Genomic DNA, 72,089 nt, shown 5'->3' on the forward strand with positions numbered 1-72,089 from the left:
TATTCTTGAAACCGAGATGTGTGAGTTGTATCTTGCAAATCGGTTGCATATTGATAATATCTAAACGCACTAGTAACTTGGTGTTATAAAACATATTGTTGTGCGTGATTCGGTGAGTAAGTGCAAGCAAGCATTGTATAAAAGTTTATCCATTCCTTTTATCCAAGGTAGGATAAAAGCGATATCTTTGGGCCCCTCGATGATTTAGTGACGACAAACGTAAATGCTCGGCCGGGCTAGGGCTAATTTGATTTGTTCAATTAGTCAATCGTCATAAATCGGGAATCGAGATATAGTACAAAGAGAATGATTTGAAATCATGTCTCATACGATATCTAGAATGGAGGAATATATGATCCCTTATCTAAGGACACGCGTATCTGATAGGATCAGAGTTGACAGCGGCTTTGGAAAGCTACGATTGCAGATCAGGATCTGAAGTCATACGCAGAATAGTTATTAGACTTATCCAAGTGGGAGACTGTTGGATTAGTGTCTAAGTCCATAACTATTTTGGTATGTACTTGACCTGATGGTGCATGGTCCTTTTGGGTTGCCTTCACCAAAGCAACTTGATAGGATGAATTATGGAGAGAAAGGATTAAATATGATTTATTAATATATTATGAGAATAATATATTAAAGGAGAAATCATATTGTTTAATTAATATTAGTCAATAATTAATTGGTAATTAGTTTTGTGACTAAAAGAGATTAATTAAACTTAAGGGACTGGAATTGTAATTGTCTTAAATTAAGGAGTTGACGAATTCTATGGGGAAGCCCATAAGGAAATCGTCCAAGGCCCTTAATTAAAGGAGTCCATGGGTTGCTTAGGGCTTAAGCATCCAAATTAGGGTTTCCTTGTTAGATAACCCTAATAGCCTCACTATATATACTTCCCTTATGATCCAAAAACGTGGTGAAGCTTTATTCTAGGGTTAGAACACGTTTTGGGCAGCCTCCATCCTCTCTCCTCTTCATCCTCTTGCTTATGGTGTTTATGAACCATTAGAGGAGTGACAATTGTGACTCTAAGCTTTCTAAAGTCAATACAAGGAGATTTGGGATTGTTATTGCTACATAACAATCAAGGTAACATCTTAAACCTATTCTCATGTTAATATGATTACTTGAATGCTAGAATTAGGGTTTATAGTCTTGGATTACTTGCATGTACAATAGAGAAACCTAGATCCAAGCATTAGGGTTTGTATGATCACATAGGATGTCTTATGACCAAAACCCATCAGTAGTATCAGAGCCTAGATTGGTTTCTATTGTATTGATGCCTTGTATGTTGGAAAAATTCGATTTTTGTGGTTCTGCATGATGGACTCGGCGAGTCCCACTGTGGACTCGGCGAGTTGCCCCTACTCTGCGAGTCCATGGGGGTAATCGACGAGTTCGAGCGTCAGATGGAGCTATTTTCGGGATTTCTTGCTATTTATCTTTGAGATACTTGCCTTTATCATATTAGATCAATATAAATCCGATTTTATGATATATATGAGTATATTCTTGATCTAATTGAAGATATTTATCAATTAATAAAATATTTGTTTCCTTATGTGATAATTGATTGATTATTTTGATTAAATTGGTAAATTATTTTGCAAGAAATCATTAAATAAATCAAATATGGATAATTATGTGATTAAATGTTAAATTTAGATTATTTGTTATTTGATCCTTGTGCTTTGAAAAGTTTCATATTTTCCCCTTTAGGTTTTATAGTTTAAATTTGAACCCAAAAGTTTTGTTGTTTTGAAATTTAAATAGTTAAAATCCTAATGTTTTGAAAGGTTTCAAAACTTGCCCTCAAGTTTTGGAATTTAAATTTTGATTAATAGTTTAATTTTGATGTATATTTAAATTCTAAACCCTAATGTTTTAAAATGTTTCAAAACTTGCCCTCAAGTTTTGGAATTTAAAAGTTGATTAAAAGTTTAATTAGGAATGTTAAATTCTAAAAGCTGTAACGCCCGGGTTTCAGGGCTAAGAATTTTTGTCAATGTAATAGTCTAGGTCAACTCTTGTAACTCTTTTTGAAGTAATAAAGATGAAATATTTGAGTATTATGTGAATTATATGTGTTTATTATTTAATTATAAATGTATAATTAATAAAGAATAAAAATGAGCGTCAAAATTAAAGTGTGAGATAATCCCGATATCTCTACATAAAGTTGTAGAATATGTGTCAAGGTTTCCGTGCATATAAGGAACGCCGAAATCCGAGTTATAACGAAGAAGTTATGACCCGTTGAAGTTTCACGACAGAACCGGCACGATACCGGGAAGCGTGAATAGTGAATTTACGATAGAGCGAGATTTAGCCTTAGTGATCTAAACGGAAGTCGTCGAATATGTTAAACTAAGAACATCGATAAAAAGAACGCCCAAATCTGACTTCGTATGAAGAATTTATGAGATTTTAAACAGACCAATCCTGTCCCGGCTTGTTAAAAATATAACTTTAAAAATAAAGTCAAAATTAGCCGACGGAGTCTAAACGAAAGTTGTAGAGTACGTCTTCACCTACGGGTGGATATAAAGAACGTCAAAAACGGAGTTTGTATGAACGAGTTACAAATTATAATAGCATATTTACGTATTAAAATAAAGTATAAATCATGTATACGTACACATATATACACATATGTACATATCATTAGAAAGGTATCGACGATGCGGTCATTATAAGACTAACGTTGAGTTCTTTCGACATTAGTTTAGTACAAATATCATTAAATCCATTTATAATAGTATTATAGAGGGGTGTTTAGTTGTTTATATAACTAAAAGGTCATTAAGTAATTATGGAGGGTAGTTTTTGAAAATTCAATTAGTATAAATAAGAGCCTTGGGCTCTCATATTTCTTGCACCATTCTCTTGATTCAAGAGTCTTTCTCTCCTTATCCCCCGAGCATTTCGGTCCCTCGTGATTCGACTTCTCTTTCTGTAGCTTAGTATAGTAAGGTGAGCGCTGAAGCGTTGCACGAATCTTTCTTAGAAAGATTCAGCGACGAAGTTCTGCCCCTGCAGAGCCCGACTCCTAGCTAAAACCCCCTTGTAAGTAAGTTATGATTACCTTATTTTAATATAGCTTATATTTAAAATTAGTATTGTTATTATGAACTTATAATAAATATTTGAGCTATTATTATAACTTATATAAGTGTCGTTATAATATTTTTTTTAACTACTCGCGGTACGGGGAATCTGGTTTAAAGGGCCGCATAGGGTTGTTGGATTTCAGAAGTGGTATATGCCAAAATGGTCCTGCCCTCCGGTGTTTTATGTCTGGCCCCTGTCTGTACATAGTGGTTGGAAAATATTGTATAACGCTTATATAATAATAATAATACTAAGACTAATAGTTGGTCACGGTAAATATTAGACTAAAATTTAGCGATAATAATGCTAGGTTTCGTCGAAGGAAAATAGAATCGTTAGAAGCAAGCGCTGCCCGATTTTGGAATCATCACCTTAACAAGTGAGTGCATAGTTACTTTCAACTTACACATAGATATGAAGTATTTTATATAAATTACGTGCTATGTGTGCATATTATCTGAATACTTGCTATCTATGCTAGATGAACGTTGTTATACATGTTTTCAATGATTTAAACTGTATATGTATTTTATATCTACGAAAATGTTGGGGTAAAACATGGGTAGATGCAATAGGTGATGTGTGATAAAATGATGAGAGGCCTCGATGTTGATGTTGTTGATTCTGTCATCTAGCGGAGTATGGATGACGACCACAGACTCTTCTAGACAGTCCAGTGGAACACTAGCAGGCTCGCAACCTGTAGGTGTTTGTGAACGATATGTTCACCGGTGTACTCCATCCCCCACATGGTTGCCTTTAGGACATTTATTGCTGAGGAATCCCCTTAGCAGTAGTGTCCGTCCTGATGATGATCCTTAGGCTAGGTACCTTATGATAGGTGTTTAGGGACGTAAAGTGAGGATAACGGGAACGGGTAATCGGGTTATTGTTGATCGATGAAATTAATAAACTTATTTATTGTGGGTTGAAAACCCTATGTGCTCACCAGGCTCCCAAGCCTGACCCACTCAGTTATATGTATTACAGGTAGTGGCGCATGAGCATAGGTGTGATGTTTTGGACGAGGGATTAAGGATATAGGCCTGTAGATATGAAATAATGTAGTAAGGCTTATATTGTACTGTTTATGCTTTTGATCTGTACGAACATGACATCCCGAGTCTTTTAATGAAATACATTTCTATGGAAATGCTTTTGATAAATCTTTATCATATTTTTGTTTTGGGACAAATTCCGCAACACTTTCATTTAAAATGTAACTCTGATTTTTAAACAAAGCATAAACAAACCGGTCTTTTCTGGCCATGAAGTAATTCCATGAAATTATAAGTATAATGAAGTATAAAAGTAACTAAATGTTTTCATAAAATTCCCAATCTTAGTTACTTAGGCAAAAGTGAATTGATGCAATTCCATGAAATTACACTTTGTGCCCTTGCAAAGACGTTAGTGGAGCGTGTGTGGTTTACCGGCACACTAAATGATTCTAAGCAAAGGTAGAAAAGGGTGACTCAATGTTTGTCATAGTTCGGTGGAGCGTGTGTGGTTTACCAGCACATCAAATAGGTGACTGTAACATGTGAGGGCACCATGTAAGTTTGCATGGTTATTCACACCCGCTTTGTGATCCTCGGCATCCCAGTCACAAACAAGAGGGGCATATCGAGATTTAAACATGCCATTGAAATGTTCAATGAATCTCAAAGGATCTAGGAGTTTTCATAGATTTAAAACTTAAATTTCTTTTTCGTTTTTCATGGTGGAAATTAGTGAATCGTCATTCGATTACCTTCAAATGTTCTGCAATTTGGGTTATGGCATCCCTCTCCCGAGTTGTAGAATATTGTGTTGGGTCCTAGCCTTAGTATCTCATTTGGGTGATTTACTAAGGACTCAATTAATCAACTAACTTGAATTTATTTTCTCCCGTTTTGTAGATGTCAAAGTTTGACAACTATGGTCTTCTCAAATCCCGTGGAACAAGCATTCCACATGAATATGATATTCCACGATTCGATCGATGAACAAGAGATCATACTTCACTTCCTCCTCCTCCTCCTCCGATTATTCTCCCTAACCCACAAGTTCAAAGGCTTGAAAAGTTCAAGATCGCTCAAGCGCTTTTGGCAAGTAAACATAAAGAAGGAAAGTCGGTGTGTGCACACGTCCTAAGGATGAAGTCACACATTGATAGGTTAAGAATATTGGGATCCATTGTCTGTGATGAAATGACTGTTGATTGGGTTCTTCAGTCACTTCCTAACTCATATAGTGAGTTCGTAAGAAAGTACTATATGATGAACCGCGACGTGACCCTCAAAGATCTCACCTATATGCTTATTGCTGCTGAATCATCAATGGTTTGGCGCAATAGAAAAGCAAAGTTGATTGGTGAATCTGCCTTCAAGACCTCTATGGATATAGATAATGGCAACGAAAGACATGCTATGATAGAAAAGTTTGATCATAAGAGAAAGGCAATGTCTAAAGTAGTTCCATGTCATGTTCCAAAAGAGTCAATTTGTTTTTATTGCCAAGAGAAAGGGCATTGGAGACGAAGCTGCCCCATTTACCTAAGAGATCTAAGAGATGGGAGAGTCGAAACGTATGGCTCTAATATAGGTAAAATCCACTAACTAACTCTTTTAAGCTTTTATTCTAGATTCTTAATACATAATGTGATAAGATTACAATTGATATTTTGTAGAATCGAAGAAAAGAAAGGAAGCTTAAAGGAAGAACTGAGCAGAATCTAACCGTGAAGGAATGGATTTCGATCGCATTTCTCGAAGATTAGATTCTTGAGCTACTACTTAGAGTTAGAATTAAATTGCTAAGAAAGATGTATTAGCATAGTTTTTCAATGAATTGCATTGTAAGGACAAATTTTTCCGCAATAAATAAATTTTGATTTTATCCTTGCAATGGCGTATATGAAAAATTAATGTTTGAATATTAGCAACAATTGTGTAACAACGCAAATTTTCAAACAAAATTTTCATTTAAAAATAAAGTACTTTCATTCAAACAAGGAATAAATAATTTAAGTGTCATGTCAAATACAAATTGTCTAAATCCCAAGATCATAAAAACATCCTTCAGTGTGTACAGATCACGCCGGCGCCTTCCCACGGTCCTCGCTAGTACCTGAAACACATACATAACAACTGTAAGCCTAAATGCTTAGTGAGTTCCCCAATATACAACTTATACAACTTACGCACATACGCCTTTCCAGGCCCTGACCTTCCGGTCCATGTGTCTCAGGGGACTTCCGTCCCTGCTGGGTAAACCTTCCGGTCCTACCCACGCCGACCTTCCGGTCCATAACACAACGCCTTCCGGCCCATAACATAATGCCTTCCGGCCCATAACATAATCGCCTTCCGGCCCATAACATACATAGCACGTACAACAAATAACTTACCACATATAGCACACATATCACATATCATACCTGACCTTCCGGTCACACAGTCAAACCCTTCCGGGTACAGTATAGTGAGAAGACTCACCTCATGAATACTGAAAGCTAGCAAATCCTGAAATCACTCGTGCTCGATCCGCCGAGCTACAATCTCCCTATAACATCATATATCTCTTATTAACACTTTTATCTTCTAAGTTTAACTGTCCCTAAGAAGTCACACATAGGTCAACTCTGGTAAACGGTCAACGGTCAACATGACCGGACTCGGCGAGTGCTAGAACGACTCGGCGAGTCTAGACGTCCTCCAATTCTCTAAGATTCCCCTTCTACTCGTCGAGTATCCTCCTTGACCCGACGAGTTACTCCTGGAAGAATCGCGGGGCCACCCCGACTCAACTCGCCGAGTCTGAAGAACAACTCGACGAGTCTTAGTTAATCTTCAAGCTACTCGCCGAGTCTGTTCATCGAACTCGGCGAGTCCATGCCATGCAACCGCTCAAACTGCTTCCTAAGGTCAGAACTGCTCTGACCATTCATAGGTCTGGCCTTCCTAGACTGATCCATCACGTAAGGTCCTCATTTCGGTGCTCATGATACACCCCATGACTTATAATTTACATTTTGACCTAAGGCATAAGGATTCCAATCCAAAACCTTCATCAATTCCCGAAATGCTCAGGCATGGGACATTCTGGACCTCCAAAGGTCTCAATACAGGGTTCCAATCATTTGGGGGACTAGGGTAACATTCAATCTAGTCACAAAAGGGTTCCATAAACCCTAAATCCATAAGCACATCAACATAGCAGAGTATACTCGAATTCTTACCTGGATGATGTATTCTCTGTGTCCCCAATCCTCAGAACGTGACTCCCTTGCTGTTCCCTTAGCCAAGCCCTTCTCTTCCTTGCACAACAACTCCTCTAAAATCAACAATGGCCTATAACCTTGCTCCAGATGCACACAATCGATTTAGGGTTCTTCTCAGAAGGCTAAAATGAACAATGACGGCCAATAAGTCCCTCTTATACGTCCCAAACTTGAACGGTTAGGGTTTTCGCTAAACAGCGCAGACTCGCCGAGTCCATATCTGGACTCGTCGAGTCCAGTCGCGAACCCGCGACCAGGTCTGCGATCCTACTCGGCGAGTCTAGGCTCCAACTCGCCGAGTCCCCTCTTAAAACACCCAAAAACATAATTATAACAATACCTGAGATTCCGGGCTGTTACAATTCTCCCCCACTAGGACTGGACTTCGCCCTCGAAGTCTCACTCTGAAAATAGTTTCGGATGCTGCTCCCGCATCTCACGCTCCGGCTCCCAAGTCATTTCCGATCCCTTCCGGTGTTGCCACTGAACCAACACCAGAGGTACCTCCTTGTTCCTCAGAACCTTGATCTTCCGATCCCTGATGGCCACTGGTCTCTCAGCATAATTCAGGCTCGCATCCACCTGAATATCTTCTAATGGAACCACTGCCGACTCATCGGCTATACACTTCCTCAGTTGCGACACATGAAAGGTGTCGTGGATCTGCCCCAACTCTACTGGCAGCTCCAAACGATAGGCTACCCGGCCTATCCTAGCAATCACCCGAAATGGCCCAATATACCGGGGTCCCAACTTGCCCCTCTTTCTGAATCGAATCACTCCTTTCCAAGGAGAGACCTTCAGGAGAACGAAGTCGCCGACTTGAAACTCAAGCTCGGATCGGCGTCTGTCTGCATAACTCTTCTGTCGGCTCTGGGCGGTCAATAACCTCTGTCTAACCTGCTGAATCTGCTCTGTCGTCTGAAGCACGATCTATGTACTACCCATCACTCTCTGACCCACCTCTCCCCAGCAAATGGGGGTTCGACACCTCCTACCATACAACAGCTCAAAAGGTGGCATACCAATGCTCGAATGATGGCTGTTGTTGTAGGAAAACTCTGCCAAGGGTAAATACGCATCCCAGCTACCCCCGAAGTCTAACACACACGCTCGAAGCATGTCCTCCAGCGTCTGGATCGTTCGCTCGCTCTGACCGTCTGTCTGGGGATGGTATGCGGTACTAAAATGCAATTTAGTACCCAGCTCCTCATGGAATTTCTTCCAGAACCTGGAAGTGAAACGCACATCACGGTCTGAAACAATCGAGATCGGCACCCCATGCCGAGATACCACTTCTCTCACATATATCTCCGCCAACTTCTCCGCTGAAGAACTCTCGCTGATGGCAAGGAAGTGTGCACTCTTCGTCAACCTATCCACAATCACCCAAATTGCATCAACTCCCCTGGCAGTCCTCGACAATTTGGTGATGAAATCCATAGTGATTTGTTCCCACTTCCACTCGGGAATCTCCAATGGCTGTAACTTGCCATGCGGCCTCTGGTGCTCGGCCTTAACCCTACGGCAGGTCAAGCACCTCTCAACGAACCATGCGACGTCCCTCTTCATACAGGGCCACCAATACTCTTTCCTCAAATCCAGATACATCTTCGTAGCACCGGGATGGATCGAGAATTTCGATCTATGAGCCTCTTCCATCAAAGTAATACGCGTACCGCCCACGAACGGTACCCAGATCCGACCCTGAAACGTCAGAAGCCCTCGTCCATCCTTAACGAACTCTGAAATTAACCCAACGACCCGCTCTTTCTTTTGCATCTCTGGTCGCACAGCCTCGGCCTGTGCCCCACGAATAGCATCCAATACTGGAGTCATCACAGTCAATCTCAAACATACATCTTGCAATGGAGTGCTCTCTGCCCTGCGGCTCAATGCATCGGCTACCACATTAGCCTTGACTGGGTGGTACAAGATCTCATAATCATAATCCTTGACCACATCCAACCACCTCCTCTGACGCATATTTAGGTTGGGCTGATCCATCAAATACTTCAAGCTCTTATGGTCCGTGTATATCGTACATCGAACCCCATACAGGTAGTGACGCCAAATCTTGAGAGCGAACACTACTGCCCCCAACTCTAAATCGTGCGTGGGATATCTCGCCTCATGAGGCTTCAGCTGCCTCGACGCATAAGCTATCACATGACCCCTCTGCATCAACACTGCACCCAACCCGAGATCGATGCATCGCAATATACTACAAAATCCTCCATCCCTTCCGGGAGAGCTAATACTGGGGCTTCGCACAACCTTTGGCGAAGTGTCTCAAAGGAGGTCTGCTGCTCGGGTCCCCATGAGAATGCAACACCCTTCCGGGTTAATCTGGTGAGCGGCACTGCGATCTTGGAGAAATCCTTAATGAATCTCCGATAATAACCTGCTAACCCAAGGAGGCTCCTGATCTCAGAGGGTGACTTCGGCACCTCCCAACTCATCACCGCCTCGACCTTGGCCGGATCGACCAATATCCCTTCCTGATTAACAACATGTCCTAGAAATTGGACCTCCCGCAACCAGAAGTCACATTTGGAGAACTTTGCATAAAGCTTCTCCGACCTCAATACCTCAAGGACCTCCCTCAAATGCTCCTCATGCTGCTCTCTAGATCTCGAATACACTAGAATGTCGTCGATAAATACAATCACTGACCGATCCAACATCGGCCTGCATACCCTGTTCATGAGATCCATGAACACAGCCGGGGCATTGGTGAGCCCGAAAGGCATCACCACAAACTCATAATGCCCATATCGCGTCCTAAACGCTGTCTTCTGGACGTCCTCATCCCGCACTCTCACCTGATGGTACCCTGACCTCAGATCGATCTTGGAAAACCAAGATGCTCCCTGCAACTGATCGAATAAATCATCGATCCTCGGTAACGGGTAACGGTTCTTGACCGTCAACTTGTTCAACTCCCGGTAATCAATGCACATCCGGTGTGAACCATCCTTCTTCTTGACGAACAGAATAGGTGCTCCCCACGGCGAGCTGCTCGGCCGAATGAATCCCTTCCCCAGCAACTCCTGGAGCTGCGAGGACAACTCTTGCATCTCTGGAGGTGCAAGACGATAAGGCACCTTAGCAATAGGCGCGGCCCCCGGAACCAGATCGATACCAAACTCCACTTGCCTCACAGGAGGTACTCCCGGCAGCTCCTCGGGGAAAACATCTGGAAACTCATGCACCACTGGGACCTCCTCAACTGACCTCGGTCTCTCGGAAACCTCCCGCGTATCCATCACATACGCCACAAAACCCTTACAGCCCTGCTGTAGACACTGCCTCGCCCTAGCGGCCGAACAAAAAGCTGATCCTGAACGGGTACCCTCGCCGTACACCAAAAGAACTCCCCCACTATGGTCTCGTATAGTCACCAGCTGACGCTCACAGTCGATGACAGCGCCGAATCGGCTCAACCAGTCCATGCCCACGATGACACAGACATCACCCATCGCAATAGGAATCAGGTCAATCGGAAACTCAACCCCGAAAATCCCTAGCACGCATCCCCGGAGAACTTCCGTGGCACAATTCACTCTCTCGTCAGCTATAGAAACTCTCAGAGGCCGACTCAACGACTCACGACTAACGCTGATATGCTGACTAAAAGCTAAAGATACAAAGGACCTACTCGCACCCGAGTCAAATAACACTAGGGCAGGCACAGAGTTCACAAGGAAAGTACCTACACATATAATAACATAAGCATAACATCTCGACATTAAAATAAATACATGAATTACAGCGTACCTGCCACAACATCGGGCGCAGCGTGGACCTCCTCCGCAGTCAGCTGAAAGGCTCTCCCCCGAGCCCTCAGGGCCTCGGCCTTCACCGGTCGAGTCGCAGTAGCTCTGGCAGCAGGTGCAGATCCCTGAAGAAGCTGAGGGCACTCGGCCTTCCGATGGCCTGTCTGGTTGCAATGAAAGCAAACCGTAAACCCCTTGGGGCACTCCCTAGCAATGTGCCCCTCCTTGCCACACTTGTAGCAAGCACCAGATCGACATGCCCCATCATGACCCTTGCCGCACTTTCCGCAAGTGCGGCCCTTCGGGCTGTTACAATTATGTTTTTGGGTGTTTTAAGAGGGGACTCGGCAAGTTGAAGCCTAGACTCACCGAGTAGGATCGCAGATCTGGTCGCGGGTTCGCGACTGGACTCGACGAGTCCGGATATGGACTCGGCGAGTCTGCGCTGTTTAGCGAAAACCCTAACCGTTTAGGTTTGGGACGTATATGAAGGACTTATTGGCCGTCATTGTTCACTTTAGCCTTCTGAGAGAAACCCTAAATCGATTGTGTGCATCTAGAGCAAGGTTGAAGACCATTGTTGATTTTGGAGGAGTTGTTGTGCAAGGAAGAGAAGGCTTGGCTAAGGGAACAACAAGGGGAGTCACGTTCTGAGGATTGGGGACACAGAGAGCACCTTATTCAGGGAGATTGTAGCTCGGCGGATCGAGCACGAGTGATTTCAGGATTTGCTAGCTTTCAGTATTCACGAGGTGAGTCTTCTCACTATACTGTACCCGGAAGGGTTTGACTGTGTGACCGGAAGGTCAGGTATGATATGTGATATGTGTGCTATATGTGGTAAGTTATTTGTTGTACGTGCTATGTATGTTATGGGCCGGAAGGCGATTATGTTATGGGCCGGAAGGCATTATGTTATGGGCCGGAAGGCGATTATATTATGGGCCGGAAGGCGTTGTGTTATGGACCGGAAGGTCGGCGTGGGTAGGACCGGAAGGTTTACCCAGCAGGGACGGAAGTCCCCTGAGACACATGGACCGGAAGATCAGGGCCTGGAAAGGCGTATGTGCGTAAGTTGTATAAGTTGTATATTGGGGAACTCACTAAGCATTTATGCTTACAGTTGTTATGTATGTGTTTCAGGTACTAGCGAGGACCGTGGGAAGGCGCCGGCGTGATCTGTACACACTGAAGGATGTTTTTATGATCTTGGGATTTCGACAATTTGTATTTGACATGACACTTAAATTATTTATGCCTTGTTTGAATGAAAGTACTTTATTTTTAAATGAAAAATTTGTTTGAAAATTTGCGATGTTACAGTGAGAATATCAAATTCTTGTTACTTATAAAATATGCTAGATTCTAACATTTTATGCAATGATCCTTTAGTAATGTCACTGCACCAAAGTCACAAAGACTATTGCCAATGATATTACAAAGTCCTCTAATGGAGATTGTTACAAGACAATTCCTTAGATATGATATCTCTCACTCAAAGTACATTCTTTGAACATCCTTTTGCATAAAAGTTTCTAATCTAGACATAGATTTTTCAATATTCAATTCCCAATATGGAATCGTTTCCATATTTTCCATATGACAACTTATTCTTAATAGAATCTTTTCTATTCATAATAATGTCGATATGGTCCATCCAATATGGAAACATTTCCATATTTTCCAATACTATACTTCCAACTACTCACAAGCGTCCAATCCTCGACGAACTTTGGATTGTCCTTTGATAGTTGTTTAATTATTTTAGTCAAAACCAATTCTTGTCCTTTTTCCCTCTAAATGCGCTAGACATTTGGAAAATTTAGAATGGTCAAACATTAAAGCATTTGCAATCGATCCTATACCCGAAGCGTATGGGACACGACGCATAATGTTTTATTTGCTATGTTCTCAAAATTCGAATTGTGAAAAGGAATGCCGTAATCATAATCGAAATTTTAAGAACACACTATGTTCCTTTGACTAAATTTATTAACATTCCACAACCTAAGCCTTTAGATTTGAAATGAATCATAATATTCTCTCCCTTAATTATAGCAAAACAACTATTGCATCCTTACAACTTTGCAAAGAATGACTCTTGTTTTCTATAATTAATATTGCCAACTTGCAATACTTTCCTTAATAATCATACAATCATAACATTTATACTCCCACTATCATGATGATTATTATAAAACATAATACTTATGCTCCCACTAGCTTTGACATGTATTCAGAAACAACTTAACTTTCATAAAAAACAATGCTTATTGAATTTCTTAAGTCCATGTTTCTAATACTTAGTGCTTTGATAATCTTTTATCAAGGCTTCTTGAACTTATACACCTTTGCCTTAGATAGTTCATATGTGTGTGTAAACAATTGCCAAACCTCACAATTCAAATTATGGAAAGGGCTACCGTAACCATAATTGAATTCGAGAATGCAATTTTACAATCACTATCTTCTTAAAATCTTTCTTAGTGAAAGCATTTCCCCACAATCATTTTCATGAAGGAGTAAATCTTATGACACTTAGATTTAAACAGTGTATTTGTTCCTATCCATGTGAATTTGTCAAAACCAAAGTTCACGACAAATTCAACCTCATATGGATCGAACTTTCTTAATCTCGATTTCTTGCCTTATGGTAGCACAGCTGCCCACCATGTCTTCCAAGTAGTTAAACAGCTCACCTTTTCTTATCGATGTACTTTCCATTGATCAAGGTCCTTGCCTTTTATGCATTCAAATGAGAACTCATAGGACTCACATGCATAATTAACTCAATTGGAACGGCACAGAAACAAAATAATGTCAACACGATATGTTGTAAACCTCAACTCGTGTGCTAGTGATGATCGATAAGGTCTATTTGATTTGTTCTTGCAACCTTTCAAGACCAATAAGACTCCCACTGACTCCTTGACATATAAGATTCTCTTGTCAAAACATTTCTTGACAAACAAATATCCAAGAGTTAGTGTAGCTTTTATCAAAACTCTTCATAAATTGGTCCTAGTTGGTCTTTGTCTTATCCAAGACATCACAACTTTCCACATTGGATGAATGTTATAAACCTTCTTAATACTTTTCACTCATTGTCACAATCTTAACTTTAAGACTTGTTATTGGAACGAAGTATGATAGACTTCTTGATTTAACCATTTCTTCAATCCTTGATTCCTCTTCTCAAACATACAATTGTACTAAGACTCACTTAGAGGATCAATTGAGATATGGTTCTTATCATTAAGACCTATCATAAAGCATAAAAGCTACTCTCCCTTCTTCTTAGAATGGAGAAACTTTTATCTTTCTGTCTACTTGATTCTTCTTATTCGTTTTGCTATTGATTTAAACCTTTTTAATCAATTCACAATCACATTTACTAAACCTTTAGTAAATCATGACGAATATCTTTGTTACTCTTATGGTGGACTTGATCAACACGCATCTTTGTGTACTCGATCTCCTAGTCCTTCATTTGACACTTTGTTAATGAATTTGTCTAATTTCCAAATATGAAATTTCTCATTCATCGTGAAACCAAGTTGCGTGATTCCAAATTTCTGTCCAATTGAAACTTGGGCGATGAGAAACTCTCTCTATTTGGTAAATTCTCGACTTTCCATAAATAACATAATAAGAACCAAATCCATTATTGCTAATAATAGAAACATTCAAACATCAATTTTTCATATACGCCATTGCAAGGATAAATAAATAATATAAAATCAAAATTTATTTTATTGCGGAAAAAATTTGTCCTTGCAATTCATTGAAAAACTATGCTAATACATCTTTCTTAGCAATCTAATTTTAACTCTAAGTAGTAGCTCAAGAATCTAATCTTCGAGAAATGTGATCGAAATCCATTCCTTCACGGTTAGATTCTGCTCACTTCTTCCCTTAAGCTTCCTTTCTTTTCTTCGATCCGACAAAACATCAATTGTAATCTTATCACATTATGTATTAAGAATCTAGAATAGAAGCTTAAAAGAGTTAGTTAATGGATTTTACCTATATTAGAGCCATACGTTTCGACTCTCCCATCTCTTAGATCTCTTAGGTAAATAGGGCAGCTTCGTCTCCAATGCCCCTTCTCTTGGCAATAAAAGCAAATCGACTCTTTCGGAACAGCACATAGAACTACTTCAGACATTGCCTTTCTCTTATGATCAAACTTTTCGATCATAGCATGTCTTTCGTTGCCATTGTCTATATCCATAGAGGTCTTGAAGGCAAATTCACCAATAAACTTTGCTTTTCTATTGCGCCAAACCATTGCTGATTTAGCAACAATAAGCATATAGGTGAGATCTATAAGGGTCATGTCGCGGTTCATCATATAGTACTCTCTTACGAACTCACTATATGAGTTAGGAAGTGACTGAAGAACCCAATCAACAGTCATTTCCTCACAGACAATGGATCCCAACATTCTTAACCTATCAATGTGTGACTTCATCCTTAGGACGTGTGCACACACCGACTTTCCTTCTTTATGTTTACTTGCCAAAAGGGCTTGAGCGATCTTGAACTTTTCAAGCCTTTGAACTTGTGGGTTAGGCAGAATAATCGGAGGAGGAGGAGGAGGAAGTGAAGTATGATCTCTTGTTCCTCGATCGAATCGTGGAATATCATCTTCACGTGGAATGATTGTTCCACGGGATTTGAGAAGACTATAGTTGTCAAACTTTGACATCTACAAAATGGGAGAAAACGAATTCAAGTTAGTTGATTGATTGAGTCCTTAGTAAATCACCCAAATGAGATACTAAGGCTAGGACCCAACACAATATTCTACAACTCGGGAGAGGGATGCCGTAACCCAAATTGCAGAACATTTGAAGGTAATCGAATGACGATTCACTAATTTCCACCATGAAAAACGAAAAAGAAATTTAAGTTTTAAATCTATGAAAACTCCTAGATCCTTTGAGATTCATTGAACATTTCAATGGCATGTTTAAATCTCGATATGCCCCTCTTGTTTGTGACTGGGATGCCGAGGATCACAAAGCAGGTGTGAATAACCATGCAAACTTACATGGTGCCCTCACATGTTACAGTCACCTATTTGATGTGCCGGTAAACCACACACGCTCCACCGAACTATGACAAACATTGAGTCACCCTTTTCGACCTTTGCTTAGAATCATTTAGTGTGCCGGTAAACCACACACGCTCCACTAACGTCTTTGCAAGGGCACAAAGTGTAATTTCATGGAATTGCATCAATTCACTTTTGCCTAAGTAACTAAGATTGGGAATTTTATGAAAACATTTAGTTACTTTTATACTTCATTATACTTATAATGGAAGGTTTCGTCCTATCCTACCCGTTCAGCTAGCGACCCTCCACTACTCAAGAGTGCGGTGGGTAAGAGTGGATACCCATTCAATCACCATTTTATAGGCAATTTCCTTAAACACCCCTTATAGACCAGCTTCGTGAATGAGGCCTACTAACGGTAAGACTGACTTTTACTCATACATATATATAATGTTAGACGTTTAATGTTATATATATATATATATATATATATATATATATATATATATATATATATATATATATATATATATATATAGTATAGGGTGTATTTTACACTTTTAAAATACTAGGTGGTATAATTTAACAATTATACTTTTAATTCAATTAAATTGTAAACCTAAACTTTTATGGATTTATTAAACTTCTTTTAATTATACACCTTAACTAATTAATAAAACCATAAGGGTGTGATTTGAACTTTTCAAAAAAATACTAGGCTTTTAGAATTTAACATTCCTAATTAAACCTTTAATCAACTTTTAAATTCCAAAACTTGAGGGCAAGTTTTGAAATATTTCAAAAACATTAGGGTTTAGAATTTAAATTTACATCAAATTAAACTATTAATCCAAAATTTTAAATTCCAAAACTTGAGGGCAAGTTTTGAAACCTTTTTCAAAACATTAGGGTTTTAACTATTTAAATGTCAAAACAACAAAACTTTTGGGTTTAAATTTAAACTATAAAACCTAAATGGATTAATTTGAAACTATTCCAAACTTTGTCAAGAATATTCTAGATCACATAATTCAAATAAGGCAATTAACTATAATTGGTGGTTATCTAATTAGATCTAGTTCAAATTCTTGCAAGATAATGATCAAATAATTTCCATAACTTAACCTATATCAAATAAGGTAACAATTATCTAATTAGATGACCAAAATCTTTTATTTTGACAAGGATAATCATAAGGGATTAACAAAATTCGAATTTTATTAAGTCTAAACAATTATGGCAATTATCCTAAGTCAAAATATGTAAAAATCCCGAAAATCCACCTGTCTGACAGCTAAACTCGCCGAGTCCCCTTATGGACTCGCCGAGTAGGGGCCTACTCGCCGAGTACATTAGGCTGGAGGCAAAAAACGATTTTTTCAAGCATGAACAAATTAACAAGGCATTAATACAATAGAAACCAATCAAGGCTCTGATACCACTGATGGGTTTTGGTCATAAGACATCCTATGTGCTCATACAAACCCTAATGCTTGGATCTAGGTTTCTCTATTGTACATGCAAGTTATCCAAGACTATAAACCCTAATTCTAGCATTCAAGTAATCATATTAACATGAGAATAGGTTTAAGATGTTACCTTGATTGTTATGTAGCAATAACAATCCCAAATCTCCTTGTGTTGACTTTAGAAAACTTAGAGTCACAAATGTCACTCCTCTAATGGTTCGCAAACACCATAAGCAAGAGGATGAAGAGGAGAGAGGATGGAGGCTGCCCAAAACGTGTTCTAACCCTAGAAGAGAAGTTTTCCCACGTTTTTGAGCCTTAAAGGTTCTATATATAGTGAGGTTATTAGGGTTATCTAACAAGGAAACCCTAATTTGGATGCTTAAGCCCTAAGCAACCCATTGACTCATTTAATTAAGGCCTTGGACGATTTCTTCTTGGTTTTCCCCATAGAATTCGTCCACTCCTTATTATAAGGCAATCCATGGCCCAAATTGCAATTATCCTATAATTACAATTCCAGTCCCTTAAGTTTAATTAATCTCTTTTAGTCACAAAACTAATTACCAATTAATTATTGACTAATATTAATTAAACAATATGATTTCTCCTTTAATATATTATTCCCATAATATATGAATAAATCATATTTAATCCTTTCTCTCCATAATTCATCCTATCAAGTTGCTTTGGTGAAGGCAACCCAAAAGGACCATGCACCATCGGGTCAAGTACATACCAAAATAGTTATGGACTTAGACACTAATCTAACAAACTCGTCTTCTCTCTAGCCGCCACCATCCATTTGGAGTTTACCCAGCCGCCATCTTTACCCCTCTTACTTCCTCCACCGCTGCCAGCCTTTTGCCTCCACCGCCGGTGTTGCGAAGCTGTTGTTGAAGACGTGAACCGCCACCCCCTTCACACTCGTGTTTCGACCGGAAAGGCCACCGACGGCCTCTTGAGGCTCTACCGACGCTGTTTCGATTTTCTTGCTTCTCCTGTTTCCTCTCCGCAACAAGAAACCGGCATCCGCTGCCTACCGCCTCGGAGGTTGATGAGCTCGTGGTGTTTCTGTTATCACCGAAGCACAGTGACGAGTTCAAGGCTTGTATTCCGACAGGCTTGTATTTCACGAATAGAAGCGTGTTTCAGATCATGTTTGCGTGTGGATGCTTGACTGGAAATCATGGGGTTTGGAGTTGTGTTTAGAACAATGATTTTTAGAGAAGTAGGGGGAATCGGTGGTGGTGTTATATGAAACTGATAACCTAAATTAGTGGGATATTGATTGATTTTGTTTTCTTTTACCATAATTAATTATAGTGTAGATTACTCTTATACCCTTTTATTATTTATTAGTGATTTATTTATTTCTTGAATTCTCATTGGTGCATTTAGGCACACAATACTTGCTAAAAACATTTGAACCTAGCTCTCTCTCTCTCTCTCTCTATATATATATATATATATATATATATATATATATATATATATATATATATATATATATATATATATATATATATATATATATATATATATATAAATGAATGTTGGATTTGATTATCAAGCGTTAAATAATAATTATTTCATACATAATGTAGTACTTCAACAGTTAAAACATAGCAACGACTCCACCATTTTTTTTAATGTTACAACTTCAAAACTTTAAACATAACAACAAATACACCAAGTTAGTGACGTTACAACTTCAAACTTATCAAAAAATTAAAAAGCTGACAATTTGTAAACAATAATTGCCAAAAACAACACCCAACTACAAACCAACATCGTGTTAGAACCAGTAACTCTACACCCTCCTTAACACTAAGGGTTTATTGATTCCTCATAAGTTTTCCTCAGTGTTTCGGTATAGTAAGCATTTAATGCAAATGCGAGCAGTCTTGGTAATTATTGACTGTTAACGCTCTTATGGCATGACCACAAGTATGCCATCAAGTTGTCAATGCCTACATGTACATGTCATTTGTTGGAAATCAACAATCACGTTTTGTGCCCCCTTTTTGACCTCACATTTCTTACTTGAGATCATGAGAACATCCTAATTACTAAAAGATTTTTTGTTTTCTTTTACAATATCATCAGCCCAAGGGGTGAGTGTTGTTGCTTCCTCTTAAAAAATAGAAAAAATTACACAGTTCAGATCAATAACATTTAACAAAAACATTAATATTAAGACTTAATACATGCAAAATTACATCTTTGAAACCACCATTGTTGCATTGTTGAACGAAAAAAATCGATCAACATAAGTATCGGCACCTTACGTGCGTGTCTAGATAATGCATTTATAGACTCTGCACTGTTGGATGACATAAGATTGTATCGGTTCCCTCGATCTAAAATGTGCCATAGACCAAGTTTAAGGATTTATACCTTTTAAGTATTATCATACAGGTTCTTTTGTTTTTTTCATAAGGTCCATGGCAGCATCAAAACCATCAATTGTATACGCCCTACAAGCCTCCCAAAAAATTCATTTAATTGTCTTACTCTTCCCGTATCTAGCTATTACGTTGAAATACAAACGGACACCACATATTTCGTGATGAGCATGAGGAAAAATATTGGCAACGGATGTCGCTATAGATGGAGACTTATCAGATATAATTGTAAGCTCCTTCATATTGCCTATGCAATCACATAGTTTTTTTTTTTAAAAAAAAACCATGTCCAAGAATCTGTACACTCATTTTTGCATATACCATATGCAATCGGTAATATTTGGTTTTGTCCGTCCTTAGTAACTGCAAGTAACATGATACCTTTGAACTTGCCCTTTATGTGGGCTCCATCTACTACAAGTGTCGGTTTACAAAAATTTACAAAAGTGCGTACCTACAATACATTGTATATCTATTCAAATACACCAAAATAAAAATAATAATAATAATAAAATATAATAATACTAACCGAACAACCAAGTGCGACGTACAAGAACTCAAACCGATCATCACCATTTGTTTGAATATGTACCAGATTATGTTTGACCAAATTGTGGAAATAAGCCGGAAGTTTGACCAATAGTGCATATTGCTTCGCTTGCCAAGCCTGATGGTATGAAATATTGATTTTCATTTGAGCATTCATATCATTAATAATATCTTGTCCCCAATATACTCTACTATAATCATCAGCTAAAACATCAGCAAGATATTCACCCAAAACATATTTGTTTGATTGTCGATGATTAGGTTGCAAAAATTTTGAAGAACATGTGTGTACATCAACATATTTATTCACTTGGAAAAGTCCGCTAGAATTTTTAATTCCTTTTGCTCTTAGTAACCAAGAACAATTTTTTGCAACACACAGAACCTCATACCTTGATTTGGTGGAGCTACTTGTCCTCGTCTGAAAACTTTCTCGAAGACATTTTTTCTCAATAGCCCGTTTTAGAAGCTCTTTGTTCTTAAATATACTAAGACATTCAATCTTTTGAAGATTGATGTCTACCATCTGTGCTGGGATATCTTCATTAATATCAACTGGACATGCTGGTACAACGGGCATACTGTAAAAAAGGTTATCAGAAAACTTAGTTTTAACTTCATCACCCAACTCATCTCCATCAGAATTGCTTTCTAAGTTGGTTATATCTAAAGCTACATCAACAACATCAACATAATCCCCGTAAACATGGACATTTTCATCTTTTTGAATCAGAACTTTTTTCTTTTTACTTTTATCTACTACATGCCTATTCATAACTTTAACTTCTTGTTCGAGAACATCAATACAACGTCCACCCACGTCATTAAGATATGTATCAACATCATCATCACCAATATGCTTGTAATTCTCAAGATCCACATAGTGAATATGTGAATACCTTACATTAACATTTTCAGCAAAACTATAAAATTGAGTTACACTAGGAGTATTGAAAGTCACTATTGGATTGTTGCTCCCTTTATCGCTGCATAAATTAGCAACCGACTCATTTCCACTCTGACCACCCTCCGTAACCGCATCACCTTCATCAGCCACCACAAACACTTTAACAACCTTTCCTCCACTACATTTGATTATATTTATCAACATTCTAATATCCATGTCTTCAACCATGACTATATAATGATTCAATTCAGGATGATGGAAACAAAGACTAATTTTATAATTGTCTAACAAACCGGTTTTGCTTCTCACCAAAGATACAAATTCTCAATAACTAATATACTTAGAAAATATCAAATCGAATTCAGAAATACCTCCCTATGGACATATGTATTCGAGATTTGTTTCAATAACTTCTCATCTCCCACCAGTAACAAGATAAACCAAATATTCGATCAGTTTTTAGAGAGGTTTTAAAGAAATTTTACAAAGAAATAACAACTAAACTGATAATTATTTGCAAAAATTTTATATATAACAAGGTTATTTTGTAGTAAAAAAAACTCAAAATCGCAGATGGAAAACGAGTATGTCCATCTGCGTTTTTAGTCTGAAAAACATGCTATTTATACAGAAAAAAAACACATGTGAATGTAAAAGTGGCTAAAAAACGCCTGTAGTTTAGCCACTTGTACATTCGCAGATGAACTTTCAAAATCGCAGATGACTTTATTCCATCTGCGATTTTACTGGCTAAAATTGCAATTTTTGTTTTTTTTTTTTTTGCTATTTTTCATAAAGTAATTAGTGTATTTGAGCTAAATTTATAATTTTCTTTACTTTTTATCTATATTAAATGAAAATGTAATTTTCCTCCGTTATCTAATGATTGGTCCACGATCATTCTTGCATTCTCAACCTTTTCATGATCTCGATATAACCTCTTCCTATATAATAATAATAATAATAATAATAATAATAATAATAATAAACTGGACCCTGCATAGCTACTCATTTTACCTGGTCAATGCCCACATGCAAATAAATACTAGGCATATCCATATGAAAGTTCAATTGAGTGTTGCTGAAACCATCCTCAAGTACTTACAATTCGTAAGTTACGAAGGACTAAATTTATGTTATTGGTATACGGTGGTACTTGGGTACTAATGGGGGAGAACTGGTTGTTAAACGTTACACGATTGCTTAGTTAATTTCTCAACTTATCAAAATAATATCAAGTCCTAGTCAAGGTTTGTTATTTTTAATTTTTAATTTTTATGTTTAATAATATAAAACTAAAGACATATACGTTATCTTGCAGCATTTCAATCAATTAAAAATTTATATGTAGAATGTTATATATTTTGTTCTTCAAATAAAACATAATTATATGTATATTTCGTCTAAAACTATTCTATTAAGCCAAACTAAGAACGACATAAAAGAACATTATATAAACAAACTTTTAACCTTACATAAAAATACTAACAATTCATACTTCTAAGTTTGGTACACATAGAAAGACCGAATAACACTCGTTTATATATTTCTTTGAACACTTCACCAAGAAGAAAACTAAAAGTGAAAGGAAACTTCGAAGCAATGGCAGTATGGCACTACCAGTAGTCATTTTCTTCGAACAATCTTGTCGTACGTACCGTCTTCCTTTACCAAAATAAATTAAAAAACTAAAAAAGAAAACCACGACAATTGCCAACCCCATATTTCAGGAAACGGAGAGACACTTTCCATGCAGCTTCAAATTATTTGACTACAACTTTCTCCAGATATACAATTAATATTTCCAAAACAACGTACAACTTTCAATGCACAAGGTGAAGTCACAATAACAGAGGTTCTCTGAACTTGGATACTTTGGCTCTGGAAATAGGGCCGACCCATTCTTCCCACCACCTTCTGGCTTTTTCCAGGACTTTCTTGCCATGACTTTTGAAGGTGACCGGCCGTTCAAACACAACCTTTTCATACGGAATTACAGATGTTTATATAAACCCACAACTCCATACTTCATGTATTCAAATCATAAACCTCTATTGCTAATTAGCTAACACCATCTGCTAATAACTGGGAAATCAGATTCTTTAGTTCGTTTGTACCTTAACAAGATTCTTAGCCATGAGTTTCGTGATACCTGAATTGGTCCAATATTTCTTCTTGCAATCGTTTCTCAACAGGGGCACCAGAATCTTGAAGTTTTTCTCAAGATGCAAGTTTGTTGTCCACCATCAACTAGGGTTTTCCCCGGAACCCTACATGTCTAACATTCAAGTCGAAAAGGAAAACCATGATCCCAATTTGTCAAGATCACACCTTTCCTTCACCAACAAGAGAATCTCTGGTGATGAAAGCGTCAGAAGAGATGAGTTGGAGCTACTGATGGCGAATTTAGGGTTTTTTTGCCTTTCCGGAGGCGAAAAGCTGCCGGAGTCGTTGAATTCTACAGATTTGTTGAATATTTTTGAAGAGGAGCAACCGAGATTGGATGAAGTGAAAGAAGCTTTTGATATTTTTGATGAGAACAAAGATGGGTTTATTGATGCGAGGGAGTTGCAGAGGGTTCTTTCTGCTTTGGGAGTGAAGGAAGGAGCGGACATGGAAGACTGTAGGAAGATGATCGGAGCGTTTGATGAGAACGCCGATGGTAGGATAGATTTTAACGAGTTTGTGAAGTTTATGGAAAACACCTGCTGTTAGATTGGTGTATCTGTTATTAACTTATTACCATTTGTTTATTATTCATTTTTTTTATTTTTTATTTTTATTTTTATTTTATTTTATTTTTTTCAAATGTAGATCAAGGTCCAAAATCATTTCCAAAATGAGTTTTCAGACCAAGTTTTGTATTTTTAGAGCTTTCAAATATTATTTTTAGACGAAAATTCATAAATGTTAAACTCTAAAGTTTAAAAAACATTACAGATGTTGCGGCTTCAAAACTTTTAACAAAAAGTCTTTATCGTTAACGCCGTTAAATTTTGTCCGTTAACTAAAAAACATTTCCGTTATTTCACTATTATAAGGACCATTTATGAAATTTTTTATTATTTAAAAAATAAGAACAAATAAAACATAATTATTTAAATATTTAAAGAGTCTCGATCTCGATGTCAAAGAAAGCACCAGAGTGGTTACTGGTTCCGGCGAGATAAAAAATGGGCAACAACACTCGTTCTCCTATTTTTCCTCTTGTACACACTTGATTGTCGAGAAACACCACCCAATCACCCCGAACCATTTTCTGCCCTCGTTCATTTCTTCTTCTCTGATCAACAGAGAACTGAAAAACCTACTCCCTTCTTTCCCTTCGTGTTGTGTTGTCGAACCAAAAAAAGGGAACCGCTAGGGAGGCCGCCGGAGTAGCCCCCTAGTTGCAACAGTCGATGGTTGCTCTTCTATTTCCATTCTTCTTCCTTCTTCAACAGTTAGGGATTTCAAATGCAACAACTTGTAACATGAAAACATCAAGACCAGTTAGGGAGCTTCGATTCCATATCCTATTTCAATTCATCTTCACACTCTACATTCCATTGCATTCTATCAGTTCTTTCTCACTCACATATCATTAGATTTCCATTTTTTTTACAATAAGTGAGTGAAATATAAAATAAGAGGAGGAGGACATCCGTACTCCGTACATCGCTCTGCTTTTGGTCCTGTCGTTAATTATCTTGATCACATTCGCTGATTTTGCTCAGGTAACTTCCATTATGTATAAACCAGGTCAAATTAGCTCTATTGTCCGATGATCTATCATACCCAGTAGTTTTCAAATGCATTAACAATGATGAATTTTGTCTGCTTAACTTTGAATCAAACTGATTCATTTCTAAAACATTTTGGTGACTGTCTTTGTGACCTTCATTCTCTTGGTGAGAACATTCTTTCTTAGTGTAAGAATCTTTGTGATTTCTCGTGTTCTCTTTTTTTTTTTTTTTTTTTTTTTTTCTGTTTAATATTTTCTTAGTTAGGAGCTACACTAGGAATAAGGTCAAACTGAAACTTTACCTAGCGTGGTGTTTATACACCTGTCAACTCATTAGGGAAAAACATCATTATATTTCCTAATAAGCTCCATATCAGAGTGACCCATTGTCTTCCTTGAGCTCCCCACTACATGATCCAAGAAAACGATGCAAATGTTTGCTAGAAACTTGCATGATTTTAACACTTAATTAATGGGAGTAGACCCTAGACTTTTCTCCCTATGAATGTAGACATAACCTCCCTTGACAAGCAGAATACGCACACACTTTAGCGGAGACAACTTCAGGCCAATTTACGGAAAGCCAATCCATACCAATGACAACACCGAACGAATTGCTCTTGTTCGTAATCCAGTTAAATGAAAAGTATGTGCCCCAAACATAATCGAACACCGATCAAAATTTCCTCAAACAAAAACAAAATTCCCTACCGCTATATCAATGCCTAAAACATAACAAACATAGAAGGAAATGACACAAAATATCTACCATTCAAACATCTATTCCACCTCTAAGTATCGTCCACCAGGTCTTTGAGTTTCCTCGTGGTTCCTCTAGTCCAAAATATATATCTTGTTCTTATGATAGTACGGGCCCACTACTAATGTTCACACCTATATATTTGCTTATGGCATTACCGTAAAGTCATATATCTCCCTGATCTAGGTTAGAGGCTTGCACACCTATTTTGGTTTCCAAATTCCATACCCTACTAGAACCCTTAGATTCTCTAAACGTTCTCCTCCTAGTCCAATGTCGACCAACGATAAGCCAATTTCCCGCAACGTTGCTGAATCCGTGCAGTTCATGCATCACCCTAACATGATCTTCCATTTCTATGATGCGAACAACAATAGTCGAACTACTAATGTTTTGTGGTAACTGAACTAATGGGTTACAAGCAACTCCCTTAATATTGAACGATATTAATGATGATAAGATCCACGAGCATAAATAAAGGATTTTTTAATATCGAAATGAATCAGAGTCCTAAATTCATATAGCAAATAACATATAACTCTCATCATGCACCCTCACCCCCTTAAAAGTCTACATCACCTAATTAAGCCGGTCTACATTATGAGTCTAAACACCAGACTCTTTATTCATTTTACTCATAGCATGGCTCCAATACTAACTTGTTGTTGGATTAAGTGTCTAAGGTCATAACTAAATTGGTATAACTATCTGAATAAAAGCGAAGTCATTTTTGGGCTACCCTCAATAGCTAGAAATAACTAGAAATTACTTTAGGAGAGAGGATAATTGATTTGTTTTTTTATTATATGATTAATAAATTAATATGAAATCACTAGAAATTAATCTAGAATTAATCAAAATTAGTTGGAATTAATGTATGGATTAATTAGAATTAATTAAAGGTCTAATGGTTGAATTGTAATTATTCATAATTGAGCTAGAAAATAATTCTAGAACCCACACGGGGTGGTGGACGATTTTAAGGACTTTTGGAGGAATTTCGAAGGCTTGAAAAAACTGATAAGGATTACTATATTTGGAAAGATAAAATAGTTTTATTTTATTATTCAAATATAAGGTTATCATTGTACCACCAACACTATAAATAGGAGCCCCAATGAATGCAAATTTCATTCATGCTCTTCCCAAGAGGCTTATGGCCGAATGTCTCCATCCCTCTCCTCTGTCTTCTGATTCTAGGGTATTAGGTGTGACGCATTAGAGGGGTGACACTTGTGACCCTTGCTTTCCAAGTCAATCAAGGAGAAGATTCAAGAAAAAACAATGGATTGTTGACAAGGTACATGTTCTTGCTTTTCGCTTTTTCTTCGAGAAGTCTTAAGATGAGGATGAGTTGATATAAATGTAGAGCTTCTCGTTACCTATTTGTGGATATAAAGAACGTCAAATATGGATTTGGAACGAAGAAGTTATGGCCAATTTAAGTTGAAGTGTTTTGAAGCATGATTTAGTACGCAAGGCGTACTCATTGAGTACGCAACGCGTAGTGAAGGAAGTGATCGTGGGTGACATTTGAGTACACCGAGCGTACTCAGGAGTACGTGGGACGTACTCCCTTCAGCTTGAAACCCTATTTTTTAGGGTCTTACCCCTATTCACTACAAGAAAAAGACCCTTTTACGACGCGCAAACCACGACACTCATTGATTTATGTTACACAGTAGAGAGTAACATTAAAAAAGTGTCGTCTCTTCAAAAAATTTAAGGATTTAGGTCACGCATTATCGCGCGCCCTTAAATTAGTGTCTGGTGTAAAAAAAATAAAAACACGGAAGGCACTTTATGTAAAACGTGCGTTGTCTATGAATGTCGCTTTATGATTTTTACTAACACGCGTGTTCTTAAAAGGGGGAAATGAAATCCCCTCAAAATTCTTAAATTTTTTAATACCCGCTTCAAGATCCCCTTTGTTCTCTTCTTTCCCTTCAATCTGCAAACCCTAATCACTATACCATCTCTGCTATACACCTCAACAACTCATAACTCGTTCTATAATTTTTTTTCTTAAAAACTCGCCTTCCCTCTCTCGCATTTTCCTCTTCCTGTTGTTTCTTCCGATGTTGCTTGCCACTGTTAGGCCCTCTTTAATTGACACATTGCAGATGACTCTCCCAAAATCAGGTAATACTGACCTATTGTTGATTAGGTACTGGTTTAATTACTCCATCCAACTGCAAAGAGCAAAAGCCCTAAATCAAGTAAACACATAACGTCGACTGGGTACTGATTGGTGAGATTCTCATGACCGCACGCTTTTCACCGCCTCCATTTCCATTCATCACATCTAACTTCAATCTTCTCTGTGATTCATAACCTAATTTTGAATTGCTATTTCTCTTTACCAATCACAGGTATGTCTCTCTCTATTCTTTATTAAAAAAACTGCAATTATTGTTTTGGTTTTGCACATAAGCTTTTGAAAATCCATCCTCATCCTCTTCGGAAAATCAATTCCACCTCTACACGCCTCCGTAATGTGGTATGATAGTTGCCTGCTTGCTTCCGGTTATCCTGACATCAAGATAAGGCTAGAGACTTCAATATTAAAGGAGTTCATTTCATTTGCGTAGTAGATTCTTCTTGGTGCGAAATTTCCCCCGAAGCTGCTTGCTACACTTTGATTCCCATTAAACGCCATCTCCCCTTCATTGTGGTCGACTCACCCTCTTGACTTCCACTTCACGCCGACTCCATGGTTAGTCTGTATTTAAGATTATAATTTCACATGTTTGTTATTTTTGTAGGATTATTCGGTAGGTATATTTTGATAAAGTTCATGCGTATGTTTCTTTTTTCTCGCAATTATAGCCACTTCTTTTGATTGCTCACCGCTCCAAACATCTTCATTTATTTTGATTAGTTTTGCATTTTGTATGCAGATGAGCTTCAATTTAATCGTTTCCTTACTCCTTAAGGATCTATTCTTTCTTCATTCTTTCCTCATGGGTTGAAAGCAAAATGGGGGATATTACCTCGTATGTTGCTAAAAAGGTAAACTTGAACTCCAAATTACAACTCTATTATTTTTGGTTTGTTTAAATAAATGCTAATCTGGAATCGAGGTATAGGGCTTGAACCCTAATTTCACTTCTTTCTATTATGAGCTCTCTCTTTTGAAAAAAAATTAATCTAATGATGTTAGTTCATCTATTCTCTACACCATTTTGAATATGATTTACAAGAAGAAGTTATCATGATAAAATTGTTGTTGTAACATGTTCAAATCATGTTAGTAATCACGTTTTCAAAGTATTCATCACTAGAGTCATGAGTAAACAAGATATTCTAACAAGTATGTTAACACCTCAAACCTGATGACAATGAATCCACATGGTGGAGACTGTGAAGGTGAATTGTTGTGCCGGGTTTAAACCTTCCCCCCAGCTCAACACTTCCTACCTACTACTCTTCTCTGTTGATTTCTTTTTAATGTGTTGATTGCAGCTCACGTTATAACTTTTTATTCAAATTAGTTTTAAAGTATCATCTATTATTGAGATTGAGTTTTTATTTGACAGGTTTTTCAAAAGACTCAACTCAGGGGCTATTGGTGACAATCAATTATATGAGTATTACGCATCATCTTTATAATGGAAGAGTGGAGCATGCTGCACTCGACAGGTATAGCTACTAGAACACTAATCAATATAAGATTTTGAGAAAGTCTAATGTTTCTTTTACTTGTGCTCAATAGATAATGGAGATAATACTGTCATCTCCTAAGAAGACACGACTTCATGGTGATGTACTTCGGATACTTTTCCTACATATGGACCCAATATTACCCCTCCCCAGACTTAAAATTCTTTCAGTTAAGTTTCTAATTATCTACAAATTATTTCTTTTTTCTTTTTCAATTCTATTTTGCTTAACATATGGATATTGTGTGCTACTTGGCAGGTTCTATATCACGTGCTTGGGGATATACCCTCCTATCAAGGGTCTGTTGGACCAACATTAAATGAGTTGTGTCTTGGTTTGCAATCTGAAGAAGTAGCACCTGTATGTAGCATTTTAATTATTATAAATGTAATCATATTTTCTTGATTCCCTTACAAGCCTAACTTTTCTTGACATTTCTACCCTCAGGCTTTATCTGGTGTTTATGCGAAAGACCTTCATGTTAGACTAGCTTGTTTAAATGCTGCAAAATGCATTCCAGCTATATCTAGCCGTTCTGTTCCTCAAGATGTAGAAATTGCAACCAGCATTTGGATCGCCTTACATGATACCGAAAAGGTAGAAGATTCAATTTTTTTAAATCATGTATTAGATGGAAATTAGTTTATATCAAGTCTTTACCACATCATATGTAATGCAGTCGGTGGCTGAGGATTTATGGGATCGTTATGACTGTGAATTTGGAACCGATTATTCTGGACTCTTTAGAGCTCTTTCTCATGTGAATTATAATGTTCGTGTGGCTGCTTCTGATGCATTAGTTGTTGTATTTGATGAGTACCCAGATACTTTACAGGTGATTACTATTTTCTACCAACTCTTATCTGATTCATTTAAATATGTTATATATGTTCTCATACAGATTGATGTTTGTGCAGGAATCTCTTGCGCCTTTATTCTCTCTTTATATCCGTAATAGTGGTGTTGGTGGGGATATGATTGATTCTGGTTGGTTTGGAGGACAAGTGATTGCAATGGCTTTACATGCTGCAGCTGATGTACTTAGAACCAAAGACCTTCCGGTTGTTATGACTTTCTTGATATCTCGAGCCTTGGTAAAGTTTTAATTTTTTTGTTCAAAGTTTTTGATAGTTAGATTAGATATTATACAAATGTAGCTTTCAAACTTTTGATGATTTCAACTGCAGGCTGATACCAATGTTGATGTTCAATGAAGGATGATTAATGCTGGTATCATGATCATTGACAAACATGGAAAAGATAACGTCTCACTTTTATTTCCTATATTTGAAAATTACTTGAACACAAAGGTCAGTATATGTTGTAAGTCAAAATTTCCACTTGAGATTAAGTATGAAACTCCTAAAGTTAATATATAATCTTTCTTAGGCCTCGGATGAAGAGAAATACGATTTCGTACGTGAGGGCGTGGTGATATTTACCGGAGCATTAGCAAAACATTTGTCTAAAGTTTGATTTTGTCAATCACTTAGAAGTAAATTTAAATTTTAAAGGTCTCTCTTTTTACTTTTTGATTTTCTTGTAACGTTTTCTTCTTGAACAGGATGATCCTAAGGTCCATGCTGTTGTAGAGAAGTTGCTGGAGGTGATTAACACCCCATCAGAAGCTGTACAGAGGGCAGTCTCAAGCTGCCTGTCTCCATTAATGAAATCGAAGCAAGTATGTATTAGTGTTTCCAATAATAGTGTACATCTGAAACATTTTGAATTGAATCTTTTGCTATTTTTATTTTTGGCATTAGGAAGATACATTGTCACTTGTTACTAGGCTATTAGATCAGCTTATGAAGAGTGAGAAATATGAAGAACGTCGTGGTGCAACTTTTGGACTTGCTGGAGTCATCAAAGGATTTGGAATATCTAGCTTGAAAAAATATTGAGTTGCTACTGTTCTTTGTGAAGGACTTGCACATAGGAATTCTGCCAAATGTCGTGAAGGATCTTTGCTGGCATTTGAGTGCCTTTCTAAAAAGCTTGGGAAATTGTTCGAACCATAAGTTGTTCCCATTAATTAGTTTTTGTTTATTTATTTATTTATGTATTTCTATTCTATGTGTGATAGATAACACCGTTGAAGCCTACCCGTAGAAATCTCGTTGCCACTTCAATCCACTTCAGGTGTAATCTACTGTTCCCTTTTAAAAATTTTGAAACTTAGACATGACTACATATGATCAAAATAGCTATCTAATTTTATTAATAATAACTATTTAGGAGGTTGTATGCATTTAAATACACTTTGTCAACTTTTGACTTGTTTTTCATGCTGACCCTGTTTTTTTAACTAATTTTGTTATATGATGATAGAGATATTAAAGTGCTATGTTTGGATAAGGAAAGGTGGAAAATTTTAAAGAGTGGGCACAAACTTGCAGATGTATGATTCCTTGTGTTTATACTTAGGTTTTGTTTTGTTGGATGGAATGGAATGAACCATTGCATCCATGCGTGAGTCCATATCCTCTAAAATCAACAATTTGGGTGCAGTTGAAGGTATAACATGAATCCTCCATGTTTTTTGAGTGTATATGGAATCGAGGGTATTTTGGTCTTTTTGTAATATATGTCTCTTTACTTGTTCAGAAAAGTTAGAAAGTCAAGATCCAAGTAGAACCAAACAGGAGATGCAGAGAGCAGCTCAAATGATTCCATGTCTAAAAAACGGGTTTGGTAAATATAAAAAATATGTAAAAAGTAAAAAAAAAAAAACACCTATACCGACGACAAGTCGTCTGTATAGGTATTAGCTATTCAAACCGTTAGGACCCTTTTCAGATGTTCACTTTTCCCTCATTTGACCACTCACATTTGGCACAACTATTTGCAACTAACATTCCTTGTTTGATTCTTCTATTAATTATATTAGCATATTATTTTTTTGACTTTTATTTGATCAGGTCACAAGAATTATCGGAGCAGGGGTTCATTAGTCTTCAAGAATTATGAAAGGCAAGATGTAACTTTACTTAGTTGGAATTTGATGTTTATCATCTTTGTGTATATCTTTTTAGTTTGTATAACATTACTTTGCAGAAGCTGTCCCTTGATACGCAATCTAGTATTAGGCTATATAGTTAGTGAAAACCTCTAGTAACAATGTACAATTAGATCCCCTTATGCGGAGAAGGAAAAAGATAGAAGTTCACTACAAGAAAAAAGGCCTTTTACGACGCGCAAAATACGACGCTCATTGATCTATGTTACGCAAATGAGAGTGACATTAGAAAAATGTCATCTCTTCAAAAAATTTAAGGATAGAAGACACGCATTATTGCGCGCCCTTAAATTAGTGTCTAAAAAAAACACGGAGGGCACCTATAATAAAATGCGCGTCGTCTACAGATGTCGCTTTATATTTTTTAATGGAACGCGCGTTCCATCCTTTAATAGTGGGGGAAAGGGGGAAATGAAATTCTGAAAAAATTAAAAACCCCGCCATGCTCTCCTCTACCTTCTTTCAATCGTTCTTCTCTCTCTCTCTCTCTCTCTCTCTCCCTCACCATTGTCGGTCCTCACACGTCAGACGACCGCACCGCCACCATTAGACCCACTTACCACTCCAAATCGTCATTGTTGCTCCTCTCTTAAACCACTGCAACCACCCTTCTCTCTCTCTCTTTCTAAAATGCTCATTTATGACCACCATCACACCAGCCACTACACCATCACCATTAGCAATGCACACCGCACCACCACTACCGTTCCTCTTTCTCCATACGAAAAAACCCTAATTTGTATGTGCTTACAGGTTTTAAAAATTAAAATGAGAGTGCATTGAAATAGGTGACCTAAAAGATGAATGCACATGAAAATCCATCGTTGGAGGTAGGTTTTTCTCACTAATCTTTACTCTTCCTCAATGTTCTTTGAAATTTTACATTATATATTTCTCATCTGTACATGTACCAGAAGTTGTTTTCTATTTTCCATTTAATTTCACCTAACTCGTTTCTTAAATGAGTTTTTTCCTAATCTTGTGGTCAATTTGTTTTCTATTTGGAATCACACCTGTTCATGTAGTTTTACAGAAGAATGATTTGCATGAGAGGGATGATGGGGAGCTTGAAAGAACAGGTCAACCGTTCCAGCAAAAACCCCTGAACCTTCATTTTTCGAGAAATTCCCTTGATGCCCCTGACTCGAAAACTGTTTTTCCCCCCCTGTAGCTTCTTTTGAAAACAAATTTCCATTATTTCCTTTGGTTTTCTTCACCACATCAACAAACCCATCATTTTGTTCCTTAACTTCTTTAGTGCTGGCAAGAAGCACTTGCATAAGATCCACAATAGCTCCTTCTTTTCCTTTCTCTGTTTTACTTCTCTCCTCTTCTTCTTTCATCTGAATAGCAGTAACATCAATCGAGATTAGTGGAAATTGGTTTTTATTTTTTATAGTTGATACTTGAGAAAACCTTATACGTTTTTTTTATTTTGTGAAAATTAATTCCAGATGATGGTTTATAAAGAAGATATAGTAAACTACACTTCTGGCCCTGAGTGCAGCTAGTTTTTTTTTTAGTTTGGTCCCAAAATGTCCTCTTTCACTTGCTAAAGATTTAGGCTTCCAGCTACTCTCTGATGATATTGATATCAGACATTCAAGGAATGGTAAGGCGTAGATGGCATTTGTATTTTCATTTGGTATAACTTTCTGTTTAGCTCCTTTTACCTGTTTACTTTTTTTTCTGTCCACTCATTGGTTTTTATTCTTCTTTTACCCAGTTCCAGTGATCTATATGATGGATTGCACAGAAAATGACTGTAGTTCACTACTCAAGTCATCAACTAAGGTACTTGATATCCCTTGATTTTGGCTAGTGTATGTATTTGTAAATTCAATTAAAAGTTTTGATATGTGTATATCATGTTCCATGTTAGAGGCATGGGATATCATGTTTACATCTATGAAATGTTGACTACATGTTCATCTCAATGGTTTACTTAGATTTCATGTCTTGTAGCTGTATCAGTTCTTAGTAGAACTTTTTTTTAGCAATGGAATCACGGGTGGCTATGATTCTGTTTTCCATCAGATCTATAGTCATATTGTAAAAATCATACCTTGAGCTATAGAACTCAAACGGACCCCAAACCAGTTCCCAAAGTTCACAAATTGAGTTGGCTAACTTTCTTAAGCAGCCCCACTTCACTGGTAAGGACTTTATCTATGTGCAAGAATGGAATCTTTGCTGTTAGGTCTGATCCGGGTCTGTTCTGATATGTCATTTTGTTTTCATCATTTATAAGGCTTGGAAAAGGATCCAGAGTGATTCCAAGTTTCTATATGTTCCTGATATTATGAATTTAAGATCTGGAGCAGATGGGGTGTTATTTCCAATTATAAATTGGTTAGAATTGATCCAGACTCCAGATCAGTGGGCAGTCACCAGCTTTCACTAGTGTTGTGATTGTCCACAATGTGAATTTTATATCCGGAGCTTGGGAAATGATTTTCATTCAATTCCAACTCTGAGACTTTCATTTGTATGTCCTTTACTTCTCTGAATTTTGGTATGGACGAATTCTACTCACAAGTTGGGTAGAATTGGCCAACCTCACTTGACTGTCTTGTTGGAGATAGAAGTGATACACCTTTTTGTAAAATTCATATTTAATTCATCCTTTGGAGTTAGAAGGAGTTCTTTATAGTTCTGGAATCCTGAACAATCATAGTTTTCTATAAAATTTAGTTAAAGCTATGTTTCTGTTTTAGATTTTGGAGTAAATCCGTTTTGAACAGCAGGTCTGTTTTAGAGACCTTGCTGTGATTACTCTTTTCTCAACTCATAGCTTCATTACTTCTCCTTTCTAACCTTTAGTCCTTCTAAGATGGGTTTTAAAAGTTTAAAATTTTTGCAAGTGTGCTATTGAAAATGAAGAGCTTGTTCAGGTATCTCAATTTCCAGACATACCCTTTTGGGTTTTTCACTTTCCTGAAATACCCTTTTTGATCTTTTACAATTTCCAAAAATACCCTTCTTGGTGCCTAGGAGTTACAGTGTTACCAGTTGCAGTTGTAATATATATATATATATATATATATATATATATATATATATATATATATATAGGTTGCAGGACAATGGTGAACAGTTAAGATTCGTATGCACAACCAGTTGCAGTTGCAGCCACACATGGTGTGGTGGATGTGTACCATGCATACGGTGGGGCTGCAAGCGGACAAACCCTTCCTGTTCAGGTTACTTATGCTGAAAACTATGGTACCCAGCAAGATCCCTACTCTTCTGCACACACATCATATTACACACATCATAATCAAAAAGTTTATAACATCAATTCCGATAATATACTATATTCACTATTGTTATTGTGGCCTTTCAGGTTTTGTTTAAGAATCTGAATGTTGATTTGATGGAAGTAAGCCCATCATCCCTTCTTATGGACAAAGTGAGAGAAGTTGAAGGAAGCCCTGATTTTTCCAACAAGACGTCGGGTCAACTCAACAACCACCAATGGTTAGAGAAGTTAAAAAAACAAAGTATTATCTTATTGATTAGCGATTACTGGTGTTGAGCTTTAAGCAATTTCAGGCCCTCTATTTATTAATCTTTTATAAGCTAGATTGTTGTTTTCTTTCCTTTTTATAAGTTGAATTGTGGCTAGAAATTATAGTCATCTATTCAAAGAAGGTGTTGGAACGTGAGTTCAAAATGATGACCCTTTTACATATAAATTTGATTAACAGATTGTACAATGAAATGCAAAGAATAATTATGGGAAGGAGGTTAAGTATTAATCTCATGAATGCTGCAAACGTATTTGTTTCTCTCAATTCACCTTTTGAAGGACCTGGCACGTGTCTATATTACAGAACCTGTAAGTTTTTTTTTTCCTTTCTTTTATGGGTAAACTACAGGAAATAACCTCCTACTTTATTACTCTGTATAGGATGTATATGTAACAATTCTTTACACATGATATCAAACAGGAAAATGAGGTAGCTAACTAAACTAACTACTTCAATTTTCATATACTTCAATAAAAAATTAAAATATATTATGTTTGTTAATGATTTTGTATTGCAGGTACCTTTTCAACACTTTGCTGAGAAAATTGGTGGCTATCTTTTGAATAGGAGGAGTTAGTAGGTATTTAGACATGCATACCAAAGATAACATTTTGTCCAGAGAGTTCTTGGCACATAGGAAGCTAGATAATGCAATTGTATATAAATGAGTTCATTTTTTTTATAACATTTACTCACTACTGGAATAGTTATTTGTATTTGACATATTAGTGAAATGAATTATCTTTGTTATTTATGGTATTTTATTTTGTATTATGAGATTTTTAATGTATTATTTAATTTGAAAATTAGAAAAATCTATAAATAATATTGTTTTTAAACATTTAAAATTATGATACGCAAAAATGTGTGTCATCTTCATTTATGACATGGCCTTTCTTGACAGTGGCTTTCTTAATACGCATTGCGTGTCATTAACACGCGCGTCGTAAGGTTACGACACGTGAATGCGTATCGTCTTCCTTTATGACAGGGCCTTCCTTGATACGCATTGCGTGTCGTAAACGCGCGTCGTAAATGCACGTCGTAAATGAGCGTCGTAGATGCACGTCGTCTTTCTTTATGACAGGGCCTTCCTTGACGCGCATTTGCGCGTCATCTGAGCCTTTTACGACGCGCAATGAGCGTCGTAAAAGGCCTTTTTTCTTGTAGTGGTTGTTGGCACATAGTAAGCTAGATAATGCAATTGTATATAAATGAGTTCATTTTTTTTATAACATTTACTCACTATTGGAATAATTATTTGTATTTGACATATTAGTGAAATGAATTATCTTTGTTATTTATGGTATTTTATTTTGTATCATGAGATTTTTAATGTATTATTTAATATGAAAAATTAGTAAATCTATAAATAATATTTTTTTTAAACATTTAAAATTATGATACGCAAAAATGTGTGTCATCTTTATTTATGACATGGCCTTTTCTTGACAGGGGCTTTCTTGATGCGCATTGCGTGTCATTAACACGCGCGTCGTAAGATTACGACACACGAATGCGTGTCGTCTTCCTTTATGACAGGGCCTTCCTTGATACGCATTGCGTGTCGTAAACGCGTGTCGTAATCGCGCGTCGTAAATGAGCGTCATAAATGCGCGTCGTCTATAGACGACGCGCAAAAGCGCGTCGTCTCTCTTTATGACAGGGTCTTCCTTGACGCGCATTTGCGCGTCGTCTGAGCCTTTTACAACGCGCAATGAGCGTCGTAAAAGGCTGTTTTTCTAGTAGTGATTTAAGCTCATTATGTCTTGGGGTCTTGCCTCTTTTCAGCCTCCATACCTCCTAAAATCTAATCTCGACACCCTTAGCCGCCATCTTGGAATCCTTAAGCTTTTGTGAGGAATCTTGGTGTGTTGTTGAACATTTTGAAGAGATTGAATGTTGTTGAAGAATCATCACTTGGAGTGGAGCTTAGAGATCTAGAAGTTACTCAACATTTGCAACCTATTGAAGGTAAAAAGCTCTAATCTTGACATCTATTTGGGTAGATCTAGTTTGGGGTGTTTTATGGCACATTTTGGTCTTTTTTTGGTTTGTCTTTATGAGGATGAGTTTTTCCCGGGAGATTGGCCACTATATCTGGACGTTTAAGGTGTCCCAAATGCATAAAAAGGTAATCTTGATGGTTGATATCTACCCATGCATGTATATTTAGATCTTTTTTGGAAGTTATGAAGCGAGGGCTTGGATTTGGGACCCACTGAGCCATGAAAAATCTCAAAGTTAACGACTTTATAGATTAAGGCATGATTTTCAACTAGTTCTAAGCATTTGGCTTAAAGGTTTAAGACCTTTTCTAAATAGTTTAAGAGTTGGCAATGTACGCGGGGAGTACCTCTTAGTACACAGCGCATACTGAGTCAACCCCATGATTTGGTCAAAGTTAAAGTACGTTGGGCATACCAACTGAGTACGCAGGGCGTACTTAATATGTTTAGGCTTCTTTGATTTTGTTGACTTTTTGACCTTTGACCATTGACCAGAAGTGTGACCAAAGTTGACCAATGGATATTTTTGGCCTTTTATGGAATTAGGCCTTCTTTAGTTATGCCCATGATGGGTTTTGTTCCCAATTTCGATATTGGGTCATATTGGGCTTTTGTTACTTTTGGTTTGGGCTTTGGATTGTAGGCCAAGTGAGGAAAGGGTAAAATGGACTTTTACCTCGAGTATTGGGTAGACAAACTAGGTTTCCAACTATGGGTTAAGGTGTAACATCCGGATTCCCAGGTATATTATTTTATTCATTTATATTGAATTTTGGAGAGAGACTCGGCGAGTAGGGGCCCCGACTCGTCAAGCTGGATCGCGATTTGAGTGGTCTGATTAATGAGGGAATCGGCGAGTCCATGCATGGACTCAGTGAGTCCACGCCGTTTAATGAAACCCTAATTTCTCGGGTTTGTGCCCTATTTAAAGGCCCTTATGGATGTCATTTGTGGCCACCGGTCCATAGAGAGAAACCCTAGAGTGCTTGAGCGTTTTGAGAGAGAAAAGAAGCCATTATTGACCTTTGTGGTGTTGCTTAGCAAGAAGAAGGTGGTTCTAGCCAAGGGAAAGCAAAGGAGGTTGTTATTATGAGAATTTGAAGCTAAGATCATTTCATTTGAGGTATTACTTCGGCTCCTCTTCTGTTTTAGGAAGAATATATGGTTTTAGGGTTTCTTGTGCCCTTGTTTAAGTTGATTTGAGGTCCAATTAGTCCCTTCTAGTGATGAGGCTTGGGATCTGGATCCATAGAGGTCCAGAGAGCCTTACTCATCAAGCTTTATGAAGAATAATGGAGGTCTTGACCTTGGGTTAAGGTATTTGGGGCTAAATCATCATATATGGTCATATGGATGTTGCATGTGCATCAAGATTGAGACTTTACGTGATTATAGTGGTTGCAAAGGCCAGATCTATAGATTAGAGGAACAGATCTGACCTCAGAAGGTCGTTTGAGTGTGAGCATGGCATGTACTCGCCGAGTCCATGAGAGGACTCGACGAGTTGAGTCGGGTTGCCCCGCGACTCGTGATCTGTGACGACCTATGGAGTATAGGGTTGACTCAGTGAGTCAAGAGAGGACCAGGGGCGAAGAGGACAGGTGTGTACTCTCCGAGTCACCTTAGTACACTCGGCGAGTAGGGTCAACTGTGACCGTTGACTTTCGTTGACTTTTAGGGTTTCGGTCAACAGTTGGACTTTGAATCTAGGAGGAGTAAAATGGTCTTTTACCCTTCTGAAGGATCATAGAAGGGGGTTTAATCTAGCCTTTGAGAGCCATTACTTATTGAGGATATTTTGTATGTGATTAGGCGGGGGCTAGATAAGTAGATTCGTATGCGAGATCATCCGACATACCCAAGGTGAGTCTTTTCACTATACGTTACCTAGAGTGGTAATTATGTGTAGACCGGAGGGTCGTGTATGCTATGTGTATGTATGAGATTATGTGTTTTGTGTATATGTATGCTATGTGTTATATAGACCGGATCGGAGGGTCCAACGATATAGACCGGGCCGAAGGGTCCAACGATACAGACCGAACCAAAGGGTCCAACGAGTTATGACCGGACCGGAGGGTCCAACGAGCTATGGGACTGGAGGGTCCCGCTGAGACACATTGGACCAGAGGGTCGCATTGTAGCCTCGAGTGGCGTATGTGTTGCATGTGGTATTTTGGGGAACTCACTAAGCTTTTATGCTTACAGTTGTTGTGTGATGTGTTTCAGGTACTAGTGAGGATCGCGGGAAGGCGCCGGCATGATTTGTACACACACGAGGAGTTTCTATTTTATGATCTTGGGATATGATGTTATGATTTGAATATGTGAACATGGTGTTTTTATAACAATTATGGATGAAAATGTGTCTTATAAAATGTGAAAATTTGTTTCGAAAAATTTGGGTGTTACAAGTTGGTATCAGAGCCTTGGTTTGAGGGATTCGGGTGCGTCTTCGGATGAATCTGAACTCAAACTGAGGAATTGAGAAAGTTTTCATGAAATAAACAGTTTTTCTAAAAGAGTAAAAGATTTTGAGAATGGCAGAAGGAAGAAGTGTGTACGATCAGCCAGCGCCCGAACACTGATTTCCCAAAATACCCTTACATTATGTGTTATGAGATATGTTATGATATGATATGCATGCTAGAGTAGGATAGGTATTCATATTAGGACTAGAGTGTCCTGATTTGTGATGCCTTAGCCTAGGAAGGATTTTGCTGCTATTTGAGGCTTGAGAGCGAGTAGGTAGCAGTGAGGAGCTGATGAGAGGTCTACCAAAGGGTAGCCTATGCCAGTGAGATATAGGGTACTTGTGATCTGGGATCCAAGGAGGAGGACTTAGGGTGAATACTGATGCGGTGTGGACGGTAGTATAGGGCCCGTACTACTGAAGACACCGAAGCATTGCGCACTCTAAGTAAGAATCCTTTGGGTACCAAGGAACAAGTATGGTTGGGCGATCGAGTGCGAGCATACTCGATCGAGTCTCTGGTATCTTTGTGTTGTGTTTCAAAGACATCATGGTTGGTACACCACACACGCAGTAGAGCATCGGTGTTAGCGATAACGAGATTCGCCGTATGATTCATGACGAGATGACCGCGACGATCCGGAAGGCTAATCCGGAGGGTTCTGAGTAGCGGATTGAGAAATGATGACATGGTTCGAGTACCATGATAAGTAACGGATTGAGAAGAGGGAACATGGTTTGAGAACCATGATTCATAGCAGATCGAGAGGTGGCCAGAAGGTTTGAGTACCATGGTAGGTGGTGGTTAGTATTCCCGGTTTTTATCGGTTATTCCATGGGGATGGTATAGACTGAGATCAGAGGTGAATGAGTATGGGGCCAGAGGTCCATGATGAACGAGTTTTAGTGGAGCATTCCTTGAAAGGGAAATCGAGTTAGATCCGAGGGATTGTTGGGGAGATTCCAGTTGGAGTCGCAAGACTCAGGGATGAGTAGGAATGGTGCGTTATGGGAGAATACGGTCTGGGCTGAGCGACCAGTCGAAGGTGGAGATGTCATTTTCTGTGACCTGAGCGGTGCTATTTCTGTTCCTGTGGGGAACATGGGGGGTATTGAGATTTTCGGTTTCCAAGGTTGGGGGCGAGCCCTGTGGGGTAGCGTTGGTTACGATCTTTCTTCAGAGTATTTTGGCAGTATGTCTGCCGAGAGGTAATGTTAGAGCATGAGCAGGTTGTCAGTGGGGACTGAGATGGTTGAGGACAAGGATACACCCTATTTGAGCATAGTAGAGCGTGTATTAGCTACAGCGGCAGGCGATCAAGAAGAAGGTATTGGGGCGGTGACTCTTATTGTCTATGATGAGTATCGAGTGTGGTGATGAGGACTCCACTCTTACTATAACCCACATGATGGAACGTTGGTTGAAGAGTTGAGGATGTGGAATGTGTTAGTTCGTTGTTTTCAGACTGAGAGTCAGGATTGCGACTGGACAGTTGAGATGTCCGGTAGTGGGATGGTACGAGATTCTGAATGACTAGAGGAGTCATGATGAGAAGTTTCTGAGGATTTCATCGGAGATTCGGGGTATTTGGAATTGCTTGGCCTCCATCGGGGAGATTATCGAGCATTGAGTATCACCTTCCAAGAGTAGGAGCAATATTATTGGTAAAAATAGTATGTGGGTTAGATTATTAGCGAACCAATTGGTGATTGTTCGAACCCGAAGTGGGGGAGAACCGGGTACTTTTGAGGAGATCAAATATTTGTTCAAGAGCGGTTAGAGAACCGGATAGAGAGGCCTGCGGTGCGGATTCTTGAGACTAGGGTCATTGGTGGTCAAGGAGGGGTGTAGAGTGAGATAGTGCATGTGGTACGTGTTTGAGAAAGGATGAGTTTCCCCACGGCAAGTGGCCGTTGGTCGGAGACCTTGTGGTGGATAGGAATCCTTCAAGGTTAGAATAGTGAAATTCGAGGTGGTTGGCTTGTGAGGTTAGTTTGGCGGTTGAGAATTTATGGTTCAGGGTATGGGCTATTATATACAGTATGGGAAGGGAAGAAGTTGATTGGGCAACCAACTTCACGGTCGTTATGAGTATTCTTGCATGAGTTTTGAGCGATAGGGAAGGAAGTTTCGGGTTGTCATCTTCGTGTTCTGAGTCGTTGGCAATTTCTCCGTGTTTTAATTTGGGAGATGGAGTATTCCGGGGGTTACAAGTGGCACGAGAGAAAGACCGGTTGCAAGATTCTGAGGAAGCAATGCGGTATCTGATGTAGTGATTCTTAGCTTGAATGGGTGTGTGTGCACCTATCTATGTTGGGCCGCAAAGCATGAGTTAATGATCGCAGTGTGGCGTTGATCTGAGAATGAGTTGTGAAGTGGTAAGAGCTAGTGGGATCAGACTGATGAGAGCTGCAGTTAAATGAGTTAGTGCAAAGGGGTGTGGTGATACTACGAGGAGCTGTAGTATCCACCAGATAGCGAGGAGGGTGGTGATGCTGCAGGAAGCCGTGGTATTCGCCAAACGGAAAGGGTGTTGTTATGCTACGGGGAGCCGTAGTACTCGCTAGTTAGAGAGGAGGTTGTTGTGATGCTACAGGGAGCCGTAGTACTCACTAGTCAGAGAGAGGGTGTTATGATGCTACGGGGAGCCGTAGTACTTACTAGTCAGAGAGAGGGTGTTGTGATGCTACGGGGAGCCGTAGTACTCACTAGTCAGTAGGAGGTTGTGTGATACTATGGGGAGCCGTAGTACACACTAGTTAGTGAGAGGCTGTTATGATAAAGCACTCTTGATCAGAGCATGACACAGAGGAGATGGTTGGATGTGGTGAAGGATTACGAATGTGAGATCCTCTACCACCCGGGCAAGGCTAACGTTGTAGCCGATGCCCTGATTCGTAGGGCAGAGAGTGCCCCTATACGAGATGTTTGTTTGAGATTGACAGTGTTGACTCCGGTGTTGGACACCATTCGAGGGGCCCAGGCTGAGGCCATTAGACCGGAGAACCGTAAGAGAGAGCGGGTTATCGGACAGGTATCAGAGTTCGTTACTGATAGTCGAGGACTTATGACCTTTCAGGGTCGGATTTGGGTACCGTTTGTGGGCGGAACGCGTACCAACTTGATGGAGGAGGCGCATAGATCGAGGTTTTTGATCCATCCCGGGGCCACTAAGATGTATTTGGACCTAAAGATAGAGTATTGGTGGCCCTGTATAAAGAGGGAGGTTGCATGGTTCGTCGAGAGGTGTTTGACCTGTCGCAGGGTTAAGGCCGAGCACCAGAGACCGCATGGGAAGTTGCAACCGTTGGAGGTTCCCGAGTGGAAGTGGGAACAGATTACCATGGGTTTTATCACCAAATTGCCGAGGACTGCTAGGGGCGTCGATGCAATTTGGGTGATTGTGGACAGGTTGACGAAGAGCGCTCATTTCCTTGCTATCAGTGAGAGCTCTTCAGCTGAGAGGTTGGCAGAGTTGTACGTGAGGGAGGTGGTATCACGGCATGGAGTGCCGATCTCGATCGTCTCAGATCGAGATGTGTGTTTCACTTCCAGGTTCTGGAAGAAATTTCATGAGGAATTAGGTACGAGGTTGCATTTCAGTACCGCATACCACCCTCAGACCGACTGACAGAGCGAGCGGACGATTCAGATGCTTGAGGACATGCTTCGAGCATGTGTATTGGACTTTGGAGGGAGTTGGGACACGTACTTACCCTTGGCTGAGTTTTCCTATAACAACAGCCATCATTCGAGTATTGGTATGCCACCCTTTGAGCTGTTGTATGGAAGGAGGTGTCAGACTCCCATTTGCTAGGGAGAAGTAGGGCAATGTGTGATGGGTAACACTAAGATTGTACTTCAGACGACCGAGCAGATTCAGCAGGTCCGTCAGAGGTTGTTGACGGCTCAGAGTCGTCAGAAAAGCTACGCAGATAGGCGTCGCTCGGAGCTCGAGTTTCAAGTTGGTGACTTCATACTCCTGAAGGTATCTCCTTGGAAAGGAGTGATCCGATTCAGGAAGAGAGGCAAGTTGGGGCCTCGGTATATTGGTTGGTCCTTTCAGGGTGACCGCCAGGGTGGGCAGAGTAGTGTATCGTTTGGAGCTACCTACAGAGTTGAGTCAAATTCATGATGCCTTCCACGTATCTCAGTTGAGGAAGTGTATCGCCGATGAGTCGGCAGTGGTTCCCCTTGAGGACATTCAGGTGGATGCAAGCCTGAACTATGTTGAGAGGCCGATCGCAATCCGGGATAGGAGGATCAAGATTTTGAGAAACAAGGAGGTGTCATTGGTTCAGGTCCAGTGGCAACATCGGAAGGGGTCCGAGCTGTCTTGGGAGCCGGAGTTAGAGATGCGTGAGCAGTACCCAGAGTTATTTGCTGAGAGAGACTTCGAGGGCAAAGTCTGATTGTAGTGGGGGAGAATTGTAACATCCGAATTCCCAGGTATATTATTTTATTCATTTATATTGAATTTTGGAGAGAGACTCGGCGAGTAGGAGCCCCGACTCGCCGAGTTGGATCGCGATTTGAGTGGTCTGATTAATGAGGGACTCGACGAGTCCATGCTGTTTAATGAAACCCTAATTTATTAGGTTTGCGCCCTATTTTGTAACACCCGGATTCCCAGGTATTATTTTTATTCTTTTAAGTTTTGAATGATGTGAGGAGACTCGGCGAGTTGGAGTCTAAACTCGCCAAGTAGGATCGCGGTTTTGCACGCGGGTTCGCGTCTGCACTCGGCAAGTCCATGCTGGTTAATGAAACTTTAATTTCCAGGGTTTGAGACCTATTTAAAGGGGCTTATGGCCGTCATTTGCGGCCACCAACCCTAGAGAGAAACCCTAAGGAGATTTTGAGCGTTTTGGGAGAGAGGAGAGGCCATTGTTAACCTTTGAAGCTTTGTTTGGCAAGGCAAAGGCGTTTCTAGCCAAGAGGAGGCAAGGGAGGTGGACATCCTTCGAATTTGGAGCTCAGAGCATCATTTTTGAGGTATGTTTTGACTCCCTTTTCTGTTATTATGATGAACATGGGGGTTTAGGGTTTCTTGACCCCTTTGTTGGTTAGATTTGATGTCCATTTCGTCCCTATTTGTGATTAGGCTTGAAATGGGATCCATAGAGGTCCAGAGGAGCTTTATTCCTTAAGCTTTATGAGGATTCATGGGAGTTTTGACCAAGGGTTATGAGATATGGGGCTAAAATATCATATAGGAGCAAATAGTTGTTGTTTGAGCACCAAGGTTTGGACTTTACGTGATTATCATGCTTGGGGAGGCCAGATCTATGATTTTATGGAACAGATCTGACCTCAGGAGTGAGTTTGAGTTTATGCATGGCATGAACTCGCCGAGTCTAAAGAACAGACTCGGCGAGTAGCATGAAGTTTTCCCGTAACCACTCAGCGAGTGGTCTTGTCGAGTTGAGGGGTCGACTCAGTGAGTCAGGGAGAGTCAGGGGGACTGAGTCAAGCCGGAACTCACCGAGTTGTTCTTGAGACTCGGCGAGTTGAGTCATGGTGGCCTCGCGATTCATGCCAGGTGGAACTCGTCGAGTCAGAGAAGTACTCGTCGTGTCAGGAGAGGATCGAAGAGAGTCAGTGGACACGTATAGACTCGCTGAGTCGCCCTAGTGCACTCGCCGAGTCCAGTCAGAGTTGACCAATTGACCTTGTTGACCTTTAGGGTTGAGTGCAATTGTATTTATGAGTGTATTACTTTGTGTGATTAGGCGAAGGCTAGATCGCATTTATTCTGAGACAGATATTTACCGAGACATCGAGGTGAGTCTTCTCACTATACTTACCTAGAGTGGTATATTGTGTAGACAAGAGGGTCTTATGTGTTATGTATGAGATTATGTGCTATGTTTTATGTGTATGTTGTATGTTGTTATAGACCGGACCGAAGGGTCCAACGATACAGACCAGACCGGAGGGCCCAACGAGCTATGACCGGACCAGAGGGTCCAACGAGCTACGGGACTGGAGGGTCCCGCTGAGACACATCGACCGGAGGGCCGTATTATAGCCTTGAGTGGCGTATGTGTTGTATGTGGTATTTTGGGGAACTCACTAAGCATTTATGCTTACAGTTGTTGTGTGATGTGTTTCAGGTACCAGTGATGAGCGCGGGAAGGCGCCGGCATGATCCGTACACACTTGTGGAGTTTATGTTTTGATTATGGGGAGGTGTCTTGTGATAAACACATTTGAAACAATATGTTAATGTTATTTTGTGAAAAATGATGGTTTTGAAAATGAAAAATTTGGTTTGAAAATTTACGTTGTTACAAGTTGGTATCAGAGCCTTGGTTTGAGGGATTCGGATGCATCTTCGGGCGTATCTGAACTCAAACTGAGGAATTGAGGAGAATTTTTATAATAAATAAATTTTTTGAAAAGAGTAACAGAGTTTTGAGACAAACAGAGCAGAGTCGTGTGTACAATCAGCCAGCGCCCGAGCGACGAATTCCCCAAAAGTACCCTTACTTTATGTGTGATGAGATATGTGATATTATGCAAGCTAGAGTAGGCTAAGTATACATATTAGGACTAGAGTGGCCTGATTTGTAATGCCTTAGCCTAGGAGTTTTCTGCTGCTGAGATGCTTTGAGAGCGAGTGATAGCAGTTAGGAGCTCATGAGAATAGAATACTTGTAATCCAAGATCCAAGGAGGAGGACTTGAAGTGGATGTTGGTGTGGTGTGGTCAGTAGTATTGGGCCCGTACTACTGAAGACAACGGATCAGTGGACATTTCAAGTAAGAATCTTTTGGACGACGAAGGACAAGTAGGGTTGCCTCATCGAGGATGAGCATGTTCGATCAAATCTCTGATAATTTTTGTTGTATTTCAGAGACATCATGGTTGGGACTCGACACACACCTGAGACCAGTGGTGTCAGCGACGAGGAGATCCATCAGATGATTCATGAGGAGGTGGCTGCTGCCATCCGGGATGAGATTCCTGAGATGTTTGGAGACATCAAGACCACGTTGATCGAGACGTTTGATGAGCGGTACGCTGCGTTGACTGAGGCTGCTGCAATTGCAGCTACTGTTGCTGTTGCTGCTGCCAGACCTTAGGGAGGTGACTCTTTGTTGTTCCGGGAGTTCAGCAACACGAAGCCACCAGAGTTCGATGGGACGTAGGACCCGATTGCTGCTATGAGGTGGATCTATGACATCGAGGGATGTTTCTATACGTGCTCTTGTCCATAGCACTTGAGGGTTCGGTTCGCCTTGAACCAGCTCCGCCTGGGAGCGAAGGATTGGTGGAAGTTCGTGACGGCGAACTTTACTTTGGCTGAGATTTCTGAGGTGACCTGGGAGAGGTTCACCACTATGTTCCGAGAGGAGTATGTTCCCCCGGTAGAGAGGGAACGTTTGATCCAGGAGTTCTTGACCCTCAAGCAGGGTACTGATTCAGTGACTGTCATCACCTGGAAGTTCCATGAGAGGGCGATGTTTTGCGCTGAGCAGGTGTCGACGGAGCAGGATCGTATGAGCCGTTATTTGGGTGTTCCGAGGAGAGATATACGGGAGTTTGTGGCGAACTCGACTTACCGGACATTTGCTGAGCTCCAGGAAAATGCCCGGAAGAGGGAGATCGAGCTAGAGACTCAGGCTAGGGAGGAGGCCGAGTCTCAGAGGATGGATCGGCAGCTGAATCAGTCTCAGCCGGCAGCCAAGCGGGCTAGACCCGCTGATTCGAGATCTGGAGGCGTGAAGGGCCGCACTTGTGGGAAGTACGGTAAGAGTCATGAGGGGTCTTGTAGGGCTGGAGTTTGTTACAAGTGTGGGAAGGAGGGACATATCGCGAGGGAATGCCCCAAGGGATTCTCAGTTTGCTTTCATTGCAACCAGACCGGCCATCGGAAGGCCGAGTGCCCCGCAGCTTCTACAGGGATCAGCGTAGGGATCTGCGCCCGCTGCTAGGGTTATCGAGAGTCGGCCGGTGAAGGCCGAGGCCCCGAGGGCTCGTGGGAGAGCGTTTCAGTTGACCGCAGAGGAGGTCCGCGCAGCGCCTGATGTTGTAGCTGGTATGTATTTTCTTTTCATCTTTTATTTGAGTTGAGATTTTATGCTTATATGATCATATGCATAGGTACTTTTCTTGTGAATTTTGTGCCTGCATTGGTGTTATTTGACTCGGGTGCGAGTCGGTCGTTTGTTTCCATAGCATTTAGTCAGCATATTAGTACCCGTCGAGAGGCATTGGATCGACCTCTGCGAGTTTCCATAGCTGATGAGCGAGCCGTGTATGCTTCGGATGTGATGAGAGGATGTGTCCTTGAGATCTTCGGTGTGGAGTTTCTGATATATTTGGTCCCGATCGCGCTGGGGGACGTGTGTGTGATAGTGGGTATGGATTGGCTAAGCCGTTATGGAGCTGTGATAGACTGCAAGCGTCAATTGGTGTCGATTCGAGACCCTAATGGGGGAGTTCTTTCGGTGTACGACGAGGGTACACGTTCAGGGTCAGCATTTTGTTCGGCCGCCAGAGCGAGACAGAGTCTACAGCAGGGCTGTAGGGGTTTTGTGGCATATGTGATGGATGCGAGAGCTGATATTGAGAGACCGAGGTCAGTTGATGAGGTTCCGATAGTGCGTGAGTTTTCGGATGTGTTTCCAGAGGACTTGCCGGGTGTGCCTCCGGAGAGGCAAGTAGAGTTCGGCATTGAGTTGGTTCCAGGAGCTGCGCCTATCGCTAAGGCGCCGTATCGCCTTGCGCCGCCGGAGATGCAGGAGTTGTTCTCGCAACTTCAAGAACTGCTGGGGAAAGGGTTTATCAGGCCGAGCAGTTCGCCTTGGGGAGCGCCTATCCTTTTTGTCAAGAAGAAGGATGGCTCGCTCCGGATGTGAATTGATTATCGTGAGCTGAATAAGCTAACGGTCAAGAACCGTTACCCGTTGCCAAGGATCGATGATTTGTTTGAGCAGCTGCAGGGAGCATCTTGGTTCTCCAAGATCGATTTGAGGTCTGGATATCATCAGGTGAGGGTGCGGGAGGAGGACGTACAGAAGACAGCCTTCCGGACTCGTTATGGGCATTACGAATTCGTGGTGATGCCTTTCAGACTCACCAATGCACCAACGGTGTTCATGGATCTCATGAACAGGGTGTGCAGACCAATGTTGGATCGCTCGGTAATCGTGTTCATCGACGACATTCTAGTGTATTCGAGATCCAGAGAGCAACATGAGGAGCATTTGAGGGAGATCCTCGGAGTTTTGAGATCGGAGAGGCTTTATGCCAAGTTCTCCAAATGTGAGTTTTGGTTATGAGAGATCTAGTTTTTGGGGCATCTCGTTAACCAGAAGGGGATTTTAGTCGACCCGGCCAAGATTGAGGTGGTTATGAGGTAGGAGGTGCCGAGATCACCCACCGAGATGAGGAGTTTTCTGGGATTGGCCGGCTATTATCAGAGATTTATTAAGGATTTCTCCAAGATTGCTATACCCCTCACCAGGTTGACCCGGAAGGGTGTTGCGTTTTCTTGGGGTCCGGAGCAGCAGACCTCGTTCAAGACACTTCGCAGGAAGTTATGTGAAGCCCCAGTGTTAGCCCTTCCGGAAGGGATGGAGGATTTTGTGGTTTATTGTGACGCATCGATTTCCGGATTCGGAGCGGTGCTTATGCAGAGAGGGCATGTGATAGCTTATGCATCGAGGCAGCTTAAGCCTCACGAGTCGAGATATCCCACGCATGATTTGGAGTTGGGGGCGATAGTGTTCGCTCTCAAGATCTGGCGACACTACCTGTACGGGGTTCGATGTACGATATACACGGACCACAAGAGCTTGAAGTATTTGATGGATCAGCCCAGCCTGAATATGCGACAGAGGAGGTGGTTGGATGTGGTCAAGGATTATGATTGTGAGATCCTGTACCACCCGGGCAAGGCTAATGTTGTAGCCGATGCACTGAGCCGTAGGGCGGAGAGCGCCCCATTGCGAGATGTATGTATGAGATTGACAGTGATGACCCCGGTTTTGGATGCTATTCGAGGGGCCCAGGCTGAGGCTGTGCAGCCTAAGAGCCAGAAGAGGGAACGAGTTGTCGGGCAGGTATCGGAGTTCGTTACCGATAGCCGGGGGCTTATGACATTTCAGGGTCGGATTTGGGTACCGTCCGTGGGCGGGATGCATACCATTTTGATGGAGGAGGCTCATCGATCGAAATTCTCGATCCATCCCGGGGCCACTAAGATGTTTTTGGACCTGAAAAAGGATTATTGGTGGCCCTGTATGAAGAGGTATGTCACATGGTTTGTAGAGAGATGCTTGACCTGTCGCAGGGTTAAGGCCGAACATCAGCGTCCACATGGTAAGTTGCAGCCATTAGAGATTCCCGAGTGGAAATAGGAACAGATTACCATGGACTTCCTCACCAAATTGCCAAGAACCGCAAGAGGTGTCGATGCAATTTGGGTGATTGTGGATAGGTTGACAAAGAGTGCTCATTTCCTGGCCATCAGTGAGAGCTCTTCTGCGGAGAAGTTGGCGGAGATGTACGTGAGAGAGATGGTATCACAGCATGGAGTGCCAATTTCGATTGTTTCAGATCGAGATGTACGTTTCACTTCCAGATTCTGGAAGAAGTTTCATAAGGAATTGGGAACGAAACTGCATTTTAGTACTGCGTACCACCCCCAGACCAACGGGCAGAGTGAGCGGACGATCCAGACGCTTGAGGACATGCTCCGAGCATGTGTGTTGGATTTCGGCGGAAGCTGGGACACGTTTTTGCCCTTGGAGGAGTCCTCCTACAACAACAGCCATCATTCGAGCATTGGCATGCCGCCCTTTGAGCTGTTGTATGGGAGGAGGTGTCGGACTCCTATCTGCTGGGGAGAAGTAGGGCAGCATGTGATGGGTAGTACCGAGATCGTGCTTCAGACGACAGAGCAGATCCAGCAGGTCAGACAAAGGTTGCTGACCGCTCAGAGTCGTCAGAAAAGTTATGCGGACAGACGCCAGTCTGAGCTTGAGTTTCAGGTCGGCGACTTTGTGATCCTGAAGGTGTCTCCTTGGAAAGGAGTGATTCGATTCAGGAAGAGGGGAAAATTGGGGCCCCGATATATTGGTCCTTTCAGGGTGGTCGCAAGGGTAGGCAGGGTAGCCTATCGTTTGGAGTTGCCAGCAGAGTTGGGTCAAATTCACGACACTTTCCATGTGTCGCAGTTGCGAAAGTGCGTAGCCGACGAGTCGGCAGTAGTGCCACTAGAAGATATTCATGTGGATGCGAGCCTGAATAACACTGAGAGACTAGTGGCGATTAGAGATCGGAAGATCAAGGTTCTGAGGAATAAAGAGGTGTCACTGGTGCAGGTCCAGTGACATCATCGAAAAGGGTCAGAGTTAACTTGGGAGCCGGAGCGTGAGATGCATGAGCAGCATCCGGAGTTATTTGAAGAGTGAGACTTCGAGGGCGAAGTCTGATTCCAGTGGGGGAGAATTGTAACACCCGGATTCCCAGGTATTATTTTTATTCTTTTAATTTTTGAATGATGTGAGGAGACTCGGCGAGTTAGAGTCTAAACTCGCCGAGTAGGATCGAGGTTTTGCACGCGGGTTTGCCTCTGCACTCGGCAAGTCCAATAGTGGACTCGGCGAGTCCATGCTGTTTAATGAAACCCTAATTTACAGGGTTTGAGACCTATTTAAAGGGGCTTATGGCCGTCATTTGCGGCCACCAACCCCAGAGAGAAACCCTAAAGAGATTTTGAGCGTTTTGGGAGTGAGAGAGGAGGCCATTGTTAACCTTTAAAGCTTTGTTTGGCAAGGCAAAGGGGTTTCTAGCCAAGAGGAGGCAAGGGAGGTGGACATCCTTCGAATTTGGAGCTCAGAGCATCATTTTGGAGGTATCTTTTGACTCCCTTTTTCTGTTATTATGATGAACATGGGGGTTTAGGGTTTCTTGACCCCTTTGTTGGTTAGATTTGATGTCCATTTCGTCCCTATTTGTGATGAGGCTTGAAATGGGATCCATAGAGGTCCAGAGGAGCTTTATTCCTTAAGCTTTATGAGGATTCATGGGAGTTTTGACCAAGGGTTATGAGATATGGGGCTAAAACATCATATAGCAGCAAATAGTTGTTGTTTGAGCACCAAGGTTTGGACTTTACGTGATTATCATGCTTGGGGAGGCCAGATCTATGATTGTATGGAACAGATCTGACCTCAGGAGTGAGTTTGAGTTTATGCATGGCATGAACTCGCCGAGTCTGAAGAACAGACTCGGCGAGTAGCATGAAGTTTTCCCGTAACCACTCAGCGAGTGGTCTTGTCGAGTTGAGGGGTCGACTCAGTGAGTCAGGGAGAGTCAGGGGGACTGAGTCAAGCCAGAACTCACCGAGTTGTTCTTGAGACTCGACGAGTTGAGTCGTGGTGGCCCCGCGATTCATGCCAAGTGGAACTCGTCGAGTCAGAGAAGTACTCGGCGTGTCAGGAGAGGATCCAAGAGAGTCAGTGGACACGTATAGACTTGCCGAGTCGCCCTAGTGCACTCGCCGAGTCTAGTCAGAGTTGACCAATTGACCTTGTTGACCTTTAGGGTTGAGTGAAATTGTATTTATGAGTGTATTACTTTGTGTGATTAGGCGGAGGCTAGATCGCATTTATTCCGAGACAGATATTTACCGAGACATCGAGGTGAGTCTTCTCACTATACTTACCTAGATATGTTTCTCTTACATCATTATGTCTCTCTTACATCATTATGTCTATGCCCATAAAACTTAAATTTGTCAAATATGTTTCTCTTACATCATTATGTCTATGTCGTCGATATTCCAAAATGACTTTTTGTGAACATGTGAACATATGAAATGAATTTTCATTTGGGTGAAATGTTTCACTAAAAGGAAAGACAAGAGTAATTTGAAAATCACCAAAAGTTTCTAATTGCATTTGAATTGAAGAAGAGAGTTTTATATTTAATCAATGAGAGCTACATAGACAAACTAGAGAATCTCAATGTTACCCTTAATAAGAGTCTTGCTATAGATCCTGTGTTTGGATCTTTTATTAGTTCTTATGATAACTTCGACTTGATTTATCATATGAATAGTATGGAGGAAAATACTGATGGGTTTCTTAAACCTTATCCAAACTAAGAAACTAGAAAGGGATAGATTTCTTATCCAATTCCAGTTTTCGCTTTTGAATGTTAGTGAAAATAAAAGGGAACTTTTGATCCTTAAATGGAAAGGAACAATTTAGGTCAGAACTTGCCATTATGAAGAAATGAAAATTGTATGCCCTCTATTCCACATAAACGTTATTCAAAAGAGATAAGTTTCAATGACAAGGATCATGAAATGAATATTCCCTATGTATTTTGAGATGGTTAAAGTCAAATGTTCGACTCTATATCAAGTACTTGAATATTTAAACTCCAAATACATCCAATTCAAGGTTCCTTGATGTATGATGTGGTGATTACATTTGGATGGCATTATAGGATCTATAGTAAATAAGGAATCTAAACATTGAGAGATAAACCTAATCATTGGAATGAGAAAACGTCGCATGTCTCAATTATTGAAGATTTCGAGCTTGTGCTTAGTAATGGTGTAACGTCGTAAATTTTCAAAAAAGAAATTCATTTTTAAAATCACACAAATCTCATCAACACGTTTCAAAAAATCCCCAAAATGTCAAATTATCAAAAACACATATTCATAATTCTTTGAATAAAATCCAGGATCCTCAAAAACATAACTCTATCTCGTTTGTACAATCAAGTCGGCGCCTTCCCATAGTCCTAAGAAGTACCTGAAACACATATCACATAACACGGTATACATAAAGCTTAGTGAGTTCCCCAAAATATCACACATAACTCATTAGCCTCTCATGGCTATATCTCAAATAAGACCCTCTGGTCGATATGTCTCAGTGGAACCCTCCGGTTCCACAACTCGAGTGGACCCTCCGGTCCTAACTCGGTGAAGCTCAACATAATACACAACATAAATCACAAAGACATAATGCAGGATATCACAATACTCAATATAAGCACACAAGACCCTCCGATCACACAAAATTACCACTCAAGGTAAGTATAGTGAGAAGAAACACCTCGTAAGCAAGCAAATAAAGCTCATACTCGAATCACCGATCTAGCCTCCTCCTAACATATACCATAATTAGCTCTAATTAATAAATGACCCTTAAAAAAGCTAGGCTAAACCACTACATATTCATAGAAGGATAAAAGACTTGTTTACCCTTCCATGGCCTCTATAATCCACAATTTGACCAAACAGTAAAAGTTAACAAAATTCAACTGCAGCGCATACGCTGGGCGTACAGCCCCTTTACGCTGGGCGTACTCTCTCGCCATGCATCGGGGATCCTCGACCCTACAATACGCGTACCTGGGAGTACGCTCGGCGTACTTCCTAAAGTTGTCCTTCCTACTCTCTTGGTCTTAGTCCAATAAGACCATATCTCTATGCTCAGATCTGGACTCCCTAAAGTCTCATACTGCATAAAGTCCGTGACTTTAAGCCTTTGCATGGCTGAGAAAGTCCCAAACTCAAAAACTCTCACTCTTTTCTGCCATGGGGTGGTTTTGACATCCAACACTCCATTTTTATGAATCCACTCCATTAAAAACACTCAAAGGGACAAATATTAGGCTTTGGAGTTCAACAACTCATAAAGCTTCAAGCTTTGGGACCAAAAACCCTAAAATGGACCATAACATGCACAAATAAAAAAGGATGAGAAAGCTTTGAGCTTTATACCTTCAAATGATGCTCCACCCACAGAAAAGCTCAGATCCAAGGCCTGGACTCCAACTATTTTCTCTTCAATGCTCCTTCTTCACTCCAAGGATACCACAAAAACACTTAGAAGCTCACAAATAGACAATCAAGCTAAAGGAACGAAAATTAGGGTTTTAAGAGGGTTGAAGGCTAGAAATGATGGCCTGAAATGAGGCCATCATGTTCCTTAAATAGGGACACACCCCGCAATTAGGGTTTTCACCTTGAGCCTAGTACGCCCAGCGTACTAGGTGGCTTCCGCGTCCAAAACACGCACATAAGTACACTGAGCGTACATACGCGTACGCCCTGCGTACTCATTTACCACCTTTTTCTCAATTAAAGGGCCAAACTTGACATCTATAATAAAACAAGGGTTTATGAGATATACTTGGTCTTGGGATGTTACAAATGGAGTTAGAATTAAACAAGTTTTTTTCTATTACTCTTTGGAGATGTCTAGAAACCATATTTCATCTTATGCGTTGTATAAACATTAATTAGAATTTTCCATTTGATAATGGAAAGGTGACAATTCTAGTTTATAAAAATAGATGTTTTGTATTTAAAACTTTTTCTTGGAACTAGCATTTATAAAATTGAAGTTTCTAATAATAGCAATGGTAACTTGAATATTTAGTCAGTTTAGATATGATCGTGCTTATGGCATGATCTCCTTGAGAACATTCGTAAGAATCACATCACTAAGCTCCAATTGTTTGGACTTGAAATCATTTAGCATTGAGTTGAATGATGTACGTGAGTCTTGTATATTGACAAGTCGACTTAGTCACCATTAACATGGACATGTAATGGATATAAATGATTATTGGGTATCATACACACTAAAGTGTGTGGACCCCATCATATCCACCACAAGGGAAAATATATACTACTATGTCATATTTATTGATAGTTTCAATGGATGTTGTTATGTTTATATGATTAAGCTTAATTATAACACTTTGAAAATTTTCAAAGAGTATCAGAACTAAGAATGGAATCAATTGAGCATGAAGATAAAGGATCTCCAATCTAAAAGGAAAAGAGAATGCCTTAGTATTGAGTTTTATGATCATCTTAGAGATTGTGGAATGGTTTCCATAATAAGCCTCTCTAAAGACACCATAGCGTAATTATGTTGCTAAATTGAGAATCGAATGGTATAAGATTCAATCTATGATGACTTGTGGTTCGCTAACATTCATGAATTTTGTGAATATACACTTGAAATAGTAGAGCATATCCAACTAAGCAGGTTCTGAAGACACCTAATGAAATGTGGAGTTTGAAAGTTCCCTCACATTCAAATATGGTGTTGTGAGGTCTTTTGTTAAAAAGAGAAACTAATGACCAACTTGAATCAAGATATGAGAAGTGTTACATTATGGAATATTCACTAAAGACTTTTGAGATATGTGGTGCTTGTATCTCAAAAGGAGTGTTCCTTGAGAGAAAGAACATATGAACAACAAGAATTCAGTGGGAGTCACATTGATTTTGAAGAAGTTCAAGATATGACAGAAAATAAACTTGTAGTTGCCACTAGCTCTCAACCTGAGGATGATAGACCAGTTAATTCGAATGAAATTACCTTACCACTTCTCAAGATATTGTATAGTTAGAGCACTTCCTAAGTTTCATGAGTTTCATCTAACCATGGAAGGAGATACGATGAGTAGTGATAAAACATTGATCAATTTTGGATAATCCTAATGGCTACTAGGAAGCAATGGTGAGCCCTAGGACTGTCATTTTAAGAGTCTAAGGATAGTGAAATTCAATCCATGAAAGATACTTAATTTTGGGATTGGTTGATCCTATACCTGGTCTTATGACAGTGGATTGTGATTAGATCTTCGATCTGAAGACTAACATGGATAGGAATGTACTCATATTCAAAGCTAGTATGGTGGAAAAGAGTTTCACTTAGACTCGAGAAATAATTATGAGGGAACATTCTCATCAATTGTTGAGAAAGGGTTTGTCTGGTTATTTGTTACCATTGTTGCATTCTTTAATATAAGATAAGGTAAAGTGGATGTTTAAATGACTTTCCTCAATAGGAAAATTTTGAAAGAATATATGGCATATTCTGAAAGGATCTAAGCATACAAAGTATCCAAAAAAGATGTGTAAGCTCAAGAAATCTATTTATAGACAAGCATCGTGTAGCAAGAATCTGTTCTTCCATGAAAAGGGCAAAGAGTGTTGTCTTTCTAGAAGACCAGATGAGTCATGAGTACATGTCAAAGCAAGTGGGAATGTCTTTCACTTCCTAGTAATGCATGACAACACTACTTATAGGAAACATTATTTGTAAGTTTCAAAGTGCAAAAGCTTGAGAATTGTTTCACTATGATGGACAAGGGAAAGTGACATTGATACTTGGATTTTAGATCAAAAATTATAGATTAAAATTTTAATGGGATTCAGTCAAAGCATAATGTGTTGAAAGGTTTTAACATGAAAAATTCCAAAAATGATTGTTTATATGTTTCATAGCAAGGAATTGAGTGGATCTCAAAATCCTTTGTTCTAGTCATGAATATGATAGAATGAGTTAAGTCGCATATGCTTTGGATATGGGATCAATCATGAATGTTGTGACTTGTGATTATTCTGATATCACAGATGTTATGAGCATCATGAAATTGTGTCATAAATTGGCTTGACTGAATTTCTACACAACTGTCAAGAACATTTTAAAGTATTGAAAGATACCAATGTATGGTTGATTGTAGACGGTAAAGAACATGATTGAGAAGAGTTATAGTGAAATGAATTTTAGAGATGAATTTGATTCATTGTCTGAGTGGTTATTTATTTTGAATAGTGACATGAAAGGTCTCGTGTAGGAGATGGTGGTAGATTCGACACTGTGGGTAAGACGACATTAGTACAAGCGAAGTATCCAAGGAGAACACTTGGAATAGAAAACTTCATAGTTAACCTTGGATTACAAATTTCTAATAGAAACATTGTGTGAAAGTGTAGTCATGTTGACTAAGGATTCTTGAAGCCGTAGAAGGTAAATGCATAGAAGGAGGGAATTCTACTGCATCCAAGAAAGGGTTGAGGATGGAGATCTAGTTGTGAAGTGAATATCTTTCGATGATTTATTCATGATAGTAATGGCCAAAGGAAACCATGATATGTATGTTAAAGCCATAGGAATAAGATGAATAGTTTAGTTATTAAGTGGATTACTGAAAAATCTTATACAATAGATAAATATGTAATTGTATGGTGATTAATTAACAAGGATTTATTAATATTCGAGTGTATGATACCATAGAACAATTAGTTTATTATTGTGTTTCATTTTACATGTTACTTCCTAAATATTAATTTATTCGAAACGCCACAATTGGTTATACTTATGGGAGTAGATATTGATTTAAGACTGTCTTGAATTGATTTTAGATTGTCCATTGTATTGGACATTACATAGGGATTACTTCACGGATTCAATCATGGGTAATTCTAAGATGATAATATCTTTTATTCTTCAAACGCAGATATACAAGTCATAGTTTGCAAATTGGTTGTGCATTGGTTTACTCCAACGAATCTCCTAATTAGGTTTTATAAAGTGTAATTCTATGCATGATGTGGTGATTAAAATATATGATTATACAGTCAAAGTTTATTCGTTCCTTTTTCCATAAAAAGGAAAAGCAATATATTTGGGCCCCTCGGTGATTGAACTTGATTTGTAAAAACAGGCACCTTGTCCGGACTGAATTGATGTGTTTGATTTTGTAGGCAGAATAAGGTCATGAAAACCATAGGCCAAGAAACAAATAAATAAACATGGGGTTACCTTTAATCCATGACTATGTTCATACGATATCTTGTAAAATGAAGGAATAGTTGATTACATATCTAAGGACTATTGTAATCCTTGAATCAGAGTTCGACATTAGCTTGGAAAGTACTCTTTGTTGTTATTCAAAAGTGTATACTTGCAATTATAGTGAATGACTTATCCAAGTGGGAGATTTTTGGATTCCGTGTCTGAGGTCATAAAAAATTTGTGTAACTTTCTTAATAAAATCAAATTCATTTTTGGGTTGCATCAATAGTTAGAAACAGATAGAAATGAATTTAGGAGAGAGGATAACTAATTTGTTGTTTCATTATATGATAATAAATTAATATGAAATCAATAGTAATTAATTTAGATATAATCATAATTAATTAGAATTAATTTCTAGATTAATTAGAAGTAATTAAAAGTCCAAGGGTTGAATGATAATTTTTCATAATTGAGCAAGGAAATAATTTTAGAACCCTCTTAGGATGGTGGATGATTTTAATGGATTTTGGAGGATATCGAAATGTTAGAAAAACTGATAAGGATTACCATATTTGAATAGTTAAAATAATATTATTTTATTATTCAAATCCAGGGTTATCCTTGTACAACCAACACTATAAATAGGACCTAAAGGAGTGATAATTCCGTTCATGCTCTTCCCAAGAGGCTTATGGCCGAATTTCTCCTTCCCTCTCATCTCTCTTTTCATTCTAGGATTTCTAAGGTACTGGGGGTGATGCATTAGAGGGGTGACACTTGTGACCCTTGCTTTCCAAGTCAACCAATGAGAAGATTCAAGCAACAACAATAGATTGTAGACAAGGTACACATGTTCTTCCTTTTATATTTTTACAACTTACAAGTAGGTTAGATCATGTTTTCCTTAATACGTTGCTATATTGTGTATTAAGCCATATAAGTTCTAGGTTACATGTGCCCATAAAAGCTTAGGATTTTATTTTGCAACATAATTATTTAATTAGAAGTAACTTAGAAAACCATCACTTATAACGTTATCATTTTTACCACAATTTTTTTTTACTTTTCAAAAACTTTTTAACGTATTACATTAGCGGAAGTTTTATTGATGTATTTTAGAACATTTTCAAATGACCACATTACTTCAAAATCAAAATCATAATTTCAAACCATTTAAGACAAAATCATAGTAGATATTCAATTTGATAAAACATCAAACATGTCCAAAATGGTATCATCTGATTAGCATAGGGCGTGTTCAGCAAAACTAGCTGGTAGCGGGTAGCTTGTAGATTATAGTGTTTTGTTAAACGCTACATGAAGTAGCATTTGGATTTGGAGCGTTTTGATTAAACTAAATGCTAGAAGCTTGTAGTGCCAAACGAAACTTTTTGTTTTAAACGGAGCGTTTTGTCAAACGCTAGAAGCTAGAAGCTCTCAAACACTCCAAAACGCTTCGTGCCGAACACACCCGTAATTACCCTATAAGTAACTCCTCTCACTAAGGCCAAACACCTAAACTATCGACACCAACCATAAGGCATAAAAAGAAAAGAAACAAGTGTCGTTCCTCGTTGACTGAGTTCATAAAGGTTGTATAAACACATAGAACCCCCAAATGCGTCAATCATTCATTTTATGACAAAGCATAAAAATGAGAAACAAATACCACTTAGCAAACAATCGCATATCATAATCATTTAGTAGCATGTTCAAACGCATACATACATAATTGTTCAACCACAATTCTACCACACAACATATATGATCAACCGTGTAACATATAGACAACCGTATAGCATATAAACAATCACATTTCATATACAACAAAATTTTATTATTTATTCAACCTCTTACTAAATAACCAACCTTTTGTACTATATCCAACATTTTATTATATAACCAATCTTTTTTATATATATTCAACATTTTATTATATCTATCCAACCGTATGATATATAAGTGTCCATTACCACTACCTAACCTAAGTAGCTCATGACTTCCACCCGGAACACCAATCCCAAGACTCCAGTTTTAGTACTCCAACTTTTCAAAGTAAAAGTACTTCAAGGTGTCGTTCAGGATTTGTACTAACAATGCCAATTATACCAATACACATCCCAATTCCTACGTGATGCTTGATCCAGCCACAACATAATGTCGTCACCACTACTGTTCTCAAACACTGAGGTGCAAACGAGCCACATGCCACACGACCATCTAGAAAGACCGTGCGACTCACAACCAATATGGCTTAAGCTCTTTCAACCATATAGACTTGCAAGGTTCTACCCATAATACCTTTATACCCTGCAAAAGAAACTTTAATTCAAAATGAGCATGCTATATGATCAACTAATTCAAGAAATATACATGTAACAAAATGACATACCATCAATCAAGCATAACATATAACAATAGATTTCATTAGGCATAATCATTGCAAGCAAATTCAACTAGCACGTATCAATCATAACATCATATTAAGAAATACCAACACATAATCATACACAATGTGCAAACAATGGTATTTACCAAATAAGCATTATCGAATCTAGAATAATCCTAATTTCATCAATAATCCACTTATAAGATATAGTTTTCAGTTATGCACTAAAGTTAAGAAAATTATCGACTCACACCCATAAACTAGCTTGTCATATTCATCAACTTCATCAAAGTGAAAGAATCATAACAAATAACTCATAATGTGGAAATAACACAAAGCATACGGTAGTATCACAATTATCATATCATCATCAAGCATAAGAAATGGAAAGATCATCCTAATGTGAAATGAATCACCTTCTATAGATTGCATGTTTCAATTATGTAACCTTAGTGAGTTAAAGCAATAAATGTAACGCCTGGTTCCTGGTATGCACTTTATTTATTTATTTATTCATTTTGGAAGGGCTACTCGACGAGTAGGACAGGATGGATGAAACCCTAATAATTAGGGTTTGGACCCTATTTAAGCATCATATATGGCCTCCATCCCAAACTCCATCACCTCCACACCCTAATCTCGAAACCCTAATCCACCTTGAGTGATCCTGAGCTATTTCTTACCATTTTGAGTGTTATTTGTGCCTTTTGAAGCTTGTGGAAGAAGAAGAAGAATATAGAAGGATCAAGGGGAAGAAGTAGATCCAGGAACTACACTCTATTTGCATAATTTTCAGGTAATCAAGTCTCTAACTTGATCATTCTTCTCTTAGATCTATTTTTCCCCATTTTATGAAGGTTTTGGTTCAAGAACCTTGGTCCTTGGGATTGGGATGTCCCAAGTGACTTATACCTCTGATCTAGGATCTAGGAAGGGTTCCATGGCATAAAGGTGCAAACGTTTTGACCATGGAAGCCCCATGCAAACTCATAAGCAAGTTCATGGAGTTTTTAGCCCTAAAAGACCATGCATGGAAGGAAAGCTTGGGACTTTATGTGTCCAACCAATGTTAAAAGCCTAAATCTAGTGTATTTTTCCTTGGTTTAGGGTGTTATGGCTTGTGGACCAAGATTCATGCCTTAGGGAAGTTAGGGTTTGGGTTAAACCCATTAAGAGGGACTAAGGACGGGTAAATTTGGAAACTTTACCCTTAAGAGTGTATTTCCAGTAAGTAGATGAAGTTTGGAGTATAGATCTGAAAGGTAGGAGCTTAATCCATTGGGATGGATCAATCGGACAAGGGAAATCGGTGAGTCCAGGAAAGGACTCAACGAGCTGAAGCAGGCTGTCCCAATCTTTATGACAGGAAGAAATCGACGAGTCTATTAAGGGACTCGATGATTTGACTTAGTTGACCACGTGTCTGAGTTGTTAATGAACTCGCCGAGTTGGGAGATGACTCGACGAGTTGGGGTTGACTGGGAGTTGACCTTGACATTGATTTTGACCATGGGTAAAATGGTCATTTTACCATAAGAAGGATTATCATATTTTGATTAAGTGTTGTTATGGAATTGATAGTCGGAGAGTCGCCGGAGCAACATACAGGGATTCATCACTCGATGTTTAAGCAGTTAGTCTTGCGAGGTGAGTTCCCTTTCAGTAGGAACAGGTCAAAGGCACCAAGTCCAGCCCGTATATGTGATATGTTAGTAGCTGAGTGTGGGTGGGGCTCGAATCTCCTAGCAGTCGAGTGTGGGTGGGGCTCGAATCTCCTAGCAGTCGAGTGTGGGAGGGGCCCGAATCTCGTAGTATTATTTACGTATAGTTATGTGATTACTTGATAGATATACTTGATAGATATACTTGTTGTCTATGTGATACTAGTATGCATGCTAGTAGCAGAGTGTGGGCGGGGCCCGAATCTCCTAGACAGCGGAGTGTGGGCGAGGCCCGAATCTCCTAGACAACGGAGTGTGGGCGGGGCCCGAATCTCCATGAGACTGGGCGGGGCCTGTATCTCCTAGTTGTATGTCATTTGTATGGTATGTGGTAGTTTGGGGGAGCTTACTAAGCTTCATGCTTATGGTTTTCAGTTTTGGTTTCAGGTACTTCCACTCGCAAAGGGAAGGGCCTGGGATGATCGCATGGAACACACCACAGTCTTCAGCATGGGAGATTTACTCTAATATTTGATATGAGATTTTGATATGTTGATAGATATTATGATATTTTGAGACACATGGTTTATGATTTTATACTATGGTGATGATATTATGGTTTTAATAATGATTTAAAAATGAAATTTTTGGGTTGTATTGGGACGTTTCAACTTGTTATCGGACCCTTGGTTTGAGGGATTCGGGCATACTCTCGGGTGTGTCTGAACTCAAAATAAGGACTTGGTATAAAAATTTTCAAAAGGAAATCATTTTTATAAAAAGAATTTCGAAAAGAGTAAAGGATTTAAAAAGACAAAAGAACGTTGAAAACAGAAAAGGGTATGGTGCATGCAATCTGCTCAAGTAAGTACTCCACATTTACCCATACAAGTTTATATTATGATATGATTATCAACTTTATGAGAACTCCATGCTAGATTAGGACTAAGGATCTAGGAGGGATGCCTTATGTGCCTGTTATATGTGTATCAACTTTATGAAAACTACATGCTAGTACAGATTAGTCAGGGATTGCCTGAGAAGTATATGCTTGATTATGTGTACTCAATGCTTGAATGTTGCTTTCTTTGTGCTTTTAGGAGTTCTAGTTGTCTTTTACTAACTAGTAAATGAATATGATAAATTACATATTGCAAGGACTAAATAATTTCAGAAGGTTAGGTCTAGCTCTATTTCGCAGCTCTTGTTTGAGTCCAACTGTTGTAGGGTAGGATCTCTCATTCGGAGAATTATGTAGTCTGAGCGATATGTAATAGTATTCGCGAGCTAGTTAGGGGAAGAAAGCAGGGACTTCTTATGCAGCTGATGGCGGAGAGTGGGATGGTGATTACCCTAGGGCAAGCCTAGGATGAGAGTAGTGCGTGAAGCAGTAGTAGTAGAAGGGACTTGGAGAAGTCAAGGAAAATCTTGAGGAAAGTACAGATAGATGTGGAAGGTAGTATGGGCTCGTATTACTGAAAGCAGATGATCCGTTCTCGAATCAAGGAAGGCTGGGCATAATACAAGGAACTTGTAGTGTATGTGATCCCTTGAGTTATGATTAGCATACTGATGTTTGTTATGATGTGTCTCAGGCTCTGGTGTTGAGCAGCTAGATGAGCAGACTAGGGAGTTCATCTCCTCATAGATCATGCACAATATTCTTGAGCACACTCTTGTGATATTCAGTTCGGTTAAGGAGGGTATCCTGGAGCTTATGGAGGAGAGATTGAGTGCTTTCCGCACTGAGGTGGCGGCCATGATGGGGTCGCACACACTTACTTTCCGGGAGTTCAGAGCATGTGGAGCTCCCGAATATCATGTGGCTCAGGATCCCATTGCGAGTTCTAGATGGTTGGCTGATGTCGCCAACGCATTCCGCACCGGCAGATGTACCGAGGGGGACAAGGTTAGACTAGCGTCCTGTCTTCTGAAGGACAGGGCACATGACTGGTGGGAGGAGGTCGGGTATGCTATTGGGGATGATGTTGTGTTGGACGCGATGACATGGGGTGACTTCTCGTCCAGGTTCAGAGCCACGTTTGCACCTGTGATAGAGGTGCAACAGCTTGCTAGGGAGTTCTAGGATTTACAGCAGACTACTGAGATGGTGATGGAGATCACCGCTAAGTTTAGGGAGAGGGACCTTCTTGTTCCACGGTATGTGGTAGACGAGGAGATGAAGAAGGCCCAATATCATGAGATGTTGAGGAGTGACATTCGGAAATTTGTGAGCCGATCCAACTGCAAAACTATGGAGGATATGATTTCCAGAGCTGGAGAGAGGGAGATTGACTTAGAGACGGAGAAGAAGAGGAAACCGAATGCGGCATCTGGTATGGAGTGTGCGGGCAAAAAGCCTAAGACAGATTCCCAAAGGAAGGGCCAGCAGGGTCGAGGCCGCTGCGACAAGTGTGGTAGGGGGCACGATGGGTTGTGCAGGGTGGGTAGTTCGGGCTGCTTTTGATGTGTTTTGGGCACTACATTATTCCTATGGTGTACATGCAAAACCTAAAGCTTTGGATCTAGTTTGTCTAATGAACATGCAATAATTATCCAAAGCCATAAACCCCATATCTAGCATGTGATAATCAATATTAACATAAGAATAGGGTTTAGATCTTACCTTGATCGTTATATAGTAAAAACAATCTCAATTCCACCTTGTAATTGACTTCTGAAAGCTTAGTGTCACAAATTTCATACCTCTAATGGCTCACAAACACCAAGAGCAAGAGGATGACTTTGGAGAAGAGAAGGAGGCACCAAAATTCGTCCAAGAACCCTAAGGGAAGCTTAGCCACATTTTTGGTGCCCTAGGGGTCCTTAAATATGTGAGGCTATTAGGGTTTTGAACTAGGAAACCCTAATCTGACTACTTAGGCCCTAAGCAGCCCATGGACTCCCTTTAGAACACCCCTTGGACGAATTCCTTATGGGCTTCCCATAGAATTCGTCCAACCTATGTTCCAAGGTGATCCATAGCCGAATTGCAACTATCTTAAAATTACAATATCAATCCCCCAAGTTTAATTAAAGTCTTTTAGTCACAAAATTAATTTCCTAATTAATTCTTGACTAAAATTAATTAAACAATATGCTTTCTATTTTAATATATTAGTCATATAATAAATTAATAACTCATAATCAGTCTCTTTCTCCATAAATCATCCTATCAAGTTGCTTTGGTGAAGGCAACCCAAAAGGACCATGCTTGCAATCGGGTCAAGTACAAACCGATAATAGTTATGGGCTTAAGCACTAATCCAACAGTCTCCCACTTGGATAAGTCTAATAACTATTATGCGTATGACTTCAGATCTTGACCAGCAATCGTAGCTTTCAAAAGCCGCTGTCAACTCTGATCTTATCAGATACACGTCCTTTAGATAAGGGATCATATATTCCTCCATTCTAGATATCATATAGATGTAAGACATGGATTGAAATCATTCTCTCAGTCTATGTGTTGTTTCCCGATTTCCGATTTACGACGATTGACTAATTGAACAAATCAAATTAGTCCTAGCCCGGCCGAGCATTTAGGTTTGTCATCACTAAATCATCGAGGGGCCCACATATATCGCTTTTATCCTACTTTGGGTAAAAGGAACGGATAAACTTTGACTCAATACTCGCTTGTACTCACTCACCGAATCACACACAACAATACGTTTTATAACACCAAGTTACTGGTGCGTTTACGCATTATCAATGTGTAACCGACTCGCAAGATACAACTCACACATCTCGGTTTCAAGAATATAAGATATTATCGTCTCACCAATCACTCGTGATAAAATCCATGAAGTAATCCAAGTGAGCATGGGTTTAGTCCAATGCTCAAATCATGTTCATAAGCACTCATGAACGTTGCAGCAAACCTTTGCTATGTCTAATACGATTTAGACAATCTACAAACCAATTCATGACACTCTTCTTTCGTACCTACTCCCAAAGTATGAACGACTGTGGAATGTTCAAGTAATCTTATTATTCAGGAAGTCAAAACATGCAAAGTGAAACACAATAATAATCGAATCCAATATGGCCCCAAACTTTTGAGTATAAATAAAACTCTTTTTATTTAGTCACCATATTGATTACACATTATTCATTATATATGTTTCGTGTAATCAACTTATTACTTGAATTATAACAACAATTGTCCTATGCTCTTAGCATGTACACTATGATTGAATACCATTTTTAATCACGCTCATTTTACAATTCCCAATCCTTACCACAAGTGTAAGAATATCAAATTCTTGCCACTTATAGAACATGTTAGATTCTAACATTTTATGCAATGTACCATTAGTAATGTCGTAGCACTAAAGTTACAAAGACTAGAGCCAATGACATTACAAAGTCCTCTATAGGAGATTGTTGCAAGACAACTCCATAGATATGAAGTCTCACATTCAAAGTACATTCCTTTGAACATTCTTCTTACATAAAAGTTTTCTAATCTATACATGGATTCTTAATATCTGACTCCCATATATGGAAACATTTCCATATTTTCCATATGGCAACTCATTCTAAATAGAATCCTATCTATTTATAATAATGTCGATATGGTCCATCTATTACTATACTTCCAACTGCCCATAAGCAACCAATCCTTGGCGAACCTTAGAATGTCCTTGACAGTTTTTTAATAAACTTAGTCATGTCCGGTTCCAGTCCTTTTTCCATCTTAATGCCCTAGGCGTTTGGAAAATTTTAGAATGGTCAATTATTATAGCATATGCGATCGATCCTATACCCAAAGCGTATGCAACATGAAGCATAATGTCTTACTTAAAGACGTGATACTTTACCAGTCTTTTGCCATAATATTTCTATTTGTCATGTTCTTGTAATTCAAACTATGAAAAGGGATGCCGTAATCATAATCGAATTTTGAGAACACAATTCATATATTTGACTAAATTTGATTAAAATCTCTCGATCTAAGCTCTTAGATTTCGAAACGAAGCACAATATTCTCTCCCTTAATTATAACAAAACAATTTTTCAACCCTTGCAACTTGGCAAAGTAAAACTCTTGTTTTCTATAATTAATATTGTTGACTCACAAATAATAATCATGCTCCCACTAACATGATGATTATCTCCTTACTAGGATAACACTTATGCTCCCACTAGCTTTGACATGTATTCAGAAATCAGTTGAACTTCTAAAATTCAATGCTTATTGACTTTCTTACCAAAGTTCATATTTCTGATACAAGATGCTTCGATAAAACTATATCTCAGCTTCTCTAACTCATACACCTTTCTTAAGACAGCCCATATGTTTGTCTAAACAATTCTAGAACTTATAACAATAAGTCTAAAATGTTCAGACCCATTTGCCATTTCCCACAATTTGAACTATGAAGAGGGATGCTGTAATCATAATCGAATTCGAGAAACGCAAATTACATAATGCTATCTTCAAAATCTCTCTTAGTGAAAGAGTTTCCTCACAATCATTTTCATGAAGGAGAGAAACCTTATGACACTTAGATTTTGTGGCGTATGTGTTCCTATCGATGTATAACCATAATCATAAGACAATGTTTGTGACAAATTCAAACTCTTATGGACAGAACTTGTTCATTATTAATTTCTTGCCATCAAGGGTCCCACCATTACTTCCAAGTTATTGATCAACTCACCCCTATTTTTCAATGTACTTTCCATTGATCAAGGTGCCTTGCCTCTATGAAACCCCATGAGAACTCATAGAACTCACATGCATAGTTGACCAAACTAGAATGGCACAGAAACAAGAATAAGTCAACACGATAGGCTAGAAACCTCAAGTCGTGTGCTAGTGTTTAATAATAGGTTGACTCTTGATTAATTCATGAACCTCCCACTAACCTCTTGACATATAAGATTCTCTTATCAAGAAACATTTCTTGACAAAAGCAAATATTCAAGAGTTAGTGTGTGTCTTTATCAAGATAAAACCTACACGCATTTGGTATTGGTTAGTCTTTATCTTATCCAAGACATCATAACTTACCAAAATATGCAAAAGTAATAAAACTTCTACTTAAGATTATATTACTCAAGTCACAATCTTGGAGTTTGACTCTAAGATTTGATTTTGGCATGGAGTACGATTCATCTTATTGACTTAACCATTTTAAAAATTCCCGACTCCTCTTCTTAGCCATACTAGTGCACTAAGGTGTCCTTAGAGGATGAATTGTAATATGGTTCTTAAGACGACCATAAAACATGATACAAAAGTACTCTCCCTTCTTCTTAGATTGGAGACACTTTTATCTTTTTTCCTAATTGATTCTTCTTATACGTTCTGCCATTCATTAACACTTTCAATGATTCAGAATTACACTTAATCTTGTAAGCATAATCACGTCTACTAGACCTTTAGTAAATCATGACGAATAATCTTGTTGTTATTTATGGTGAACTTAACGAGTGCACAACATGGTGAACTCGATCTCCTAGTCCTTCACTTGACTCTTTGTCAAGGGATTAGTCTTAAAATTTCTAATTACCAAGATTTCCATACATCACATGATTCAGATCATATGATTCCAAGCTTTTGTCCAATTGAAGCTTCGGTGATGGGAATCTTTCCATACTTAGAAAATTACGACACTACCATAAATAACATAACTAAGAATCATATCTACTTAATATTGCTTATAATATTAACACACATACATCAATTTTCACAATTGCCATTGCAAGGAAATATAAATAAGACAAAAATCAAAATTTATTTTATTGCGGAAAAATATATCCTTTACAATGCAAATGAAAACTATGCTATTACATATTCCTAAGCAATCTATCATAACTCTAAGCAGCAGCTCAAAAATCCAATCATTGAATCCATGCGATCGTAATCCATTTCTTCGCGATCAAACTCAACTCACTCCTTCCTTTAAGCTTCCTTTCCTTTCATCGATCCTTAAATACATCAAAATGTAATCTTATCACATCATGTATTAAGAATCTCTGAATAGGAACTTAATAGAGTTAGATAGTGGATATTGCCTAAAGCAGAGTCATACATCTTGACTCTCCCATCTCTTAGATCTCTTAGGTAGTCAGGGTAACTTCGTAACCAATACCCCTTCTTTTGGCAGTAGAAACATATGGAATTTACTGGAATGGTACACGAGACTATCTCAGACTCAACCTTTCTCTTACGTAGAGAAAACTTTTCTAGACTTCCAATGTTGCCATTGTCCATAGAAGGTTAGGATATTGATTTATCAGAAAAATTTGCTCAACCAGTGCGCCAAATCATTTATGATTCAACAGCAATAAACAAATAAGTCAAATCAATAAGGGTCATGTCCTGGCCCATCATATAGTACTTGCTAACGAACTTACCATATGATTCGGGAAGTGATTGAAGAACCAAGTCAACAACCAACTTCCTTGAGACATTGACACCCAACATCCTTAATCTGTCAATGTGTGACTTTATCTTTAAGATGTGTGCACACATAGACTTTCCATCTTTGTATCTTAATGCCAACAGGTCTTGAGTGACCTTGAACTCTTCAAGTCTTCGAACACATGGGTTAGGGAGAATTATTGGAGACGGTGGGGGAAGTAAAGCATGATTTCCATTTCCACAATCCAATCGTGGAATATCATCTTCACGTGGAAAACTTTTTCCAACGGATTTAGGAAGACCATAGTTGTCAGACTTTGACATCTATGAAACGGGTGGAAATTCAAGTTTAATTAGTTGATTGAGTCCTTAATAAAACACCCAAATGAGACATTAAGGCTAGGACCCAACACAATATTCCACAAACTAGAAGAGGGATGCGGTAATCCAACTTGCAGAACATTTGAAGGTAGGTAAATGACGATTTACCAATTTCCACCATGAAAAACGAAAAAGAAGGTTAAGTTTTAAATGTATTGGAAACTCCTAGATCTCTTGAGATTCATTGAACTTTTTAATGGCATGTTTAAATATCGATATGCCCCTCGATTTATGACTGGGATGCGATCACAAAACAGGGTGTGAATAACCATGAAAATATACGTGGTGCCCCCAATGTTACAGTCACCTATTCGTTGTGCCGGTTAACCAAACACGCTCCACTGAACTATGACAAACATCGAGTCACCCTTTGCCACCTTTGCTTAGAACCCAATTAGTGTGCCTGTTAACCACACACGCTCCACTAATGTCTTAGCAAGGGTACAAAGTGTAATTTCATGGAATTGCATCAATTCACTTTTGCCTAAAGTAACTATGATTGGGAATTTTGTAAAATATTCAGTTACTTTATTATTCATTATACTTTGAGGAGAAGGTTTTCCCTATCCTACCCATTCGGCGAACGACCCTCCACCAATCAAGGAAGCGGTGGGTGAGAGTGGACACCCATTAAACGGCCATTTTATAAGCCATAACCTTATACCCCCTTTATAGATCGGCTTCATGAATGAGGCCTACTAACGGTAAGACTAGCAGTTTAAGTGATGCATATATAATATTAGACTTTTAATGTGATATATAGTATAGGGTGTATTTTACACTTTTAAAATACTAGGTGGTTTAATTTAATAAATTACACTTTTAATTAAATATAAACCATATCTTTATGGATTTATTAACTTTGTCTTAATTATACTTTTAATTAACTTAATAAAACCATAAGGGTGTAATTTGAACTTTTCAAAACTAGGGTTTTAGAATTTAAAATTTTAACATCA

At 39.2% G+C, this 72,089-nt stretch overlaps 1 long non-coding RNA gene and 1 pseudogene across 2 annotated transcripts; both read left to right on the plus strand.

Moving 5' to 3' along the window:
* Positions 1-2,826: 2,826 nt before the first annotated feature.
* On the plus strand, positions 2,827-4,151 carry LOC145090634 (uncharacterized). Of its 2 annotated transcripts, none has more exons than XR_013701683.1 (3): positions 2,827-3,079; positions 3,431-3,499; positions 4,111-4,151. It is a non-coding gene; the product is annotated as an uncharacterized LOC145090634 (long non-coding RNA). The 2 variants fall into 2 exon arrangements; XR_013701682.1 differs by having other exon boundaries at positions 2,829-3,075.
* Positions 4,152-23,580: 19,429 nt separating this feature from the next.
* On the plus strand, positions 23,581-24,334 carry LOC145087673 (putative calcium-binding protein CML46 pseudogene; annotated as a pseudogene).
* Positions 24,335-72,089: the final 47,755 nt, after the last annotated feature.

This window comes from Lactuca serriola, chromosome 2 (genome assembly GCF_051521515.1).
Source record: "Lactuca serriola cultivar US96UC23 chromosome 2, Lser_US96UC23_V15, whole genome shotgun sequence".
NCBI lineage: Eukaryota > Viridiplantae > Streptophyta > Magnoliopsida > Asterales > Asteraceae > Lactuca > Lactuca serriola.